Genomic DNA, 72089 nt, shown 5'->3' with positions numbered 1-72089 from the left:
CTCCCTTTGATTTGGTGGTAGATATGCTTTTACTCAGTATTTTTTTCTTATGAGTGCCTTTATTTTAGGGCTGCTTGCCTCCCTCTAAAGGGAAAGATAAGTGATTATACATATTTTAAAAAACAACCAAAACTCAACAAAAACAAAAGCCATAAAATGCTGACACTGACTGACACTTGCCATCATGAACCCAAAGAGAACATTTATACAATCAGGGGCTCTAAAATCAGTATTTCTGAGAAGCATTTTATTCAGCATATAGATTCAGGAAATTGAGGGGATGTAGTCACTAAAGAGTTTGAGAAAATAGAAAAAGCTGAAGCATTTTAAAAAAATGCGTATATATAGTAGACTAAGGTGAGCTTGGTCCAGACCATAGTCCTTGCAGTTACTTGCTATGTATCAGAAAGCTGGACAATGACTAGGAATGATAGAAGGAGAACTGATGCCTTTGAGCTGTGGTGTTGGAGTGCTGAATATACCATGGACTGCTAGGAGAACAAACAGGTTTATCCTAGAGAGGGTGAAACCAGCCCTCTCCAGAAGAAGATTCATCTGACATACTTTGGACGTGCTCCAAGGAGTCCTTGGAGAAGGACATCATGCTTCGGAGGGTGGAGGGACAGCAGAAGAAAGGAAGACCCTCAATGAGATGGATGTACTCAGTGACTGGGGTATTGGGGGTAGGTGTATTAGAGACAATAAGGCTGGTTCAGGATAGAGCAGGGTTCAAAGCTGTTATACATAGGGTCACTATGAGTCACAAGCAACTCAATGGCACATAACAACAACATACACATATATATACATGCATATGTACACATACACATATGTATGTGTATGTATATGTATAACTTGTATTCTAAATTTTCTAAAGGACTGACTCACTCACATGAAGAGAAAACGTGACCCATTTCTTTATGGACAAGACATCTGCTTTCCAGAACTGTTGAAAATCTTTTCTCGGAAACTCTTTTGACTGAGTGCTAAATCTCTCCAGTCAGGCTGAGGAGAATTAGAGGGTGTTCCTTTTGGTAGCAACCCGGCAGGGTCAAGGGGAGATAAATGGATTTTCAAACATGCTTCTGATGAAGAATGCAGCAAGAGTGACTGGTTGAGGACCACTTCCCACCTAAACTGAGCTGCTTTCAAGCGCAGTCCAGGCCCAGACTGGCAGTGCCTACCTCTCCAGAGAAACCTGCTTGTGCAGGGAGCTCCGGGCTTCCCCGAAGCCTGCCGAATCCAGCCTGTGCCTTTTGAGATTGTGAATGGTGAATTACCTGCTTCGAGATGGGAAAAACAGAGGGAAGCTTCTCTTTTCCCATGAGATAGCATCCCTATTTATAAACGCTAATGAAATTGACACAGGTAACTGATTAAGTGTACCAGGACACAGACTCTCAAACATAACCTCTTCTGCCTGCCTTTTTGAGTTTATTTAGAAAGTTGTGATGCTGGGGTTCAGAAGCTAGAAGTCTCAATCAGTGAATAATTCATAAACCTTTACTAAGTCACTAATCTCTTTGTGCCTCAGCCTGAAATACGAAGAGGCTTTCTCAGTAAGTCGTTCTGAGATTTCTTGTTGAAAGGATAAATATGTAGTAATTACAAAAACTTTAACAATAGTCCTGCAAGGGATTTCAGCCTAAACCCCAACTGGCATGAACTGCTTCTTCGTCTTCTTTTTTTTAAATCAAGGTGAAAATAAACTACTTTGAAACAGTAAGGAGAAAGTCATGCTTTGAGTGATTCCTTCCAGTAAAGTTGGTACATTGTTGTTAGGTAGGTGTTGAGTCAAGTATGACTCATAGCAACTCTGAACAACAGACATGAACCCGGTCCTATCCTGTGCCATCCTCATCTTCTCTGACACACTCAAGCCCATTGGCTGCTGTCACTGTGTCAATCTGTCTAGTGAGGGTTTTCCTCCTTCTCATCAACCTCCTCCTACCTTTCCAAACATGACGTCCTTTTCCAAGGACTAGTCTCTCCAAAGGTGACTGACTCTAATCCAAAGGTGGGTGACTTTAATCCGCAGCCTGAAGACCTGTCTTTAATTGTTTTTGGTCAAACATTCTTCTAGGTTGTATAGCTAGCCCAGGTGTGTCCACTTGTACAGAGGCAACTTGTGGTGGCTGTGAAGCTGAACACTGTGACACTGATGTGTCAAATACGATAATGGTTACCTATGGTAGACAGTGTTTGGTGGTACTCCCAGGTTAAAGCAAGCTTGGAAGCAGGAGTGGCATCCACGTCTGAAATGCCTTGCCTCCGGCAACCCTATGAACGTGGAGAAAGGATGAAATTCACTCAAACATCCAGGACTTTTGTTCATAGGGTCACTATGAGTGGCCTACAACTCGACAGCACTTAACGACAACAACAACAGTCTCTCCTAGTAACGTTTCCAAAGTGTGAGATATGAGCACTCCAGCTGTACCTCTTCTATGACATGTCTGTTTATTCTTTGGCAGTCCATGGATATTCAGTATTCTTCTCTAGCATCACAACTAAAAGGAAACAATTTTTCTCTGTCATCCTTATTCATTGTCCAACTTTCAGATGCATAGCAAGTGACTGAAAAGACCATGGCTGAGTTAGGTGCACCTTAGTCTTCAAAGTGGCATCATTGCTCAGTATTTTGGAGAGGTCCCTGGAAGTGGACTTAAACAATGCAGTAAGTCTCCTGGTCACCTGCTGGTGGGTGCTAAGGCTGTTGATTGTTGATCCAAGTAAGATGAAATCATTCACTGAACTTCAATCTCTTTTCACTCTGTCGTGATGTTACCTATTGGTGAGGACCTTTGTTTTCTTGATGTTGAAGTGTAATCCATACCAAAGACTATAGTCTTTGATCTTCTGCAGCAAGCATTTAAGTCCTTCTTATGTTAAGCAAACAACATAGCTTGTTAATGAATTTTCTTGCTATTCTAATGCCACATTCCTCTTCATGGAGTTCAGCTTCACGAATTATTTGTTCAGCATACAAAATGAATAGGTATGGAGAAAGGATACATCATTGATCCACACGCTTCCTAATTTAAAATCATGCAGTGTCCCCTTGCTCTATTCAGGCAATAGCTTCTTGACATAGGTATGGATTTCATATGAGCCTCTGAATAGAAGACTGGGCTACCAGCTGAAAGGTTACTGGTTTGAACCCACTGCCGCATGTGAGAAAGATGAGGCAATCTCTTCCTGAAAAAAAAAAAGAAAAAGTGCAGCCTTGCAAACACCATAGGGCAGTTCTACTCTTTCCTGGTGGGTCGCTCTGAGCTGGCAGTGGGTTACTATGGGCTGGATGCTGGAGACGAAGGTGGAGAAAATGCTGGCCCAGTCCCCAGGGAGCACACAGTCTAGAAGGGCAGGTAAGTCACCGAAACCAAACAACAAGCAGGATCCTGTGGCAGGCAGCGGCGTCAGCAGAGAGGACAGAGGTGTCACCTTGCAAAACATGTAAACTTAAGTTTTATATTCAAATCAATGAATTTTAGAGCTGGAAGAGACCCTAGAGATATTTACTCCAACTTTTTCATTATAGAGAGGGGAGGTTTGAGAAACTGAGAAAATAAAGGATCTGACCAAAATGATCGACTGAGAAATAGTCTTTGCTATAACACATATTGTCACACTTCCAGCCTTGCTCTTTGTTTATTTTACAACACTGAAACGAAGTGAACGAGCCCAGGTCTGGAAGAAGGGGATAAAAGTACTATACCACATCACACCACACCACACCATACCACGCCACATTATATATGATATGATATGATATATGATATATATTATATTGTTGTTGTTATGTGCCATCGAGTGGCTTGCTACTCATAGTGACCCTATATACAACAGCCCTAAACTCTGTTCTGTCCTGTGCCAATCTCATTGTCTCCAACACAGTCATCCTGAATACCCCAGTCACTGAATCAATCCACCTCATAGAGAGCCTTCCTCTCCTGCGCCTGCCCTCCACCCTCCCAAGCATGATGTCCTTCTCTAAGAACCGGTCTCTCCTCACAACATGACCAAAGTATGTTAGACGGAGCCTCAGAATCCTTGCCTCCAAGGAACAGCCCGGTTTAACCCTCTCCAAGATGAGTCTGTTTGTTTTCTTGGCAGTCCATGGTACCCTCAAAACTCTTCTCCACACCAAAGCTCAAAGGCATCAATTCTCCTTCTATCCTCCCTTGTCATTGTCCAACTCTCTGATGAATAATAAGTGATATCAAAGACCATGGCCTGTATCAGACGTACCTTAGTCTCCAGATAGACACTGTTGCTCTTCACTACTTTAGAGAGGTCCCTAACAGCAGACTTTCCCATCACAATATGTCTTTTAATTTCCTGGCTACTGGTGCCAAGAGTGTTGATTGTGGAGCCAAGCAGACTATAGCTGTGAACAGCCTCAATCTCTTCATCACCCATCCTGATGCTGCCAATTGGTCCAGTGGTGAAAATCTTTGTCTTTTTGACATTGAGCCTCAATCCATATTGAAGGCTGCAGTCCTTGATCCTCTGCATCAAGCGCTTCAGGTCGTCCTCAATTTCAGCAAGCAGGGTTGTGTCATCTGCATAACGCAGATTGTTGATAGATCTTCCACCAATCCCGATGCCGCATTTCTCCTGATAGGGCCCAGCCTTTATATTGTATTGTATTGTATTGTATTGTATTGTATTGTATTGTATTGTATTGTATTGTTTCATTTGTATATACACTATACAAGGAACTCTCTCATTAGATAGTCTCTAGTGTATTGTTTTGCTAACAAAAGGCCATGTACATTTGCTATTCAAATCTATCACTCACTCGCAGGGAGAAACACGGACAGTCTCCTATTAAGATTTATAGCCTTGGAAATCTTACAGAAAGTTCCATGAGTTGGAACTGACTCAATGGTAATGAGTTTGATTTTTAGTTTATAAACTAGAAATACTGAATCAAATCTTCTGGTTGATTCAAACTAAGAATGCGCCTACAGGGCAAAGCAGAAACTCCTCCACAAAATATTCAAGGCTGTCAAACTGTACCTCAGTAGACTGCCACATCTTTCTTCAGCAGAAGAGCTAACAGTGTGAACTGTCCGTCTTACTGTTAGCAACTGAGAGATTAAACACTGCACAACTACGGAGTTACGACACTGGTAAACAATATTCACTATTCCACTGACAAAAGAACAAATTTGTCTTAGAAGAAGTACAATAAAAATGCTCCTTTGAGTGGAGATGACGAGACTTTGTCTCCCATACTTTGGACATGTATGTTGTCAGGAGCTGCCAGTCCTTAGAGAACGGCATCCTGCTTGGAAAAGAAGAAGGTCAGTGAACGAGAGGAAGACCCTCAACAGGATGGATTGCTACCTACCATACCTGCAAGGACAGGCTTGAGCATGGCAGAGATTGTGAGGATGACACAGGATGGGGCAAAGGTTAGGTCTGTTGTTGATAGGTGTGCTATCAGGCACAGTCAACCAGAATGCACCTAAAAATGACAAGAACAAAAATTAAAAAGCAATAACATTGCAAGTAGAGGCTCTAATAGTGACACAAATCAAGTAGCAGAGGAAGGTAGTTCTTACAATAAAAGGCCTATTGACTAGCACTTTGTCTATTATAGTATAAAGGTTAGGAACCACAAGATGTAGAGGCCCAACTATGTCATTTATTGTTCTTAAGTCCTGGAGCAAATTCCATCTACCACTGGGTTGTTTTACAACTCGGAAGTCTGCATGCAAGGCAGAGGTGAAGTAAGGAACTGCTTATGAGGTTTTCCATCAATTCCAACAACTAAGAAATAGTGAGAAGAGTTGAGACCTCAGAAGGCTTTTAGGACCAAATAGTAGGCTCTTGTGTCCAGGAGAAAACGAATATACTTACCAGTAATGTTAATGCTCACCCACAGCTCTTCTGGGAGGATCTAAATCATTGAAGCGTCTTCCTTTGTTTCCAGCTGGAAAGTACTCATGTACTTTCAACTTGTTAGTTAAATTTGTGTCTTCTAGGCTGCAACACTTCCATGATACATCTTCAAGGATATGAACATGTACAGCTAAGCACAATTGATAACAGTGCATCTAAATTCCAAAATCAATCTCCATAATAGTCTATGTGTTTCCTATTGCCAAAGGGGCCCTTTAGAGTAGTGAGAGAAGATCTTCACCCTGAAACCTACAGTGTCCCTTTTCAGCAGGAAGTAGCTAAGAGAATACACCATCCCCTTTTCCTTATGAATCAGGGTGAAGTTTCTCTCAGGGAGGAGTGATAGGCAATGGCAAAGGACACACTGACAAAGGAGATTAATCAGAAGTGGCTTTGACAAGCACTGGGGCAACTGGACAATTAAAACAGACTTTCAAGGGGGGGAAGAAGAATAAACTGGGGAGGACGGTAGAGAAAATAGTGCAACAATGAATGAATGGAAACCCAAAATCTCTATAAATGTTCATTAAAATTAATAAAATTTTAAAAAATTTTAAAAATGGCAAGAACATATGAATGGTTAAATAAAAGGAATAAATGTGTACAAGGTGCTGCTTGGCAAAACAGAGAAAACCAATTCAATGGTATGCTGCCTTGAATCTTTAATTATTTGGCATACCCCTACCCCTTCCTCCCTATTAAATCACACTTTTTCTTCCAGTCTCAACACAAATGACAGATCTCCAGAGTAACCTCTTTTGATGACCCTTCTAGCTACTTACAGAGCTTCTTTATCCCATATGACTAAATAGTGAACCTATAGCAGGTCCTGTAATGAAGAAGCAGTCATTGAAAACATAACTTTTAGAACCAGGTAGGCACAGAGAGGAGGCTCGTTCTACCAGTAACTGCAGCAATGAACTCACATGTGTCAGAGATCGTGAGGTCGGCAAAGGATAGGACAGGGTTCAGCTCTGCTGTTCCTAGGGTCTCTATGAGTCACACCTGACTTGTTGGCACCGAAAAACAACCACCATTTTCTAGGTGTGGAACTGAGAGTAATTTCCCTGATATCTCTGTACTTGTTAATTTCTTCACCCAAAAAATGATGAGATAATTGTTTATTATGTATCATGTTGGATCATTTCGGTATTAAATTGTGATGTATCCACGTAGTGTGTAGTGGTCATAACTGTCAACACAACCACATGTGTGTCAGAGCAGAATTGTGTTTCCTAGTGTTTTCAAAAGCGGGTGACCAGGCCTTTCTTCAGATCTACCTTGGGTGCCCTTGAACCTCTAATCTTTAGGTTAGCTGCTGAGTTAGTTAACATTTGTATTGCCCAGAGACACAGCAGTCAGTAAACATAAGGATACATACAGGAGTTTTTGTCTTTTTTGGTAGTTCTTGTACACATGTGAGTGCTCAATAAATATTTGTTAAATCAAGTTTTATGTTTTCCTGAAAACTTTTTGTTTTCTTATTTCTCCCTCTTTAACTTTACTCTTTTAATTTTTGTCACCTGGATACAGACAGATAGATCACAAAAGCCATTTTAAATTATTTATATTCACCTTTGGGTCCTTGAAGAAAACAAACATCCAGCTGCGTCAGGTTTTGCCAAGAGCGTTCTCCCCGTCTTGTCAGCACGAAGCAACAAAGGCAGTTCTGTCAGCTGGCAAAAGCATTTTCTTTTTCCTGACGCTTCATCTGCAATGATGAGAGGGGAGCAAACATCAAATGATAATGTGAAATCTAAGTAAACAAGAAACAAACTTTGGCTCTTTAGCTTTCCTCAGTGGAGTTACGTCCCAGCAGAGGGATGCTTGGGCTATTACCCAGAGGAATTGGCCTGAATGAAAACTTTCCTTGGAAATTTCCAGGTAGCAAGTGAACAAAACAGTTGTGGGCTCTTTTGACAGTGTCCCAATTCGCCTTTTGATTTTACAGTCACATCTGACCTTGCTTTCAGCTCAGTTTCTTCCCTTTGCCAGATTGCTAGAAGCTTAACTCTCGTTAGATTCACCTTCGGATGCACAGCAAGTCAATAACACCAGATAAAGGTGAAGGGTACACAGCTGGACAAAGACAAATGATGTCTCTAAAATCCACACACACAGAGTTTCTGAAAATTGGGATGGCATATATAATATTGAAAGAGTAGCAAAGGCAGCCCAGAAGATATATGTACAGGTATTTGTATATACGTATGTAGATGTATGTGTGTATAGGCATATACATGTATATTTTTATATATGTACATATAAGTGTATGTATATGTTTGGGTATACGTATTACTGTGTTCACATATATTCATATATGTAATAAAGCACACGGGAATATGATTAAGGATACTTCTTTGACATAAACACCTTGATGGATTGGTTTTAGGGATTTGAAGGCTGTCTCAAAGTCTCATTGCAACATCTTAGTCTCATAAAATAGTTCATAAAGTTTATGTTCTCTGTCCTAGTTTGATGAGTAATATCTGTGGTCTTCAAAGTGTGCACAGCCATCTAAGGTCCCGGTATCATCCATCCAGAGCAACAGTGAAAGAAGGAAACCAAAGACTAAGAAGCAGTTAATTTACAGGACTAATAATCAACACAAACCTTCACTTCCTCTGCCCGGAACCCAGGAACACTAGAGGGTGTCTGACAACCATTACTAACCATTCTGATCTGAGCCACAATAGGTGAACTCTGATAGGGTGGGAGGGTACAAAATCTTGAATTAGTATTTAAAAAGAAAAGATTTTATGTGTCAGTGGAGACTAAAGAGCTTTGAGACTTTCTTGACCCACTGTAACTCTGAGGGTCACCACTTGGGGAAGTAAAGATAATCTGACAAAATAAAAATATCTGCTGTGATCGCTACACTTCCTCAAAAAATCACCTGTGTGAGATCAAGCGGCCAACAATTATTTAGAGGTGAGAATATAAGGGGCATAGAAACTACATTGATGGAAGTACAACAACTAGAACAAAAAAAAGTATAATAAGGTTCAAGAGTTGGGAAGACTGTAACCAATGTTATTGAACACTTTGTGTAGGAACTGTAGAATAGGAACCTATATGGTATATAAACTTTCACTCAAAACACAATGAACTATTATTTTAGGAAAATATAATAAAGGATTCTGGACAGAGTGGAAGAGAAGTGTAGAACGACACTGTAAAAATGCCAGGCTTGCTGGTCTGGTAAAGACTGGTGGAACCTTCATGACTATGGTCTTCTTCAAGCCTGGAACTAAACAACAGCAAAGAAACCATTCATCAAAACTTCATCCTACCGTCTTGATTTTTGAATCTAAAAATTTACAATATGATAAAATTAACATGCTATATTCTGGTTTCAATTATGTTGTTTACCTAGCATGCGATCTCACAGCAAATCACTGTAATCACCTGAGCCTCTTTAAGAGCATCTTAACTTCCCCCTCTTTCTACTCTTGCTTCCTACTCTCTAGTCTCCAGCCAACACCTACAGTAGTGTTGCCTACGTAGCATGCACAGACGTTTGGGTGAGCACAGAAGGGTTGTTGGCTTGAGGAGCAGGGAGTAATGAGGATCCCTGGCTTGTTGACTTGGCCCCTTGTAAGGGGCTAAGACTGAGTGAGGAGATAAAGAGGCCTAGAAGGGCAAAGTGTGGACTCCTGAGCTTACAGCTGATGCCTATTTGAACCTAACCATGGATGGCTTTGGATGTGTTGACTACAATTCAACCACATTAAGATAAGATGACCCATCTTGCTGGGATTGACTCTAGGGTTGATTGCTACAACCTGATGACTTGCTCTGGGCTGGACTTTGCTTATGGATGCAGATGTTTAAAGTTTCCAAGTTGAACAGAGGATTCTTCAGCAAAATTAGTATGTTTGTTTCCTCAGGGTACTGGTTTGACAAGGACGGGCGGACTGGGAATTGCCTACCTAAAAGGGGAATATTAGGGCATAAGGCGTGAAGTAACTGGCTCCCATGCTTTCAGGAAAGTAGTTAACAGTAAGATGATTGTAAGGGGGGAACCCCCACAATATACATGAACGAAATATAATGTAAGATTGTATAAACACAATATACATGCATGAAACATAATATATATGAATGATAAAAATAGTAACTTAAAAAAATAGGTTTGTACAGATGTCTTTGGAATAAAACACAAGTTCTTGAGCTCCAAGGTCGTCCAGGACTGATTGTTTGACTCTTTGTTTAAGCTCATCCTCTATCACTTTTGCATTCTGTTGTTTTTAGACATTCTGAAACACACCAGATCAGAGGAATTTTGGTCCCTGGAGCCTCCTTGGTCTCTCTGCTCAGAAGGCTAGATTTTCTCATGACTCTTGTCTTTGATAATTTAGATGATTGTATATGGTGGCCTTCCCACTCTCCTAAACAAATTTCTTTTCTCCTTAGTCTCTTTTTTATTTTCACCCTCCTCCTCTCCCCAAAATTAAGGATTTACACTTGATTTTGTATCTCTTCAGTAACATAAACTGTGTGGCGTTTTATCCAGAGCCTCAGTGTCTGCCACAGAGCACCAGAGAACTACACCCACTGTCCTTAAGTTGATTCTGAGTCACAGCAATCCTTTAAGATCAAGTCTGTAAATTTGTGAGTCTGTAAATTTTTACAGAAGCAGACTGCTGTACGGCTCTCCTTCAGAGGGTCTGGTGAGTTCAAATGGCGAACTTCTCAGCACTTGAATGCTTTCGCCATCAATGTACTCACCAGGGCTCCTTTCTGCCACATAGTAGCTGCTCAATAAATATATGTGCATACATGAATGAAAAAGACTTGTGACATTCTTAGGGGAGTGTTGAGCTCAGCTCCTGGACTAGAACTGACTGCAAAACTGCTGTAAGGTAACCAGACTCAGATTAGCCTCAAGGCCAAAGAAAGTTTGATTCTGGCACTCAGGCCTTCTTGTTTTATGTAGATACTTCAGAGACTTAACATCTAAGGCATTTAGGGACAATACGCAAAGCCTCAGAAGATCAATTTCTATGGGGGGCGGGGCGGGAAGAACGAAAGAGTATCCTTTTGTCCTTTGTACACCTGTGAAGTGCCTTCCTTCCTATCGCCACCACATCTGAGGCTGGTTAACCCTGACACGCAGGCAGAGGCTATTATTTTGATCTGCATTTTTCTAAGACCACTCTGACCCAGATTTCTGCCCCTTGCACAGCTCATAGGAAGACTCGAATTTGGTGGCTGCTCTCTCAAGCCCCTGTGTATAATTAGCTGCACCTTGGCCTGAGACAGAGAGAAAGAACAGGAGGGGAGGAAGGGAAAGGAACTTGGCCTTGCCTCCTGCTAACTCTGGAAGCCAAATGTATTTGTTTCTTTGAAAAAAAAAGTGTCTCCAAAGTCCTTGGCAGAGTGCTCAAAGTAACCTTTATGTAAGTGCTGGAAGTCGTCTTTTTGTCCAAGACCCAAGGACTGCAGTTGAGTGTGTGTGAGATCAAAGGCAGATGGGGCAGAGAAGCTGTAATGCAGCCAGGCACCCTGAAGGAAGAGCCAGGAAGATGGGGAGGCGGGGAGAGCTTTTCATATTTTAAAAGCTGTTGAAGTACCACTGCCTGTGGCCTTGGAGTATTTAAGGGACTTCTTCGAAAAGCCCTTTCGCTACACAGAATGGCAGAGATAAGACTCAGAATAAGAATCTTTCCTTCAGAGTTTTGGGTTTTTTACCTCCATCACAACCCTTGAGAACGCTGAAGTAAAAAATGGACCCAACTAAAATGTGAGACCCCACAACTTTGTGAGGAGAGCTGGAAAGTTCAGTCAGTATTGAGTGCTTGGGGTGTGGTGGGAGGAGTAACTTCTATTTCCCTGTTGAGTCTATTGTTTACTTTCAAAGTGGCCAATGGATCCTGGCTTCCTTGACCCAGCTATAGTCAATGGTATGATTAAGAAAAATAAGAAATCTCTACTGGTCTGTTAGTAACTCAGTGAAATACGACCACTACAGAACCTGAGGGGATGGAATTTTATTTTTTTGTTTCTTCCAAGTTACAGAATAGGTATAAATAAAGCAGGGAGAGTGGAGCACATGTTTGACCTCATGAGAATTGGTTGTGTGTTAATAGAGCTGTAGGTAGGGATGGTTTCCCCCTGTGGAGTTAGTAAAGGTCAGGCATGGCGCTCCCCAAGTGCCCCTTGCTCTTTGCCCTTTGCAGGTATCAATCTCTACAGGAGATTGACCATCATTCTTCTGTGGACCAGCTGGTGAATTCAAACTGACCTTTCAGTTAACAGCACTTTCCATAAGATGCTGTGCCGCTAAAACTCCTTGTAGTAGGTAGTAGGAACAGTTAAGTTTGATTCGAAGAAGTGGAAGGAGCCGTTAATTTTGATTCAAAGAGGTTGAAGGGATATGGAGAGGCAGAAGTGAAGTCCAGAAAGAGTATACAGGTGTTTATCACGAGGACAAAGTAGCAGAGAAAATCCAAGGAAGAAAAGTTCTGGTAGATGAAGACATAGAAGTTGGAGCAGCCTGACTAACTTACTGGAAAGAGCAAATATTTGAGATTAGGTTCAATGTTTCCATCCACGTCCTGTGTCTTTCAGGGGTTTATCCTAGTCACAATATTTATGATCAGACACCTATAGGCTTACAACTGTTAATGCATTGCTTTATTTATTAAGTAAGAAAGACTTGAAACTTTTACTGAAGAAGATCAAAGGATCCAGCTTCCAATTTGGGTTACATCTAAACATGAGGAATACAAAAATCTTCACTACTCAGCCCATAGCCAACACTGAGATGGCTAGAGAGAAATTGTTAACTATTTCTTCTTACTTGATCTATCATCAACACCCTTGGTACCAACAGTTAAGAAAAAACAACACATATTTAATTGAGAATGTCTGCTGTCAAAGACCTCTCCACTGCTAAGAAGCAGTGATGACAGTTTAAAGACCAAAGTTCACCTGAAAGAGAACGGATGCTTTTAAGCTGTGGTGCTGGGGAAGAGTATTGAATATATCATGGACTGCTAGGAGAACAAGCAAGTTCATCCTGGAGAGGGTGAAACCAGGATGCTCTGTGGAGGCAAGGATTCTGAAGCTTCACCTGATGTACTTTGGGCATGTTGCAAGGCGGGATCAGTCCTTGGAGAGGGATGCCATGCTTGGGAGTGTGGAGGGACAGTGCAGGAGAGGAAGACCTTTGATGAAGTAGATTGATTCAGTCACTGGGGTAATGGGGATAGGTGTGTCGGAGACAATAAGAGATAATAAGACAATAAGGCAAGGGATAGCACATAGTTTAGGGCTGTTGTACTAGGGTCTGTATGAGTTGCAGGCAACTTGATGGCACATAACGACACACTTGACTCAAGCCATGGCCTTTTCAATTACTTGCTATGCATCTGAAAGTTAACAATGAGTAAAGAGAACAGGGGGAAAAAAATCCATTCCTTTGAGCTGTTGTGTTGGAGAATAGTACTGAATATCCTTAGACTGTCGAAAGAACAGACAAATAGTTCTTAGAGAAAACCCAACTAGGATGTTCTTTAGAAAGGACAGTATGGCGAAACTTTGTCTCACATACTTTGAGCATATTGTTAGGTAAGGCCATTCCTTGGAAAAAGACATCATGTTTGGAAAAGTGGAGGGCCGGCAATAGAGGAAGGCCTTCAGCGAGACGGAATAATAGAGAGACTATAGGCTCAAGTAGATCAGAGGTGATGAGGACGGCATAGTATGTGGCAAGGTTCAAATCTGTTTTTCATAACATCACCATGAGCCAGACTAGATGAGACCTAAAAACAATAACAATAGTTGAAGAGATTGTCATTGTAAAACTAGTATTCCAAAGTTCTCCATATATTTCTGTCTCTGTTGTTTTATCCTAGTGCACAGCTCAAAATATTTCTAGAAATTCTAGGACATACTCATTCTAGAGTAACAAACATTTGAGAAGAGCCCTGTGCTCATTTTTGCGTTGATCAAAAAGTGAATGTAATAGGGGCCTCTCTAAAAAACTTGACAGGAGGGTTGCAAAACAATTATCAACTGCTTCGAGAATGGATAAAATGCTCAACACTGGCAAAGTCATCACTCTCTTACAAGTGCCAAGATTCCCTCCCAACTGATAATTTCCAGTCAGATAGTGAGAGTTTTTCACACAAGACACATCAAGGTCATAATCAAATGTGTTCTGTTTTCCACACTCCCAGAGTGGTGTGGAATGCCTGCAAGCAAGGACTTGGGCGATTGCTCCTGCTTAGCTGATATCAACAGCGAGAGTACAATCCTCCCAAGCATGTAGTTCTGAGATGTTAATGACTTCTTAGGTTGTGCCAGCCTGACACTGTAGAAGGGATGACTAACGATAAGTTATGTGTATACTAAAGAGACAGAAATGACTTGTCATCATGCCAGTGGTTATTAGGGTCTGATTGTGTTATTATTCAGAGTGGCAAGTGTCTCAGTCTTCTCTTTTCACCTCCTCACTCAATGCCTTCCACCTCTCAAGTACACCAGAGAGACCGACAGTTCTTACAGTGAGCATCTCTGTGGGGTCAGAGCTTTAGGAAACTCTTCAAGCTTTGTGAGGCTCTGTGAACAGCCCCGTTAGTGGTGGGTGTTCCTTTTTATAGATCAATCAAGAACCCAGAAAACAACTCACCTACCTATGATCAACTGATCTTTGACAAGGAGACAAGATCAATTAAGCGGGGAAATGATCACCTCTTTAGCAAGTGGTGCTAGAAAAATTGGAAACCATCTCAGAAAACTGAAGGAAGACCTGCACTCGCACGTACACAAGAAAAATACCTCAAGGTGGATCAGGGAATTAGGAGTTAAACCAAAGATGATAAAGTTTATCAGAGGAAAAACCAAGAACAACTCTAGAAGCCCCAATCTACAACATGAATAGACTTTCAAGCATAATGAAAAACTTTCAACAAGGAGAGAATAGATGAATGGGACCTTCTAAAATTCAAATCCTTATGCACATCAAACACCTCCTCTCACAGAGTAAAAAGGAAACTCACAGGCTAGGGAAAAAGTATTTGGCAATGACAATTCTGATAAGAGACTCATATTTGAAATTTCTAGAATACTCCAGCAGCTCAAGAAGAAAAAAGGAAAAAAGTCCAATCACAAAATGGGCACAGAATATGAGTAAACATTTCACCAAAGAAGAAATTCAGATGGCCAACAAACATATGAGGAAATGTTCAAAATCCACAGCTATTAGAGAGATACCAATAAAAACAACAATGATATATCACCTCACCCACCACAATGTGGAGAAATTCCAACCCTCTGTCACCGCCGGTGGGAATGTAAAATGGTACAATCACCATGGAAAGCAGGCTGGCAATTTTTGAAAAGGTTGCAAATAGAAATATCATTTGGCTCAGCCCTTCACCACTGGAATATACCTTAAAGAAACCAGAGTTATGGCATAATAGATGTATGTACATTCCTGTTTATTGTAGCATTATTCACAATAGAGAATAGATGGAAGTAATTCAAGCCAGTCATTAATGAACGGATAGAAAAATGATGATACATCCACACAGACAGAATATTAGGCAGAACTGGAAAACAATGACCTTTTAAAATATTACACAATGTGGATGAGTCTAGAAGAAATTATGCCGAGTGAAATATCTGTCAAAAAATGACAAATACTACATATGACCACTGTTACAAAAATAGGATAGCCATAGGAGAGGATGGAACAGGAAAAGACAGGGTAGATAATGAATGCTACCCTAGAATGGGAGAAGGGAAGGACTGTCTGAAAGGAAATGATGATTAGACATTATCTGTATGACACATAACAATCTGGAGTAGACATGCATTTACATAGGGAATTGGGGAGGAGGAGGGAGGAAAATGTGTATCAATGGATGGATAAAAATTCATCCTTTCTGTAAACTTTCACTAAAATGACAATAATAATAATAAAGAATACAGAGTAGAAGATCCTGATTTTCTATAAACTCCAAGTATTGAAAGAGAAGTGAGTTGACCTCAACAGTTGTTCAGCTGACACTTAGTCCAGTCCAAGCATTGCATTAAGAATGAAGAGGTAGTTCTGAGTCTTGAGTAAAGCCTAGTGTCCAGGGACCAATGGAGCAGATGGCCCAGGTTTGAGCAGAGACTCAGTTTACTATGCTTATGTTTGATATGAGTTGGAGCTGACTCAATGGCACCTACCAAGATGTTGTTGAGCCAATTCACTGACCATATTTGAAGGAACATTGCTGTAGAAGATTGACAGTCATTGAAATATTTTAAACAGAAGTTTTGAGGGATAATTTTAGCCTTTTGGAATGACCACCCCGTAAGTCCGTTGATTAAGAAAGACTTTTCACAAGCTGTATTCTGAATCACATACTTTGTGCATGTTGTCATAAGGGCCAGTCCTTGTGAAAAGACATCATGTTGTGAAAGGTACCGGGTCAGTGAAAGGAAGACCCTCGATGAGATGGATTAACACAGTGACTCCAACAATGAGCTTGAACCCAGTGGAGAGCATAATCATGGAACAGGGATGGCAAGGTTCTGATCTATTCTGAGTAATTGACCCAACTGTACCTCACAACGATTCAGAGTCATATCCCTTTCAAAATTGTCTCAGGTCCTTGGATGAACACACAAAAGGCATAATTAAAAAGATTGATAACACCAAATTATTAGTTCTAGTTAACATTTTTAAGGACATGTTTAAGATTTTCTCTTTTTAATAACTCTTCCCAAGAATATAGTGAGATAACTTTAGCAATGGTAAATGAAAGAAAGAATTGAAAGGTGAGATGTGTGTGTGTGTGTGTGTGTATGGTGTAGGTAACTTGCAACAAGTAGAGAGTTGAGTCTCAACTGCTGATGACAAACTTGGTTTTGTTTCAGTTTTGCCTTTGGACAGCCTGATAGGTTGTTTAGGTAAGAGAGGAAGAAGAAAGACACTCTACACATTTGTCCTGTAGGCCTGACCTAAGGATAAGTGTTGTCTTTCAAGGTTGAGAGACATGAGAAATTGGTCTCTTCCACTTTAAAGAATTATTAGAAATAGATGCCCATTGACAGAACATGGACATCAAGATGGCATCTGAAAAGAAAGTTAGAGTTTCTTTTGTAATGTATAATCTTTGTCAGAGAGAAAGATCCTGAGGGAGATGATTGAAACATGGATGGAACAATGAACGTCAGAATTTCAGAGGACCTGACTGGGGTTAGATCTGTTGTCCATAGTGTCATTACAAGGCCTGGTAGACCTGACAACTCTCTAACTTATTGCCCTGAGTATAAAACTAACTCATAACTGACCCTCCAAGCAGGTTTTCGAAGACTGCCCATCTTTGTTCCTTGAAATAACTGTTGGATCCTGTTTGTCTTTGTCTTAGAAGCACAGAGCTACCTAGTAGACTTGACAGCACTTAACAACAATAACAATTCTGTTTTAAAAGAAATGTATGGTGAAGAATAAATAAGTAACCTCAAATCCCAGACGTTAAAACAAAAACTTCTTGGAGTGAATTTTGAAGAGTTAGTTTCAAAAGTCAGCCGCAAAGAGGAAGGATTCTCCACATGGGGTTATTACACAACCTCCTCCTTGTACAGGACTGATCATTCAGAGAAAAGCATCTTTCTGCACGACTCCTCCTACTGACTGATTTCCTCAGCCGCAAGCTGTCAGATGTATTTTTGGAGTCATCTTTGAAGATGATCTTGATTGAGTTAATCAATCAATTTCCCACAGTGCTGCTCTTCCAACTTCCCAATAAAGGCTTTAGCAGGAAGGCACGTAATTAAGCTCCCGGCACACCAGTAAACTGCTATTGCAGCGGAATACACAATTTACATATCTGAATTTTTTAGTTACTAGTGTGATTTATAATAGTGAGATTTTCATAATATCTCATCTAAGAATTGAAGTAGTAATAATAACCATCTACTTTTTGATCATTCGTTACTGAGTTAGACAATATATATATTAAATCGATATCAGGTTCATATGTTGCATAATAGTTCAACTACCCTGGCCTTGAGAATATGTGGAAGATGTCTCATGTAAGATAACTTGAAATTTGAGAAGTAGCATAGGTGTTTGGCCAGAGATAAGAGTAAGGAAGATTTGAGGAGAAGAAAATGTCTTGATAAAAAGGCTTGGAGATAAGATACAGTATCAGGCCTTTGAAAACCCACGTCCATGACTATGGAATTCAGGGCATGTCGGGAGGATTGAGTTTGGAAATGTAAGCCTTGTTGTTGTTGTTATTGTTATTGCTCTCAGCCCTAGGACTAATCAATCATTGGATGATCATATGCGGCTGACCAAGGACATTATCTTCCTTTGGTTTCTAAAGAGTCATTTAGGTTGTAAGCAGGAGTGTAAATTAACTGGAGTGTGTTTCAAAGGAGGTCACTACACAGAAGGTGCATTTGATAGTGACCTTGAAAAAGTTGTCAGAGTAGGAGTAGACAGACATGGATGAATGTGGAAGATGATAACGAATCCATCTCCACTGGTAATTCTTTAAGAGTAGTTCCTGAAACAAATATGGGAATTTGTTAGAAATGTCAAGTCTCAGGCCATCTCCCAGAAACACTGTATTTTAATAAGCCCACCAGCTGATTTTTAAGCATTCTAGGGAGCTCTGGTGACCTAATGTCAAGAAGCTGTGCTGCAATCTAGAAAGTTCGAGGCCACCAGCTGCTCTGCGTGAGAAGGATGGGCAATCTCCCGTGAGATAACTGCCTCTGAAAACCTGCCGGATGATTAGCTCTGGGTTGATTCTGACTACGGTACACAACACCAACCACAGTATTGGATGAAGACTCACCAATAATCTGTGTTATGCAGCTGACACAGCCTTTCTTGCTCAAAGTGATGAGGACTTGAAGGACTTGCTACTGCAGATCAAAGAATTGCATCCTAACATTTTCTCACCCCTGGACCATGATAATGGTCCTGCATCATGATAAATGGATAAAGATGAAATTGTCAATGATTTAATCTAAATGTGAATCAACACCTCTGTTACCAGCAGTCAGGAGATAAGGAGATGTATATTGCAATGGTCAAGTCTGCTCTCGAGGACATCCCAAATAACTGAGGAGCAATGATGTCAGTTTGAAGACTAAGGTGCACCTTATTCAAGCTATAGTCTTTCCCATCACTTGTTATGCATCTGAGAGCTGGAGACTGAAGGAGAAGTGATGCCTTTGATTTGTGGTGTTGGAGGAGTATGGAATGTCCCATGGACTATCAAAAGAACAAACAGATATATCTTTGGAAATATGCAGCCAGGGTGCTTTTAAGAGGCAAGGATGGCAAAACTTCATCTCACATACTCTGGGTACATTACTAGCAGAGGTTATTTCTTGGAAAAGCACTTCAGGCTTGGAAAGGTGAAGAGTCAGTGAAAGAGAGGAAGACCCTCAACCAGACAGACTGACAGAATGACTGTAGCAGTGAGCTACAGGATTTGGTCATAGATTGGCTTGTGAAGTTCAAAGAAGACTAAGGGAAATGAGGACAATGCCAGTTTATGGCTTGAGCAGCTGGGCAATAAAAGGCAAGACAAACAATGTACATGTGCTTTGTAAATGGTTCTGTTCACAGCCCACTGAAACTTAGGCAGGAACCAGGTTAGACAAGTACATGCTCCAAACCCCTAAAGAAAGGGAATTTTCGCTAATTCATTGGCTCTGCTTTTTGCCTCCCTGTTCTCTTGAATCTTGTCTATCTTCCTCCTTGCCAAAGGAGTAGAGAGATCTGGCTCTTTCCCAAAAATGTTCTTCCAAAACCTTTTTGTGTCCTATATATTTTTTCTTAACATTGCTACTTACATTCTTGAGAGTTGAATGTAAGAAAAAAAATTCTTACGTTTCCTTTGCTTTCTGGTGTTATCTTTTGGTTTCTTTGTTGTTGTTGAGTTGAACAATTAGCTTAGACTAATGTTGTTGTTGTTGTTATATGCCGTCGAGTCGCTTGCGACTCATAGCGACCCTATGTACAACAGCCCTAAACTCTGCTCTGTCCTGTGCCAATCGCACTTTCTCTGCCACTCCCATCCCAATTATCCCAGTCACTGAATCAATCCACCTCATAGAGGGCCTTCCTCTCCTGCACTGTCCCTCCACCCTCCCAAGCACGATGTCCTTCTCCAAGGACCGGTCTCTCCTCACAACATGTCCAAAGTATGTTAGACGGAGCCTCAGAATCCTTGCCTCCAAGGAGCTACCTGGTTTAACCCTTTCCAGGACAAATCTGTTTGTTTTCCTAGCAGTACATGCATGGTATTCTCAATACTCTTCTCCAGCACCACAGCTCAAAGGCATCAATTCTCCTTCTATCCTTCTTGGTCATTGTCCAACTCTCGGATGCATAACAAGTGATTGCGAAGACCATGGCCTGTATCAGACGCACCTTAGTCTCCAGAGAGACACCATTGCTCTTCAGTACTTTGGAGAGGCCCCTAACAGCAGACTTTCCCGTGGCAATGCGCCTTTTAATTTCCTGGCTGCTGGTGCCAAGACTGTTGACTGTGGAGCCAAGCAAGCTAAAGCTGTGTACAATCTCAATCTCTTCACCATCCATCCTGATGCTGCCAATTGGTCCAGTGGTGAGAATCTTTGTCTTCTTGACATTGAGCCTCAATCCATATTGGAGGCTGCAGTCCTTGACACTCTGCAGAAGGTGCTTCAGGTCCTCTTCAGTTTCAGCAAGCAGGGTTGTGTCATCCGCATAGCGCAGGTTGTTGATAAATCGTCCACCAATCTTGACCCCACATTTCTCCTCATAGAGCCCAGCCTCCCGTATAATCTGTTCTGCATATAGGTTGAAAAGGTATGGAGATAGGATGCATCCCTGGCGTACGCCCTTCCCAATTTTGAACCATGCAGTGTTCCCTTGCTCTGTTCTGACGACTGCCTCCTGGTCCAAGTATAAGTTTCGCATTAGAACGATCAAGTGTTCTGGGATTCCCATTCTTCTCAGAGTCAGCCATAGTTTGTTATGATCTACACAGTCAAATGCCTTTGCATAGTCAATGAAACACAGATAGATTTTCCTCTGGTATTCCCTGCTTTCAGCCAAGATCTTAGACTAATACAGCTTCTTAACTCGGTGGAAGGCTAATGGGGGAAGAAAGAGTTTGATAAAATGATGATTTAGATAAAGCTGAATCCTTTGAAATCACTAATACTCAACCCTACTTTCTACATATCAAAAGGTAACTTCAAACTTCTTAATATTTTTTAATCATTCACTATACAAATATTTAAAATAGCTTTTTTTGGTAATGTGTAACCCACTATAGTAGAAACTAAGAGTTACGACATTTTTAGTCTAAATGTGGGGTTCATTAAAGTAGAATTCATCAAGGAAAACTTTGTAGAAGTGAGGTTTAGTGGGCTTGATGTAGGGATGGCTCATGGGGAAGACTGGGTGGCGCACAGGGGAGCAAGGGCAGGAACGTCTGGGCGGGATGAGTCGCTTGAAAGCAAATTGCAGGAGGGAGAATGCCTCTGTCAGTTCCTTCACCTGTTCTTTGGATGAAACAACTGTCAAAGGGTTCCTCACAGTTTCCCTGGGTTTGTAATTCTGTGTACACTTGACTCTCCTTTGTCAACATCTTGTTGTAGAGGAAACAAGGCACCTTGAGACTGAGAATCAAAAGATCCCGTTTTAGTCCAACTTGCTGGGCAACTTGGAAAAATCAGTGAAACTCTTGCTACCAAATCAATTCCAAGTCATGGTAACCCTACATGTTACAGAGAAAAACCGTTCCGTGATATTTCCTTGCTGTAATCTTTATGGAAGCCGGTTGGCAAGTCTTTCTTCTGCAACACTCTCAGATGGGTTCAAACAGAAAACTTTTGAGTTAATAAAACTAAATACCTTTAAGTCAGCTCTGACTCCTAGCTGTCCCATAGGATTTCCAAAGTTGTAAATCTGTATGGTTTGTTTTGTTTATATTTTAAAAAGAGGCAAACTTTAGTTATGTAACATTTACAGAGAAAAATCTTCCTCCTGTGGGCTGGCTGGTAGGTTCAAAAAGCTAACCTTTCAGTTGGCAGAGAAACCTATTAACCATTACGTCACTAGAGCTTTTAGGATACTGTGTTGTGTGCTGTCAAGTCAGGACTGACTCGTAGCTGCCTGTCCAGGGGGTTTTCAGAGGCAGTGAACTGCATGGGAGGAGGCAGCTTAGGCTTCTCCCTCAAAGCAACTAGTCCATTTGTACTGCACACCTTTGAGATTGCAGTGCAGTTTCTTACCACTAGGCCACCAGAGTTTCAGATGAGTGCAAACTGATTATCACCTAGGAAACTTGGAAAATTCCAGGTTTTGGTGGTTTTGTGCTATGAAGTTGATATATATAATTTGCATCAGCCTCATAGGACAAAGTAGTAAAGCCCAATAGTTTTGCGGGCAATAATCCTTAAGAAGTAACGTAGTTTGCCATGCCTTCCTTCCTAGGCACTTCAGTTGCTGGTTTTTATCCATTCCATTATTACTCATGAGCACCCTCCTATAATTGAATAAAAAAGGATTTCTGAGTGGATTCAAGCCTCCAGCGTTTTGTGGTCAATGAACACAGTTTTCTTCAAGTGGCCTAGAAAAATCCACCGAGCTTTTCAAACCCATAGTTTTCTGATACCTGTTTTGAAAAATTAAGATAATAACAACTCAGCAGTCCCCCACACAGGACCATCGTTTGGCTCAAATGGAATGATGTAAAGAGCTATTAAAAAATGCAAGTAATTTATTTATAGCAACTGCCTTTGAAGTCTCATTTAGATGTGGTGTGACTTCATGCATATTATTGGTTTCAAAGTCACAAAAGATGAAAATAAATTCAATTCATCTTCAGATGAGCAAGAAATGTCAATAATATTTCAGTTATGAATGATGAAAGTGAGGCATTAGGAAAAACCCCAAAATTACTGCTAGGCTTGGACTTGATAAACATGCCTTCTGGTAAAAATGATTATAATGCTTTGTTGTGCTTACAGCTTTCTCTGTTTCTCCTCCTCCTCTTTTCCTCTTCCACCTCCTCAATTTCTACACCCTAACTTGGAGCCAGAATTCAGTGTGTGTGTGTGTGTGTGTGTGTGTGTGTGTGTGTGTGATGCCATCCCATCCTCTTTTCTGTTTTCTGATTCAGTTGATTATACTATTTCTCTCAAAATGTAAATATTCATAATATCTTTAGACTTCTGGAGTAATATCATTAATGGAAGGGGAGCTGCCAATATTTTGATAATGTTGGGCCACGCCTGCAAGGTATGGGTGAGTGCCGTGGGAGACTTGGTGTCAGCTGGACTGGACGCGGCCTCTGGCTTCTTGAGGAGAGGCAGGTTCGGAGCAGTCCGGTCTCTTGTGGCTTACTTTTTTGTCCCAAGTGGGTGTCAAATGCAATGGTTATCCATGGCAGACAGTGTTTGGTGGGGCTCCCCAATTAAAATAAGCTTGGAAGCAGGAGTGACATCCTCTTCTGTAATAGCTTGCCTCCAGAAACCCTACGAACCTGGAGAAAGGGTGAATGTCACACAAGTGTTGAAAACTTTTGTTCATACGGATGCTATGAGTCACCTATGACTCAATGGCACTTAACAACAACAACCACCCATTTCTTTCTCCCACCAAAGCCTGACATTCACCCTTGGGCTTCTCTCCTCTGAGGGATTTTTGAGACCCATGACTGCCTCAGTTGGCTTGAGGAAATCTAACCTTCCACCCTCTCTGGTCACAGCTTGACCTGAGGCTCTGGCTTGATCCCAGTCTGTCTACCACAGCTGCTCCACAGTCCCTCTGAATGCTCAGCCTGCTGTGAGGTTATCTGGACACAACCCTCTTCATGTCAGTTCTCTTCGCTCCTTACTTAACCTCTCACATCAGGGACAATCACAGTCTCCGGGATGTTGAAGGCCCATCTGTGAGGGGCTAATTGATTTCCCTCTGTTACTCCCTGTTTATTTTCCTTCTCCCCGCCTCTACGTTCCTCTGATCCAAAGGCCATGGCAGCAGCTCCTGCTGGCAAAATTCTGCTTTCATTCTTTTCCCCCCCCCCCCTGGCAACAATTATTTATCCAGCTTGTCAAGCGGCTGAGGACATCGCCATGACCATCTGTTTCCCTCTGTCTGAATCCTTTCATGTCGTTAGACTCCATTTCCAGGAGCATCCACTGGTGCCGCTCGAATTTTTCTCTATTTGTGGCTGGGAGCTCTGGCTGCTTCCTCACTGGGGCTGGCATTTTCACTTCGTGCTTGTTCATTTGATTAGCCTCCCTCTCCTGTGAATTAACTGCTTACCTTCCAGAGTGCTCTCTTGATTGGCTGTCCCGTGATCCTTGGCTTCCTTTCACCTCATCTGTGCTAACACCAGCTCTTTCTTCAAAACCAGGTTCTGTTGGTTCTGCCTCCGAAGGAGAGCTCCACCCAGCTCCCCGTCTCCCGCTGTGGCTGAGTTCAGATCTTCAACCTTGCCCAGAGGCCTGAAACAGCTTGCTGTCCTTCTCAGCAAGTCTACTGCCCCGCAGACCATTGCTGCCCAGTGAATTTTGTGAAACTCAAGTCTGTGTTCAGGATACTATCCTACTTGTATCCCTCAGAAGTTTTCCACTGGGCTTAAGGTCAGCCTATCTTCCTTGGTCAAGACCCAGAATGTTCTTTCAAATCTGCCCTGCTTTTTCTCTCTGGCAGTATCTTGCATCATGCCCTCACATGTATTCTCTTCATTCTTAGACCTGAGAATGGCTCTGAACTGGAATAAGGGATTTTCCCCAACAGGGTACATTTGGCAACGTCTGAGGATATTTTCAGTTATCCCAAAGGGGCATGATAATCGTATCTACTGGGTAGTATTTGAGGATGCTGCCCAAAATCCACCAGCAATAGAATAGCTTCAAATAGTCACATAAATAAATGTACTGACACAATCACCGAGGCACACTCCTTTCTAACATTAATTGAGCACTTTAAGTATTGCATGATGGTAAACATTTTCATGGTTAAGCTCTTCTAATCCTTGCAATTACCCTTGTTATTGTTGTCCAGTGCCATTGAGCCACGCCTCACCCTCCAGTGGGTTTTTAGAGTCAGCGAATCACACGGGAGAATGCCCGTCTTCCTCCTGCAGAGCAACTGGTGGATTTCAAACCACGTCTTTTTGTGGTTAGCTTACAGCTTACAGCTAAGCCACTAGTACTCCCTACAATTACCTTCGAAGATGTTATTATTGCTTTTGCTTGTTTTTTTTAAAATTTATTATTTATTTCAATGCAAATTTACAGAGACTTTGGATTTCCATTCATTCATTGTTGTACTTTTTTTGTTTTTATTGTTAGTTACCACTAAGTCAATCCCCACTTTTGGTGACCCGCATATGCAGAGTTCAGATGCTCTCCAGAATTGCAAACAATGTGACCTTTGGGGAGCAGATTTTAGGCCTGTTTTCAGAGGTACATCTGCATACGTTTGAATCACCAATTTTTTTTAACCACCAATCTTTTGACTAGTTAGCAAACATTTATCGATTTGCACCACCCAAAGATTCCATCCCTAGGAGATAGGTAATATGATTATTTCTATAATTTCCTATTTGCAAAGAAGAAAAGTGAAACACAGAGAGACCAAGACCTACCCAAGGCAACACAGTACAGCAGAGTGCAGACATCAATACAAGAAGTCTAATTTCAAGTCACTAGGTCTGTATTAGGAACTCCAAAGCAGGCAGTATTTATTCCCAGAATTCATCGATAATGTAGAAAGAAGGTTTTTGGTTGCTGCTGGTTGCCGTAGAGTGACCGCAACTAACAGGGACCTTATGAACTTTGCCTTGCCCTTTGCCAACCTTGATAAGCTCAACCCTTTGTTAACACTCACTGTTCAACACATCTGTTGAGGGCCTTCCTCTCTTTCCATGACTCTTCACCTCTCCAATCATGATGTCTTTTTCCAAGGTCTGGTCACCATGCCCAGTGTATGCAGATGATACAAAAACTTTTCTTTCCCAGTCATCAAAATGATTCCTTGATGCCATAAGCCATTCCTCGTAAGAATCAATGCATATAGGCTGATGGGATGTAGGGAGACATTTTTCAAGCAAAAGTACTATGTACATGCCTCCTCCAACTTCCCAGATCTTATATAGGGAACAATATGAAAAGTGTGTAAATGAGAAAGGAGATGATTAGAGAGAAGAATGAATAGCATCACATCAGGAAAATTGAGAAACAAGCAATTCATTCACAGATGGTTGAGGACATGTCTTGGTGGGGCCTCTGGACAAACATGGATTTTGTCACCACCTACTCATAAAAACTGTTTTGTTTTGTTCTTATTTTCGTTTTACTACAAAGAATTCAGGAGGGACAGAGGCATTAACAAAGCACATTAAATAAACAAAAAAAAAAAACCCTGCTCACGCAGTGTTTAAGACTCTTAGCCACTAACTGAAAGATTGGAAGTTTGAACTCACCAATGACTTAACAGGAGAAAAACATGTCCATTTGCTTCTACAGAGAACAGTACTGGGAATATACTATGGGATGGACTGCCTTGTCCTATATAATCTTAAGAGTCAGAATTGATTTGAAGGCAACAAGAATTTAAAAAGCAGTTTTCCTAAATCTCAATCACAGTTGACTTACAACAGAAGTTTCTAGAGCATATCTTAGATGTGGGGTTACTTAGGAGATTATTAACCTTCTTCAGGCATCTATCTGAATTCTTAATTTTAACCAAATGAGAAGTATCCCTGTAACAAAGTAGGATGAGCTACTAAAAACTGGCTCATAGAGAAGACTGTAATGAATCCTCCAACGCATTGTTAGAATGTAATTGGTATGGAAAAGAAATTCTATTAAAGCTTCAAGCAGTTCCTAAAGATTCATGATGCTACACCTCATTTTAAGAGTCTTAGCTGTGGATTTGAGTTACAGATCACACTGTCATATTGATGTCCTTCAGTCTAGCCTGGTGGTTAAATTTCCTACCTCTGATAGAGACTACACAGCTCAGGTGCATCAGGAAACCTATCTAAGGTTCACAGAGGAAGGAGCTTCATGCTACATCTATTAACAGACAGAACTGATTCATTCCTCCTTTAACTCCCATAATTCTTTGTTCCCCTAACTGAGAGAAGTTTAAGTCATCAGGACCCCCAAACCACAGTGGACTTACTGAGCCCTCCAGGAGGGAAGGGACAGGGCAGAGATAAAGGGAAATCACTTGGATTTCCAATTTGAGGGAAAGCTGGCCTCAAAGTCCTCAAGTTAACTTAGATGAGATAAGATGGAATAAATAGATGAAGGAGACAAAAGGTAATGACTTGACTTGGAAAAGGCCCAAGATGGAAAAGACAATATTTATTTATGGAAATTTAGTCGATTGACTACATTGTTTTTAAAATGTGTACCATTCACTACTTGCAATGGGGAAAAGGTGGTGGTTGTTGTCATAGTTCTGTTCGTGGAGTTACCTGTGACTTATAGTGACCCTATGTACAACAGCCCTAAACCTTGCTCTATCCTGTGCCAATCTCATTGTCTCCAACACACCTACCCCCATTACCCCAGTCACTGAATCAACCCACCTCATCAAGGGTCTTCCTCTCCTGCACTGTCCCTCCACCCTCACAAGCATGACATTCCTCTCTAAGAACTGGTCTCTCCTTGAAGCATGTCCAAAGTATGTCAGATGAAGCTTCAGAATCCTTACCTCCAAGGAGCAGCCTGGTTTCACCCTCTCCAGGATGAACCTGTTTGTTCTCTTAGCAGTCCACGGTATATTCAATACCCTTCTCCAGTACCAAAGCTCAAAGGCATCAATTCTCCTTCTATCATCCCTCATCATTGTCCAGCTCTCTGATGCTTAGCAAGTGATTGCAAAGACTGTGGGGAAAGGGTAGTTACCTAAAATGAAATGTCTTTCTGGCTGTTTCCAAGACAGGGGAAGAATGTAGGGCAGAAGAAAGAAGATAACAACTCTACACAGGTTGCATATACATATTGAATCATACCTCTATCTGTCTTTTTACCCATTTATCATGAGATCCTCTGGGTTTTTTTAATTATGTGTTGTGTTGTTGTTGATTGCCTTCAAGTCAAGCACGACTCATAGTGACCCTATGAACAAAAGGCCTGAAGCCCCTCTACAACTATCGACATTTATCAAAGTTTATAGTTTCTGGAGGCATGTTGTTTAGGAAGTGGATGCCGCTCCTGCTTCCAAACCTGTCATAGAATATTATTGGTTGAGTTGCCTGTGATGCATAGCGACCCTATATACAGCAGCTCTGAACCCTGCCCTGTCCTGAGCTAGTCTCACTGCTTCTGACACACCAACCCTCATTGTTCCAGTCACTGTATCAATTCATCTCATCCTGGGTCTCCTCCTCCTTCGCTGTCCATCTAACCTTCCAAGAATGATGTCCTTCTCCAAGAACTGATCTCTCCTGGGCATGTGTTCAAAGTAAGGGAGACGGAGCTTCAAAATCCTAGCCTCCAAGCAAAGTCATGGTTTCACCCTCTCCAATACAGATCTATTTGTTTTCTTGGCAGTCCAAGATGTTCAAGACTCTTCTCCAGCACTGCAACTCGAAAGCATCTATTCTTCTTCTGTTATCCTTAGTCATTGTCCAATTTTCTGAAGCATAACAAGTGATTGAGAAGACTATGGCCTGGATTAGGCACACCTTTATATCTAGACTGTCATCATTGCTCTTCAGTGCTCTGTAGAGGTCCATGACAGCAGATTTTCCCAATGCAATTCATCTTTCATTTCCTGACTGCTGGTGTTAAGAGTGATTATTGTGGATCTGCACAAGCTATAGTTGCTAATAACCTCAATCTCTTCTCCATCTATTTTAGTGCTGCCACATAATCATAATTTAGTTATAATTATACATATATTATTTATGATATTAAAAAAATCGAGCAGCTCTCATTGAGCCAACTCTAATCATAACAACCACATGAACCAGAGCAGAATTGCACATTATTATTAAGCTTGCTTTAGAGGCACCTCTGGGTGAATTTAAACCTCTAACCATTTAATCACCATTTAGATGCACTAACCATTTGTACTACCCCGGAACAGCGCATCAATTATTATACAACACAATTAATGAATAAAAACATAATTATAGAAATCATTATAAATGCACACGTATGTGTAATGATACTGCCGCTGTGGTTGTTTTTGTTGTGTACTGTTGAGTCAGAACTGCTTCAAAGCTGACTCTCCTGCAGGTTTTCAGAGGCAATAAGTCACATGAGAGGAGAGTGCCCATCTTTCTTCTATGGTTATCCTAGCAAAGCACTAATAATCAAGGTTATCGAATTCCCAAGTTGACGGCATTTTTGGTGAGAGAAATGTTTGGATTCTTGAAGAGTTGTTGTTGTTGTTGTATGCCTTTGAACTTTTTCATAGCTGAACCTCTGGCAGGTGGTCAGAGGCAGCGAATCACATGGGAGGGGATGGCTGGTGGATTCAAACCATGTGCCTTTGCGATTGCAGCACAACTTCATAACACTAGACCAGTAGAACATCTAATAATGCAATAGTTACTGTAAGTGGCCAGGATATGTGGGAAGGAAAGTTTTCTCTCCCCACTTGTTACCCTGAGAACTCAACTCTTCCAGTGTGCGTGGAGTTACTTTCCCAGCAAGCAGCCCAGCTTAGCCGCAAGCCCAGTTACCCTTTGCAGCCTCAGCCTTGGCTTTAGTTTCTGAGCTCGTCTCAAAAAGCACTTTCTCTGCAGTACATTTCTTCCCTTGCAAGTACATACAAAATGAATCAGCAATCGGAAAGACAGCCAGGCTATGATTAGCCAGAGAACACTAGCTAAACAGTGGTTTAGTTCACCCCATGTTGACAAAATTCACAATATTGCAAATTACAAAATTCACTCTGGGTTATTCAGGGGAAATTAAAATTAAATGCAAGTGCCCTGACTGTACTGCCCTCCTGGCCAGACTGGGAGCATCCAGATGGCGTTCATTCATCTAGTGCCGCATCACTGTGGCTTGAGGGCAGCCCTGGACTGGGGATTAGAACCCTCATATTGGCATAATACCAGTGGCATCTGGCTCCTACATCTATTCCAACAGTGTCCCGATCAAGGGGACCTGACACAAGGTGACAAATACTGCCACAGGCATCAGTGTGACACTTCGGTCTCTGCATCAACCCCCCAGAAAGAGTCTGGAGTCAAGGGAATTCACTGGAAACTATAGGCTGGATCAGAACCAAGCAAGCAATCAAGTAGTTTCATCTGTCATAAGGAACAACAGTAGAAGGGAGGAAACAGATAAGGAGAAAAAGAAGGCTTGTGGCAGGGTACAGGAGAAAGATAACAAAGGGACCTTACCAAAAGGAGGGGTCATCAAGGCAGAGAAAAGGCAAGGGGAGAGGAGAGGGGAGACTGAGGCTGAGCGACAGACTGTTGCTTTTTTGAGGGAGAGACCAGATGAACTTTACTGAGTCATAGGATAGCCTTAGACCCACCCAGCAAGGCACAGAGGGCCTCTAAGCATTTGTGTAGGTGTGTGTATTGGTGAATGCATGCACTAGCTGGCTTAGAGAATAGTTGATCACAGTGGGACTACTCTCAGGCCTAGGAAAGGTGGTAATGTTACTAGGAGTGCATTTAACAACAATAGCAAACTATATGCTTCAGAGCTGAGCAATGCAAAAGCGCAGAGGAGAAATGAAAAGTCCTCTAACCTTTATTCTACTCTCAGTATTAAAAAAAAAATTAAAGTGACAGCATTTATTCCATTCCAGGAGTTGAGGATCGCTGGCAAGGTAACACCTAGTTGATGCTCCAGTGGATTTCTGAGGCTAGGAATTGCAAGGAGGAGATTTCCTGTCTTTCTCCCAAGGAGTCCCTGGTGGATCTGAGTCATTGGAGACCGGTAGAACTTGGGTCAGCAGCCCAGGTCTCTAAGGACTAGACCACCCACGTCTTTCTCAGGCACAATGCAAAGTGCCTCACATGAGCCTTCTTGTTTCATACATCTATCCACTTAGTGAGGGGAGCTCTGGTGGTACAGAGGTCAGGAATGGTGCTGCCAACACAAAGGTACCAAACCCACCAACTGCTCCAGGGGAGAAAGATGGGCAATCTCCTGCCGTGTCATTAATGCCACTGGAGGGGCAGCTAGAAGTTGGTTCCAGTTCGAAAGTACAACACAACAACAGCAATAACCACATCCACATACTTAGTGCAGCAGATCCAGGTGGTGTAGTAGATTAAATGCTGGGCTGTTCACCAAAAGGTTGGCAGTTCAAAACTATCAGCTGCTCCACAGGAGAAAGCTGAACAATCTCCTCCTATAAAGACGTGCAGCCTCAGAAATTTAACAGAGGATCGCATGAATCCATACACCAGTTTGACGGCACTGGAGTTCTTGAAGGTGGCAGAGGAAGAGAGGGAGCTGAGTTCAGCAAGTTGCCCAAGCCCACGCAGTGAGGAGAGTGGGCAAGGAGGGGCGGGAGGAAGCTGGGACAGAAGGTCAGAACCTAATTTACATGGTAGAGCTGGTTTTGAGACATTTGTCGGGGCAGGGAGGGGGGGAGTTTAGCAGACAAAATCACGTGAGAATCACCAACCAGACACCCGCTGAGATTGCTAGATCAGTGCACCACATCGCTTCCCACTCCCAGATGATGATGAAGTTCATGGATCATGATGAGATAGCTGTGTGCTGAAAACGGGTGTCCGGGACTGACTTCAGATTCACATAGACCTCACCTTGCACCAGAGAGCAGAGCTCTGCGCACAGAATGTTCACAAGCTGTGATCTTTCAGATGTAGATTCTTAGATCTTTAGATCCTTTGAAGAGTCTCTGGGTGGTAGATTCAAACATGCAGTCTTTCAGTTATTAGAGTCTAGATTCTGCCACTCAAAAGACTTGCTGAAATGGGGCAATGACTCAGAAGTCTTCTAAATTCCTTCTTTTTAAAAACAACTTTTACATCATGGCAAAGAGAGTGAGAAGCACCCAGTAAGTACCAGAACATAGAACCTGTTTCCCCCATTCCTTTATCTGTCAAAGCTGAAAGGAAGAAGGCTGTAGTTTTGGGTTTTTTTGTTTTGTTTTAGAAGGCTGTAGTTTTGTTCCAGAAACATAAGTGGCTAAATTGACGAAGGAGCCAAGATGAATTACTGACAGAGTTTATGGTCTTTGGCCAGAGAAAAGGATTTGCTACAAGGGGTCGGTGTGGATGTGAACACCAAGGACCGCACCCATGCCTTGCATCTGGGCCATAGCCACACTTCCCTAAAATTTACAAACAAGTTCCTCAGCTCAACGAGCAATCCCTCCTAGAAGCCAAAGGAGACCTGGGGGCATCATGTGTCAGGTGTTGGACTGGTAACCATAAGATGAGAAGTCCCCATGCATTGATTGTTCAGTGGGAGAAAGATGGGAAGTCTCCTCCCGTCAGGATTTACAACAGTGGGGCCAGGAAGCCAGAGTTTACACAACAATGGTACCCATACCCCAACCCACTGCCATCGGAGATTCTGACTCTTACTGACTCTCTGTAGGGCTTCTGAAGCTGTAAATCATTACAGAAAGAGGCTGTCACATCTCTTCCCTGTGGAGTGACTGGGGGATTCCTGCACCTGACCTTATGTCAGCAAGACGGCATGTGACACGTCAGGCCACCAGAGTGCTTTGAAGTTACCTACTGCCATTCTGCATGCCCTACACCACTCCCCAAACATGCACACACAGAGGTACAGAAAAACAAAAAAATGCATTTCTTCACTGGAGATTCTCTTAAAGAAGGGACACAACATAAAGTAGAATATCCCTCACTTCAGTGTGTGGACCTTCTAGAAAGTCCCGTAACGGCTACATAAGCATCCTCTCATGTCTGGATCCGCAAGGTGCCTGCATCAGCAGACCATTTCTTTCACTTTTCTCCCTCCTCTCTTTTTAAGTCCTGCTTCCCCCCAATGTCCTGGACGTGACCACCGCTTTGCTGGCTGCCTCCGTTTCCAGCACTGGGGACGTTCAGTCATATCTGATTGTCAATTCCTCTCTGAAGCAGCACACTAGAATTGAGGTGAATATAATTCCAAATGTTTTAACGAGAAGGGAAGAAGTTAAGATAGAAACTGGTAAAAGTCTGACCTAGAATCCTGAGAGAATTAAGAAGTGAGAGCAACACTGAGGCCTTAGGAGCAGAGTGATGTGCAGATTAATGGATGTTTTAATGACTGGTTTATCAGGACAGCAGAAAGGAGGCAAATGTGAGACAAAAAGAAAATCTAGTTACAATGTATCCAATATCCAATGAAGGAAAAAGAGCCAAGTGAATGTCTCCTTATTTATCTTGAAACATGGGAAGTGAAATAATTAAACCCTTCTGTAGTGTCTGATAGCCACTAAATATGATATGAAATTGAGAAATTATCATTTAGCCAAATTGCAGTGAGTGGAATGGAAAAAAGATGGGTCCTCAATTTGCTGCGTTTAGAGAGAGATTTGTAAGAAACTCCTAGAAGAATCTTTACGGTGCCAAGCTTGCTCTTCGCAGGAGGGGAGAGGGGAGTGTTCTGTTTCCTGTTCCCTCCCATCTCTGCTAAATGGATACTGGGCAGTGTGTCAAGGGGACTCAGTCACCTCACCTGCATGTTAACTTTTACATTAAGATTTGCTACAAAAAAGACAGTTTTGCCCTGAAGAGGAAAAAGAAGTTGAAATAAATTACCAGCTGAAGGACATTGGGAAGCAGTTTTTTGAGCATTTATCGTTAGTATTTAAGACTAATTTAAATCAATTGTTCCAGTGCTTCAGCTCAACCCAGCTGAGTTTTACCTTTGGAAGACCTTTGCTTCTTCCTGCATCTGGGTCAACAAACAGGGTTCTGATCTGATCATTCTCTGCAAAAAATTCTACAGGCTTACATGCAATAGCTATGGGGAAAAGAAGGCCCCCCCAGTATCACTGGATTTGAAGAGCGCAATGTAAGAAATTAACAGAAGCATCTTTTTTTAAAAAAAAATTATTTTATTAATTTTAAAGAACATTTACCTTAATGGTACAGAGCTAGGACTTGGCAGTGAGGAAGGAGAGGGCACCTTGTCTTAACTACTTTTCCTCCCTCCTTCCCTCTTCTTGCTAAATAGAAATGTGAAAGAGATCCTAGGAGGCCACTTGGCTTTCAAAGCAGATTGATTCAATGGAAGGCAGAACTAAGGTAGGGGACACTCTGGTTTTCATAAAAAGCAGAGGTAGACCAGAGTGAGGACCTGGCTGGGAAGAAGGCAAGACTCGCAAGAACGGCTTGGCCAGGATAATGGTCCAAGAGCTGATGAACTGTCGCCAGGAGCAGTGTCTAAACGGATCCCCATCAAGTTGGGACGCATGGTTCATCATATATCTGGGAGTGCAAGAGCCCTTAGAAAATCACAACTCAGAATCAAGAGAAGGTTTTCTTTTGCACTTACTGTTCCCTACAACTAACTACAAAGTCCTTGTGGGCTTTCAGTGCACCGGAAAAGCTTCTTCACTAGAGAAATGTAACTGACAGTAAACCTTGACTCTAAGCCCATTGCCATCAAGTCGACTCTCTTTCCTGGAGACCTCGTGAGCTGCAGAGTTGAACTGCTCCTCAAAGTTTCCTTGGCTGCATCCAGGTGCCCACATCTTTCTACCACCATTCCACTGATGGGGTCAAATTGGGGCTTTGAACCAGTTCATTCTGGTTTGGCCTCTTGCTGAGAATTTACACTTCTACCGTAGACATACTGAACTAGAATCTCCATTTAACAAAATCTCTTGGCTTTCTAATAAAACACTAGGAGATCTATAAGAATCACTTTGGATTGTGTTAAAATACTGAACCTTATTATATATTTGGGGTGGAAAAGCAAATTCTTAGCAGAGTTGAGCTGAATAAACTGGTTCAAAGCCCTGGTCTTAACAAACTGTTGTTGTTATGGTTACGTGCATCAAGTCACCTGTGGCTCATAGTGGCCCTATCTACATTAGCTCTGAAACCGTCCCTATCCTTAGCCAATCTCATCGTCTCTGACAGACCTAATCCACTTTCTCCAGTCACTGAGTCAATCCATCTCATTCTGGGTCTTCCTCTCCTGTATTGTCCTTCCACTCTTCCAAGCATGATGTCCTTCTCCAAGGACTAGTCCCTCCTTGCAACATGACCAAAATATGTCAGATGAAGCCTCAAAATCCTTGCCTCCAGGGAGAAGCCTGGTTTCACCCTCTCCAGGAAAGATCTGTTTGATTTCCTGGTAGTCCACAGTATGTTCAACACTCTTCTTCAGCACCACAACTCAAAGGCATCAATCCTTCTTTAGTTATTGTTCAGTTCAAATAATCTAGTTTTGAAAATTTAACAAAAACACGGGCCAGGTAAATAAACAAGCACATTACGAAGTTCCATCCTCAGGGTCTGGGAGGGGGTTCATGCAAGAGTGGAGTTTGTCAACTTCACAATAAAAAGGCTTCTGAGATGCTGTTTATGAGAGTTTATTGTGGAATGTAAAGTTCAGTACAAATGAAAGGTATTGTTTCCATTTCCTCATTCCTGGATAGTCTGATGCAGAGTCTGGTAAAGAAGCTTTTATTATTCTAATTTCATTAGAAAGTTGATGTAAATTAAGGTTTAGAATGTTTCTAGCACAGCCACAACTGACATTATTGTTTTAAAGTACATATGCACTCAAATGTCTTCATTGAGAATCAGAGAGGAAGAATTGTTGTTGTCAAGTCTGAACCAACTCACAGCCTCCTCTCGTGGGTTTTCAGAGTGTATACATCATATACCTCATTGAGAGTCTTCTCTGAACACACAGTTGGGTGTATATATTCTAAATCAAGGGAGCTCTGGTGGCCTAGTGACAAAAAGCTGCAATGCAAAATTGAAGGCATGTGGTTCCACAGAAGAAAGACAGGCAGTCTCCTCTCGTGCAATTAACTGCCTCTGTAAACCCACCAAAGGGTCCGTTCTCGGTGAGTGCTGACTCTACGGTACATAACAATAACAATGCATCGTATAGGAGGAGACTGCATATCTGTCTCCTGAGGATCTGCTGGTGGATTCAAACTGCTCACCTCTGGGTTGGCAGCACATCTCTCTACATATTAGGCAATGAGAGCTCCCTTGCTTTAGAATTTATACACCTAATTGCATGTTCAGAGAAGACTCTCAATGAAGTGGATTGATGAAATAGGACTTCAGTGCAGTGGAGGTTGGGAAGATGACACAGACAGGGTTCCTATCCATTGTATACTGTGCTGCTATGAGGGGCGTGTTGCAAGAAGGGGCCAGTCCTTGGAGAGGGACATCATGCTTGGAAGGGTGGAAGGACATCACAAGAGGAAGACCCTGGATGAGATGGATTGACTGAGTGACTAGGGTAGTGGGGATACCTGTGTTAGATGATGGCATTGGCTCAGAATAGAGCAGTGTTCAGAGCTGTTGTACATAGGGTCACTGTGAGTCAGAGTCAACTTGATGGCATATAAAAACGACAACATTGTACACACAAAGCATCCTTTAGAGCTGGGCAATGATTGCACTTAAAATGCTCACTTTGGGTCTTGTCTACAGCTAAATAAAAAAGCCGCAAATCATCCCAAGACTGACTGTTGTCAGGTTAGTCATGGGCAGTTGCTATTGAGTTAGCCTTAGACTCGCGATGAACCATGAACAGTGAAGCAATTGCTGCCCACTCTGTTCCACCCCTACCATCTGGTGGGAGGGCTATCTGTAGGGTGTTCATTGACTTTGACCATTAGAACATGACATCTTTCTTCTTACTCAAAAACTTAAATGTCATGAAGAATAATATTCTATCTTCTTTCTTATGACTCCCATGGGTTTGGCATTTAGGGACTGGTTTAATTGGGTGGTTCTAGCTCTAGGTTTCTTATATGATCACAGCTGGATGTACTTCAGGGATTCTGTCATTTGAAGGTTTAGCTGGGATTAGAGCATTCCATTCCTATAGATGGCTGTTGGCTGGATGTCTCAGTTCTTCTCTGCACAGAATTCTCTTCTGGGCTACTTGAGTGTCCTTGCTGCGTGGAGGAAGTCTTTTCCTGGTACAAACAATCCAAGAGAGAAAGAGAGTGCTAGTAGAGTCACTTAGCATCTCTGGTTTAAGTTATGGAAATCATCCATGTCACTATCCTTGCATTTTGTTGACCCAGAAAGCTACAGAGTCAGTTCAGATTTAAGTAGAGCAGACGTAGACCTCACCTCTCCAAGGATTATCATAATCACGTGGAGTCATCTGGGAAACTGGACATTTGTTGCCAAATCATCTTTGGCAATGATAATCAGTAAGACCTCACAGAAAGTTGGAAAGTGGGCAGGGTAGGAAACTAAGTCTTTTAATCTTCAAACAAGAGAGATAGTTTTAAAGAAATTTACTGAGAAGAAAACTATTATTGGTCATGGATATACAACATAAGTAATTAAATTGATTTTATTAAGCTGTATACCTGCAAGTATTGAATTTTAATCTGCGGCCTTCAGGCCTGTCTTTCATTGTTTTTGTTCAGACATTCCTCTAGGTCATATAACCTTGGTGTACAAGTTGCCATACAGCAGTAACTTGTGGTTGCTGTGAGGCTGAACACTGTGACACTGATATGTCAAATGCATTACCGGCTGGTTACCCAATGCGGACAGAGTGGGGTGGAGCTCCCCAATTAAAACAAGCTTGGAAGGAGGAGTGGCATCCACTTCAGTAATAGCTTGCCTCCGGAAACCCTATGAACCTGGAAAGAGAATGAGACACACCCAAGCTTTGAGGACTCTCCTTCATAGGGTCACTATGAGTTGCCTGCAACTCGACGGCACTTAACACCACCACCATGTGTGTGTGTGTGTGTGTGTGTGTGTGTGTGTGTGTGTTTTGATTGTCAGAGCATGACTCATAGCGACCCTATGAACAAAATGCCTGAAGCGCCTCTACAACTATTGACATTTATCAAAGTTCTTAGAGTTTCTGCAGTCGTGTTGGTTAGGAAGTGAATGCTACTCCTGCTTCCAAATATATATAGTTGTTTGCCATCTTATGCCTGCAACTCATAGCAACCCTACATACCATACATAGCTCTTAACTCTGCTCTATCCTGAGCCAATCTCACTGTCTCTGACACACCTACCCCATTCTACCAGTTACTTTGTCAATCCATCTCATTCAGGGTCTTCCTCTCCTTTGCTGTCCCTTCACTCTCCTGAACATGATCTCCTTCACCAGGGACTTGTCCCTCCTGGTGACATGCCCAAAGTATGTGAGATGGAGCTTCAAAATCCTTGCCTCCAAGAAAAAGCCTGATTCCACCCTTTCCAGGATAAACCTGTTTGTTCTCTTGGCAGTTAATGATATGGTCAATATTCTCATCCAACACAAAAACTCAAAGGCATCAATTCTTCTTCTGTCATCTTTGGTCATTGTCCAGATTTGTGATGCATAACAAGTAATTGCAAAGATCATGGCCTGGATTAGGCACGCCTTAGTCTCCAGACTGCCATCGTTGTTCTTCAGCACTTTTGTGAAGTCTCTGATAGCAGCCTTCCCCAGAGCAACTTGTCTTTTGATTTTTTGACTGCTGGTGCTAAGAGTGTTGACTGTGGAACACAATAAACTTTAATTGTTAACAACCTCAATCTCTTATCCATATCATGGTGCTGCCAATTGGCCCAGTGGTGAAAATTTTGGTCTTCTTGATGTTGAGCTTCAATCAATACTGGAGACTGTAGTTCGTGCTTGACCTTCTCCCCAAATGCTTCAGATCTGCCTCAGTTTCAGTAAGCAAGGTTGTATCATCTGTGTAATGCTGGTTGTTGATGAGTCTTCCTCGAATCCCGACGCCACATTCCTCTTCCAACAGTCTAGCCTCCTGAATAATTGGTGTGTTCCGCATATAGATTGAAAAAGTATGGAGACAGGACTCATCCCTGACTCGCTCCCTTTCTGATTTTGAACCATGCAATGTTTCCTTGTTCTGTTCTGACGAATGCCTCCTGGTCTAAGTATAGGTTTCACATAAGCACATTAAAGTGTTCTGGAATTCCCATTCTCCTCAAGGTTAAACACAGTTTGCTGTGAACCGCACAGTCAAGTGCCTTTCCATAGTCAATGAAACACTGATAGTACCATTCCTCTGACACTCTCTGCTTTCAACCAAGATCCATTTGATGTTGGGGATAATATCTCTGGTGTCACGGTCTCTTCTAAACCTAGCCTGTATTTCTGGTAGTTCTCTCTTGAGGCACTGTTGCAGTTGATAGTCAAGAGATTCAAGCAACGAATATCCTTGGCTCAAATAAGTTACAGGAAGGCCTGGGCTTTAGAAGCTCGCAATTTGCACAATCACTTCTGCAATTTTACATCAGGTAAAATTTTTTCCCCCAAAATTCTGCCAGTATTTATGACAGTCAATTATAGTTAGAGATAGTATAGAGAAAGATATAAATTTTTTATTATATGTATGATTTTATATATATATAGAGAGAGAATATTAAGTATTTTTATATGTATTATATTTTTTTAAAAAAAACTATTTAAAAGGAGAAGCAGTTTAATGAAGAATTAAATGAACTGTCTATGTTTCTTTCTCTGCAAGTAGAGAAGGATTACCTCTCTGAATGTCTATTGCCTCGTTTGTTACATCAAGCAAACTACACCCCTCATTCAGATAAGCTCTTCAAACTCATGTACTTCCTTGGAGCATCAGCAAAACAGAGCGATCCTTGCCAAATGGGGATGATGGCTGCAGTTGTGAGCTTGAACAAGGCAGAGGCCATGTGACGGTACTGGCAGGACCAGGTTCCAATCTGTTGTTTAGAAACACCAAATAGATCTTTCCTGATGAAAGTGCAGCCAGAGTGCTCCGTGGTCCTTGGAGGCAATGATGACAAAGTGTCACCTCACATATTCTGGGCATGTTGCTAGAAGAAGCTCTTCCTTCAGTGGAGGATCAGTGAAAGAAAGGAAGACCTTCGACCAGCTGGGTGGACACAGTGACTGCAGCAATGGGCTCAGGTGCCCCAGAGATGATGAGGATGACACAGGACAGGACAGGACAGGGTTCCCATCTGTCGTCCATATGGTTGCTGTGAGTCGTACTCAACTCGACGGCTCCTAACAACAACATGTGTCTCGTAGGACTCAGCTGACGTAAGATCTGTAAAAGGACAGCCTAGGGCCTGGCACAGAGCATGTATTCCGTAGTAGTTTCGTGGAGATGAGAAAACAGCAGCTGAAACATGGAAAGATTTCTCAAGGTTGAAAAGAAAATTCTCAAAATATAATCTTTGAATCCCAAGTCTAATATTTACTCCATAATATAAGACCATTAAATATGGCACTTGCACAGAAATAAGAGCCTGACATTTCTTGCTTGCATGTGCATGCATATGTGATTTGTTCATAGCGCTCACAAGCTGGACTGCTAACTGAAAGGTCGGTGGTTTGAGTCCACAATCTACTCTGTAGGAGAAAGATTAGCAGTCTTCTCCTGTAAAGATTTCCCACCTCGAAAACTCAGCTTCGAATCACAATGAGTTGGAATCGAGCTCAAGGCAGTGGATTTTGTTTTGTTTTTTTCACCCTCTCATCTTACTTTATATACCAACTGCTAAGTTAGAACTCTCTCTGTCCCAATAGTCAATTATTTCTTTTTGGATAAATGTGATCCACATTATTGATGGTGTAATCGCTAGACTTATGAATGACTTTTTAATTATTCAACTTCATAGGGTTTACAATATATATATATATAATTGATAGGAGCCTAGAATGGGGAGCAAACTTGTTTTTTCCCCTTTATAAACAGCCAAGGTATAAACAATAACAGTGCTGAATTTGGCACCAAGAAAAATGTGAAAGTATTTTTAAATTGTTATGCATATTAACTAATTTGGCTCTTTTTTTTTTCTTGAATCAAAGGTGATTTAGAAGCTATGTTTACCTAGAATTCTTTGGGCCGTATCTGTTGGGAGGTTAAGGGCAAGAGTTAGCAGAAAGTGTTTAATGCATTAAGCATACTTATGAGGTTTCCATAATTCATCAACTCCACTTTTGTACACTTTCCTATGCGTTTACAGAGGCTGCATACATTATGTAGTGATGGATGGGATGCTGATTAGATGCAATTTGTTACTCTTTCCCAGAATACATATATTTTCACATTAATTTAAGAAATTCTGAATGCTGTCCTTAAAAAAAATGACTGAATGCTTATACCAGCACTGAACAACAGGATTAACTGGAGTTATTAGAAATTCTATAAGCAAAAACTTTGTTTGCCCTTGACTGTGCCTAGGGTACTGCCTATTGTTTCACACTGAGGTGAATAAACAAAGTAAATTAGCATCGGAAGCCCTATCTTAGATCTTCAAGCATTCCTGGGTTCTTTATGTTCAGAACACTGTACTAGACAAGGGTCCTGTCAAGCTCAAGGAAGTTGTAAGGGGCGATAGCATTGACTACAACTCCTATAGGTGTTATGAACAGAAGACTGGAAACCTGCCCTTCCGGTACCATCATCATCATGATCTCTGCCTTGCTCAAACCCACGATTGCACTCATTGTATCAATCCATCTTCTTGAAGGTTTTCCTCTTTTGCTGAACCTCCAAAGAAGTTAGTGATTCTGACAAAGCTTATTTGTACTGTCTCCTTCTCAGAGAATCCCTGACTGCTTTCACATAGTAAGGTTCCTCAGAAGTCTTCAACGACAAAGCCCCATTTAACTTGATATATTCTGTTTCCCAAGTATAATCGATTCAAGAGTTCTTTCCAAGTATGTCAGCTGACATCCGGTAGACCCTTGTCCGTCTCTTAAGGGCTACACACTTGCACTTCTAGAGAGGGTGCTTTGAGTAATGAAATTCCTATTGATGGATATTTTATAACTGTTCCTCAATAGTGAAGCCCTATTATGCTTAGCCACTTAACAAACAGTTGCTTGGAAGTTTGATTTTTTCCCTTCTGTTTCTAGCCTCACCCTCCCCTGACACATAAATTATAGTGGACACTCATCATCCTTGCCTTTAGGTTGCTGTGTGTGCTGTTGAGTTGATTCTTATGCTCAGCAATATGGTAGGACAGAGTCGAACGAAGGGCCTCATAGTTTCCTGCTCTGCTTTCTTTCTAAGAGCAGACAGATCACCAGGCATTTTCTCCTGTGACACTACTGGTGGATTTGAATAGCCAACTTTTCAGTGAGCAGTTGAGCATTTAACCCTGGTGTCTCCAAAGTTCCCTCAAATTTTAGAACAATTCCTAGAAGAGGAAGCCACAAAACAACTTCCTGAGACTCACCAAAAGCATTCCATGGAAATGGGAATAGGATCAATCCTTTCCCTGCACCAGAAATGCTAGTTTCTCTGTAGAAACTACTAGAGCAAGAGGCCCTGGTTTTCATGGACAGATGAAGCTCCATCTGTTGCGTTACCGGGGTAGCCTGCTCTCTGCTTCGCCCTGATTCCATTCTGGATGCAGATAGACATGTTCATCGGGGTCAATCTGCCAGGGAGCCAGTGGGTGGGCACCTCCGGCCTCCTGACTGAGGAAATGTGGGGATGATATGCGTGGCTGGTGCAGTGATTAACCACTCCCTCGCTAACCAGATCAGCGATTTGAACCCTCCAAATGCTCTATGAAGAGAGATGTGACAGTCCGCTTCCCTAAAGATTTACAGCGCTGGAAACCTTCAAAGACAGTACTCTGCTGGGTAGGGTCCCTATGAATGGGAATCAACTCCATGGCAACAGGGTTGAGGTGCATCCTTAGTCACACTGAGGTAGCCCCTGGAATGTTCACTGCACAGGTCACCAAGTGCCCCTCAACTAGTTGCCTTTCCTCCTGACCAGTGCTTTTAAATCCCTTCTCATTTGCTCCCTTCTGTGGGCTGCTCATACACAGAAAAGCACAGAGAATACAGAAAACAACTCTCCCAAGTCCATCAGCTTCCCAGGGTACTCGTGAGCCTCCCCTCTACTCAGTTCTCAGTTCCTGTTTCCCATTGGTGATGCTGGCTTTTCAGTCAACATTTAGTCAAATGACTCACTTGGAATTAAGGACCAGGTATGATCTGATGTATAAATATAATCGCCATTCATGCCTACTAGGAAAAACTCTGAGCCCATCCAGCTCTCCTTATGACTGTGTTGTTTTCATAAATCCTGACCTAACAATGTGACTGCTGCCCCTCAGAATAAACACCCCTTAATCTGCTGGTTCCTAGAATTACCATCTAGGGTTGCTCTCATTCTTGTACCCAAATATCCCTAACTGATGCTTTTCTGCCTTCCTGGTATAACTCCTTTTCTTCCTGTGTACCATTCTATCTTCCCTCCCATGTCTTTCCTCTCTGATGTTGTAAATACTACCTCATCTTCATTTCTTAGCTGCTATTCAAGAGTTTCCCCAGAGTCTCCCTCACTCGTCCTCATGTAAAAGAGAATCACTTTCTTCTCTGCTGCCACTTTTTCTTCATGTGATTTCATTAGACACTCATCATATTTGGTCTTGTGTTCTCATTTATCTTGTTTTCTAATCTCTCTGTGCTTTGCCTTCAGCTGGACTACATGCATTTTGAAGTCAGTGACTACATTTTCCTCCTGTTAGATTTATAAAATAGAAAGCTCCTCTCATTAAAGAACACAGATGACATAGCTGAGATCAGCAGACTGGTTAACTCTTAGTGAGTCTATGGCTCGCTTCTTCTCAAGGAGTCAAAAGTTGCCTCGGGTTTGGATGTATTGTACTGAGAGCACACAGCACACTCCTAATAAGTCAAATGGAGTCTGCTTACATCTTTCCTAGAATTGCAAATACATTGCTAGCCTTAAAACCCTTCTTTTTCTCATATTCAAAAAGTAAGACTATCTTATGGAAATATAATAATATTCTCATGGAATTATTGCAAATTCTAGGCACTTGTAGGCAGGTGATTTGAATTGACTGGCTGCTCCTTTGAAGAAAAATGGATAATCTCCTCTGACAAAATTTACAGCTTGTGAAAATTTACTGGAGCATCAGCAATGAGTTGGTTCCACCTCGACAGAACCTAACAGCAACTACAGCAACAGACACTTGGAGAGCCAGGGGTGACTGTATTCACTGATGGACATGTGTGGAGAAGATTTTTTTCTCCCCCAAACACTTATTGAGCTCCGTCTGTATACCAGGACCTGCCTAAGGTTCTAGAATCAGCAGTAAATAAGACAGGCCCAATCCCCGCCCTCATAGAGTGAAAGTCTTGAAGTTCTTTCACTCTTAAAAAACTATGAACCCAACCTTGAAAGCTGAGCGGAAAAAGAACTATGAGTGGCCATTTAGAATTCTGGACATAAAATATATGCATCACCTATTTTATGCAGACATGCTAGAACGTGGTTGCATAAAACGGAGCCTTTTTTATTATTCTTTTATGGATTGGCTGTAGACTATGCAATACAAGTGGGACATAAAAGAATAATGGAAAAGACGAGACCTGACTATATAAATCTCTTAAAAGCTTTTTTTTTAGCCACTCTGTCATGAGAATAAATCCCCTTTTTGCTTCTATGCCTTTGTAGGTCACCAGAAATGAAAATATGTTAGGAGAATGGCATGTACATTAAAAGAATCTTCGCAACATCTCTGAGTCTAAACCCAAACCTTTAAAAACCAAAAGGAAATATTCAAAAGGAATACATTGGAGGAAAGGCACTGAATGCCATTTGGAAACCTAAACATGCTTGTGCGTTTGTCTAGGCCAGTGACTAGAACTGTAAAAGGAAACCAAAACCAGACAAATGATGAGGCTGGCTTTTAGTGATAGTTTTCAGACTGTAATCCTGCACGATGTGAACACGTAATAAGTATAAGATAATCTTTGTGATAAGGGACTATAAGAATATTCTTCTGGTTAAATAAACTAGGGGGAGATATTAGGGCAAGGAAACATTTACCATAGAATCTGGCATATATATATATTGACACACATACACACACACACACACACACACACACACACACACAGGCATGAAACAACAGCCTACAAACACGCCATTTCCATAATATGATATAAAAGTCACTCCTCATTGTTAGAAATTTCCAAGCTACAGTGAACGCTAGATGAGCGATTGGGAGGTAGGACCAGAAGGCTCTATGATAAAAATGAGGTATTGATTCGGTGAGATTTTAATTTAGATTAGTTCACTTAGAAAAAGTAATAAATTGAAATGTACTCGACAGAGCTCACATTCGAAATGACTTACCAGGATTTCAAAATGAAACCTTAGGCAAGCAATAATTTTAACTGTAGCACCCACCCGAGTCGCCCACACTGAATTACAGCATCTTTGCAAATAATTTGGACAAGAACGAGGCAAGTGGTATATCTCTGGATGACGGATGAGACCTTGAGCTGCAATACCAGAAGAAAAGATGGGAAAAGGACTGGAAATAGGTGTCTGACCATAATAAATTAGGAAGACAAACATCTGAACTATTAGAAAAGTGATTTCGCATAAGCCATCCCATCTATCTGCCTGATGCCTAGTCCCAACTGATGGATTCTGATGGCCAGAAGAGAGGTTTTATCTATGGACAACTACACAATTGGCTCTTTTTTATTCATATATAGATTTCTGGAGATTTTAACTGGTCCGCTTTAATCAGGAAGAATTTGTCAGTCACTTTTTTAACGTTTTATACATACAATGAAATAAAATTGTACATGTGAATCTACTAGCTTAAAACTTGGCTGATGAAAGTATCATGATAATGATAATAATTATGACAGCTTATTGGGGTTGTTTTTTGGCTCTTTTTATGAGCTAGGCATGGGATTAAACTTTATTATTGCATTGATCAGAAAGTACTTTCTCCTTTTCTGCACTATCATGTCTCACTTCTTCACTTTTGTTTTATATTTCCCATGCTGAAATCATGGCCATGGCACTAGATACCTTTTATATTTATTATTTTATTATTAATTGGAGACCCTAGCATCAAATGCACCCCTGTTGTTCTTTGTTGTCTTTTCTACCAATAGATACCACTGTCAGGATAACTATGTGGCCTGTCCATTTAACATGAGCACATGTACATACTCACCCCCACAAACACTATGTCTCTCTCTCTCTGACTTGTTTTTACAAAACTTCCCCATTTCAGTAACCTCTATTGTACCTCCTTGAAGAAGTCTTTTGAGATTCATTTTCCCCCTTTTCCCTACCAGTTGACTATTATTAAGTGATTTTCAAGGTGTACACAATTTGTAACAGCCATCCCTGAAATTGTTAATGCCCTTGGTAAAGAATAACTTCGTTTCTGTTCTAGTTCTTTCATAATAGCTCAGCTTCCTAATCTCTAAAGAATTTTTCCTTTGTAGGTTCAATACTTACCTCCTTAGAAGTGAAGTTCTTTGTTAAAGGTTTAGCTTCTGTAGTACCCTGGGATGCTTCAGGGGCCATTAAGCTTAATGAGTTAACAATATTCACCCAAAGTGTATATGAGGTGCCTACAGAAGATAACTTTAACAGGCCCTCCTGATTTATTACAAAGAACAGCTCTTTTCAACAACAACAGAAAAAAGGCTTTCAGGCTAAACTTTCATTCTAGTCTAAGAGAGGCAAACTTTTGGTCTCCAGTGCTGCATAATACATCACATGCAGTTTCTGTATTCTTGGCCTATTATATAACCAAGCTATCAGTTACATCAAAGCTTGTCTGCCTAACAGAAAGATGCACTGACAATAGATAAATCCCCTTTCTCACCAATTGTTTTTTTAAATAGAATTCTATTGAATGTGAATCACTTTTCCTCCCTTTGAAATGAGATTTTTAAATTTCACACATATTTATCAAGAAAGAGTCAAAGAAGGACGAGTAATTTTTATCATAAAGTTGGCTCTTTTCTTTTTCACCTTCTTGTTCATAGAGCCTCAGAAAGGCAAACCCCATGGAACATCACAGAATAGTTTTCAGGAACTCTTCAAAGCATTGCTTTGGTCTGAGTGGTGTTCATTCACAATAGACCCTTAGAGTCTCTCATTCCCTACCCTCCTTATCTTGACCCCACAGGGGACACCTGACTCAGAGAAAGAGGAGACACAGAATCCCTGGATGAAAATGCAGGCAGAGCTCCTGGTCACCTGGTCTGAGACTATTAGAATGTACCCAGTTTGAGACAGTGTTGTGGGGAGACTTTTGTTACCCTCTACAGAGAAGGGTCATTGACCTTGATCACTCTGTTCCTATTCATACTGTAATATTTCATGACATATATGGGCCAGCATAAAAAGGGCCATGAAGTTTGCATGGCACGTAAGTTGCTGGGATCTTGACCAAGTCTCTAACTATTCTGTGCCCCTGAATCCTTATTTGTTAAGTGGGCTAATTTATTCACTTAGTAAATATTTTTCAGTGTTACTTTATGTAAAAAACAGGGTGTAGGATTCTAAGAATATGTTAGAGACCAAAACAAAAAGTAAACAATCTCAGCTCTGAGCTTACTTAGATTATTAAGATAGCTACCAAAAAATAATTAATAAAAGGAGGGAAACATTTGGGAGAAAAGTAGAGCAGGAAAGGAAAAGGGAACAGAAATGTGTCGAGGTTGTAGTTTAAATTAGGGAGCCTGGGAAGGTGCTTTTGAGATTGACATTTTGGTAAAGACTAGATCAAAGAAAACAAGGAACTGAATAGTGAAATATTGTGGGGAAGCTTTCCAGGCAGAGAGAATGACAGGAAAAGAAGAGCCAGGATACAAGGCATACATAATAGGTTGTTGTTTGTTGTTGTTGTTATGTGCCGTTGAGTCGCTTGCGACTCATAGCGACCCTATATACAACAGCCCTAAACTCTGCTCTGTCCTGTGCCAATCGCACTGTCTCTGACACTCCCATCCCATTATCCCAGTCACTGAATCAATCCACCTCATAGAGGGCCTTCCCCTCCAGTGCTGTCCCTCCACCCTCACAAGCATGATGTCCCTCTCTAAGGACCGGTCTCTCCTCACAACATGTCCAAAGTATGTTAGATGGAGCCTCAGAATCCTTGCCTCCAAGGAGCCACCTGGTTTAACCCTTTCCAGGACGAATCTGTTTGTTTTCCTAGCAGTCCATGGTATTCTCAATACTCTTCTCCAGCACCACAGCTCAAAGGCATCAATTCTCCTTCTATCCTCCTTGGTCATTGTCCAACTCTCTGATGCATAACAAGTGATTGTGAAGACCATGGCCTGTATCAAAAGCACCTTAGTCTCCAGAGAGACACCATTGCTCTTCAGTACTTTGGAGAGGTCCGTAACAGCAGACTTTCCTATGGCAATGCGCCTTTTCATTTCCTGGCTGCTGGTGCCAAGACTGTTGACTATGGAGCCAAGCAAACTAAGGCTGTGTACAGTCTCAATCTCTTCACCATCCATCCTGATGCTGCCAATTATAGGTGCACACTTAAAACTCGGGAATCGTGAAGAGGTCAAGTGACGGAGCAAAGTGAGAGACTGGGAAAGTAAAAGGAGAAAGCGTCACATAACTGATGCAAAGGAGATCACACAGGGCTTTCAGCCTTGCTGGAGACTTGGAGCGGTGCAAATGGTTAATACCGCTCAACTACTTACCAAAAAGTTGTAGGTTCAAGTTTACCCAATGATGCCTCAGAAGAAAGACCTGAAGAACTACATTGGGGGGAAAAATCAGTCATCAAAAACCCAGTGGGGCCTAATTGTACTCTGGCACACAAGGAGACGTTGTGACTCGGAATTTGTGTGATGCAGTTGTCCTACACTTATTGTTCTTTTGACTGCAGTGGAAGGTATTTCATGGTTTAAAGTAAGAGAATTGGGCTTTGAATTTAAGAGGATCACTGTGACTCTTAGTTTAAGAACAGATTAGAAGCAGAAGTGAACCAAGGCAGAACCAGAGAGGCCTAATCGTACAGACAAGAGGGGATGATGGTTCCAGTTTGAAGGTGGTGAAAAATAGCAGGATTCAATGCAGCATAGTATTCCATTGTGCGAATATACCACAGCTTCTCTAGCCAATCGTTTGTTGATGGGCACTTAGGTTGTTTCCAACTCCTTGCTATTGTGAACAAAGCTGCAATAAACATGGGTGTGCATATTATTCAAAATGGTTGACTCTGGAGAACATTATGCTGAGTGAAATATCCCAGTCACAAAAGGACAAATATTACATGATGCCTCTGTTGTAGAATGTGACTAACCTTGGGGTTGGGGAGAGACTGAGTAAGATGGGTTCAATAATGTATACTGCACTGAAACAGAGGAGGGAGAAAACTGTTTAAAAGAGATATGTGACTAGGTATTTCTGTCATCACAGGAGTCTAGAGCGATGGCTCCATGGTGGAGGGGACCTGGGGGAGGGTTTGTAAAACAATGAAAGAATCTTTTCTTTTACTTTTCCATAACTTTTGACTCATGTACTTATAACTTGTTAGTTAAATTTGTGTCGTCTAGGTTGCAACACCCCCATAATACATCTTCAAGGATATGAACATGTACGGCTAAGCACAATTAATAACAGTGCATCTAAATTCCAAAATAAATCTCCATAATAGTCTATGTGTTTCCCACTGCCAAAGGGGCCCTTTAGAGTAGTGAGAGAAGATCTTCACCCTGAAACCCACAGCGTCCCTTTTCAGCAGGAAGTAGCTAAGAGAATATGCCATCCCCTTTCCCTTATGAATCAGGGTGAAGTCTCTCTCAGGGAGGAGTGATAGGGAATGGCAAAGGACACACTGACAAAGGAGATTAAACAGAACTGGCTTTGACAAGCACTGTGGCAATTGGACAATTAAAACAGACATTCGGATGGCGGGGGGAAGAACAAACTGGGGAAGAGGGTAGAGAGAATGGTACAGCAATGACGGAATGAAAACCCAAAATCCCTGTAAATGTTCATTAATACTAATAAAATTTAATAAAAAAATAGCAGGATTCAGGGCATGACTGTGAAATCAGCAGGACTTACAGAAAGGGAAGAGATATGATGTGAGCAAAAGGAAGAAGCCAAGAATTACTGCCTTGAGCAACTGTGGTGGTGGTGGTGTGTGTCACTGAGTCGATTCTGACTGAGCCCATTGAACAGAACAGCACTGTTTCCACAGAGTGTCTGCCACTGTAAATATTTATGGAAGCAGAAAGTTACAACTTTTTCCCATGGAGTTGACTGACTGGTGGGTTCAAATGACAACTTTCTGGTCAGCAGTTAATGCTTAACAGCTATGCCAGGAGGGTTCCTTGTACAATTGTCAGCAGAAAGAACAGGTTGGGTGGGAGGAAGAACAGAAGTTTGATTTTATACTTGTTTGAAAGGCAACTAAGCTTCCATTTGGAAATATTGAGTTGCCATTTAAATAATAGGGGTCCTTATTACATCTGAAGGATGTGAGATCATGCTGTGTACATTGGGCTGCTTTGTGTTGAAGCAGACTCACTCAGTGGTACCTAATAATAACAGCAGCCTATTTTATTTCATCTACTGCGTTACATCCTACTGTCTTCTTTGTATTTTGCTCTTGTTGTGTACTGTCGAGTTAGAACCAGCTCATAGTTGACCCTCTGGTGGGTTTTCAGAGGCAATTAATTGCAACTGAGGAGATTATTCATCTTTCTCCTGTGGAACAGCTGGTGGATTTGAACCACATGCCTTCAGGATTGTAATGCAGCTTCTTACCACTAGGATCCCCCTTGCTAGGTCTAACGTTTTTATACAGATTGGAGGTAGACTCAACAACAGTCTGTGTTATGCAGATGACACAACCCTGCTTGCTGAAACTGAGGAGGACCTGAAGCACTTGCTGCAGAAGGTTAAGGACTGCAGCCTTCAATATGGAGTGAAGCTCAACATCAAGAAAACAAGGATTCTCACTACTGGGCCGATTGGCAGTATCATGATGGATGATGAAGAAATTGTGATTGTTGACAGCTTTCATTTTCTTGGCTCTACAATCAACACTCTGGGTACCAGTAGCCAGGATATTAAAAGACAAATTGCAATGGGAAAGTCTGCTGTCAGAGACCTCTCCAAGGTACTGAGGAGCAATGATGTCAGTCTGGAGACTAAGGTGAGCCTGATAGAATCCATGGTCTTTGCCATTAATTGTTATGCATCAGAGAGCTGGACAATGACTAGGGATGATAGAAGGAGAGTTGATATTTTTGAGCGTTGGTACTGAAGAAGAGTACTAAATATACCATGGACTGCTATGAGGACAAATAAGTTTGTCTTGAAGAGGGTGAAACCAGGCTGCTCCTTGGAGGCAAGGATTCTGAAGCATCGTCTGACATACTTTGAACATGTTGCAAGTCCTTAGAGAGGGCTGTCATGTTTGGGAGGGTGGAGGTATGGTGCAGGAGAGGAAGAGATGGATTTATTCCATCACTTGGGGTAATGTGGGTAGGTGTGTCAGAGACAGTGAGATTGGCAAGGGATAGAGCAGGCTTTAGGGCTGTTGTACATAGGATTGCTATGAGTCCCAAGCGACTTGATGGTTCATAATAACAACAACAATGTCTTATATCTTTGCATGTACATTACTCCACCCCAGGATTATCTTACCTCCCTGTCTATTTTTATTCACCAATATTGAATTGCTTGCTATGCATCTGAAAGCTGGAAAATGAATACGAATGATAGAAGAAGAATCTATGTCTTTGAGTTGTGATGTTGGAGAAAAGAGTATGGAATATCCCATTGACTTCCCAGAAAACAAACAGGTCTGTCTTGAGGAAAGTAAAGCCAGAGTGCTCCCTGGAGGCAAGGATTGTTTGTTGTTGTTGTTGGTGTCATCGAGTCTCTTGTGACTCATAGCTACCTTTATACAACAGCCCTAAACTCTGCTTTGTCCTGTGCCAATCGCGCTGTCTCTGACACTCCCATCCCGATTATCCCAGTCACTGAATCAATCCACCTCATAGAGGGCCTTCCCCTCCAGTGCTGTCCCTCCACCCTCAGAAGTATGATGTCCTTCTCCGAGGACCGGTCTTACCTCACAACATGTCCAAAGTATGTTAGACGGAGCCTCAGAATCCTTGCCTCCAAGGAGCCACTCGGTTTAACCCTTTCCAGGACGAATCTGTTTGTTTTCCTAGCAGTCCATGGTATTCTTAATACTCTTCTCCAGCACCACAGCTCAAAGGCATCAATTCTCCTTCTATCCTCCTTGGTCATTGTCCAACTCTCTGATGCGTAACAAGTGATTGTGAAAACCATGGCCTGTATCAAAAGCACCTTAGCCTCCAGAGAGACACCATTTCTCTTTAGTACTTTGGAGAGGTCCCTAACAGCAGACTTTCCCATGACAATACGCCTTTTAATTTCCTGGCTACTGGTGCCAACAGTGTTGACTGTGGAGCCAAGCAAACTAAAGCTGCGTCCAATCTCAATCTCTTCACCATCCATCTTGATGCAAGGATACATTAGTGAAACTCCATCTGACATACTTCGGGCATGTTATTAGGAGAGACTACTCTTTGGAGAGCGGGATATTATGCCCGAATAGGTGGAGAGTCAGGATAAGAAAGGAAGACTTTCCATGATAGGGACTGACACAGTGTCTGTAACAATGGGCTCAAGCATGTTGAAGGTGATGAGGCTGGCACAGAACAGGGCATGGCTCAGATGAGTTGTTCATGAGTTGTAGGTAACTTGGCCCATAGCAACAACAAGAGTAGTTAAATTAGACCCAAAACTCAAACATTGCTCTCAAGTTGATTCCAATTCATGGAATACAATGGCCCTTTAGGGTCTTTGGCCATAGTTGCCTGAATGTGTCTGATCACAGTAACCTTCCAGACAGGGCAGGACTTCCCTGCGGGTTTACCAGCCTGTAATCTTTACAGATGCCTACGACCACTTCTACAGTAGCACCGCTTGTAGGTTTGAACCACCAACCTTTTAATTAGCGGCCCAATGATTACTCACCGTATAAACAGTGTTCTCGAATTACTTCCTTCTAGTTCCTTACCTTTTATGAAATAGGGAAAGACAAAGTTGTGCCAGTTATTTAAAGTAAATGTCACCTTCTCTGGCAGCCTCCCAGATCCCTCTGGGCCGAAGCAAGTGTTGTTGACAATTCCTATCATGTTACTCTAATTATTGATTTACATAAATCCTTTCTATCTGCAGTACCTTTACAGTAATAAATATTTATTGGAGACTCATTACCAGCATAATAAGTCTTTAATAAATATTTGTTGCCTTGATGAGTAAATAAGAGTGTTTTATAGCAGAAACAAAATGATGGAGAAACTATTACCTAAAAAAAAAAAAATAAAATAATGCTGTTGTCATGAAGCTGGTTATCTCTTCTGAAGCTTTTCCTAACCCTGCTTGTTTAACCCTGATGCCTGGCACAGTGCCTGACACTGAGAAGGCTCTTACTGAATGTTTGCTGCTAAGAGGGGCTGATGAACTCTACACGTGACTGACAAAAGAAGATCTTGTCTCCACAGTGCGGGCACCCTTGGGAAGTCAGATCCTGGAGTGAAATTTGTAACTTGAAACTTGAGCCACTTTGATTTTGGGTTTTGTTGTGTTTTATTTATTTTTTTTTAAATGTACCCTTCACAATTTTTCTGCATTAGTAATATTGCTGCAACCTTCTGGAAATAATTGATTCTTAAACATGTCTTAAAAGTGCCAGGTTCCAAAGCCACCTGTCAAAGTGGGTTTGCCAATATCAAATAGTCAAGAAGCAAATGTTTTTGGAAACAGCAGCTGCCAAGCATTTCTGAAGGAGTCACCCAAGGTGTTCTGTTGAAAGTTGAGCAAACGTTATTCTCCCTTTTCTGCACAGCTATGCACTCTCCGTTTGTCCCTGGAATGCCAGTCCTGTTTTTCACCTGGCAACTCATCTTCCATGGGTGTCACAGCCTCGATGTTGCTACCTCTGAGAGTTCTTTCTTTGTACTGCAAGGCATATATGATTCCTAAATATTCCCAGAGTACTCAGCACTGTCCTTGTTAGGTGCCATTGAGTCACCTGCAACAGATCTGCACCTTGCCCTGTCTTGTACCCACTTCACCATCTTGGATATGCTCCAGCTCGTTGTGAGGGTCACTGTGTCCGTCGTTCTTGTTGGAGTCTTCCTCTCTTCCTCTGATCCTCTACCTTTCCCGGCATTAATTGTTTTTCCACAGACTGGCATCTCCTGGCAACATGTCCAAAGTCTGTGAGTTGAAGTTTCACCATTCTTGACTCTAGGGAGTGCGCTGGTTGCACTTCCCCCAAGAGAGATGTGTTTTTCTTTTGGCATTCCACGGGATATTCAGAACTCTTCTCCAACACTGCAACTCAAAGGCATTGGTTCTTCTTCTATCATCCTCATTCACTGTCCGCCTCTTAGACACATATGAGTAGAAAAGGCCGTGTACCTTAGTCTTTAAACTGATGGTTTTGCTCCTTAGCACTTTGGAAAAGTCCTTGATGGAGATTTTCCCAATGCAACATGTCATTTGATTTCTTGACTGCTATTCCCATGGATGTGCATTGTGGATTCAAGTAAAATGAAGTTAGTGACAACTTCAATCTTTTCTCCATCTGTCACAATCAATGGTGAGGATTTTTGTTTCCCTGATGTTGCAGTGTAATCCACATTGATGTTGTAGTCTTTGATCTTCTGCAATCAGTGCTTCAAGTCCTCTTCCCTTTGAACACCAGTCCCTATCAGAGTTTCTTCTCTTCATTTTAGTTCCTTACAGATTCTAACAGTTGTCTGTACCGTTTGTTATAATTTCAGGACATGTATCCTGGAGTTAAGGATTCTATTGTTCATAGGATCTTCGAAGGCCTGTTCTTTTGGAAGTGAACAGCCAATCCTTCCTGGTCTCTCAATTTGGATGCTCAGTTTTAGTACAACATCTTACAGACAAACATTTCACCCAAAAGAGCAGATGAAAGACACTTTGCCATTAGAAAAAGAACCCTTATTCACTGTTGGTGGGAGTGTAAAATGGTGCAACCACTATGGAAGGCGGTTTGGCGCTTTCTCACAAAGTGGGAAATAGAAATACCATTTAACCCAGCAATTCTACTATTGGAAATATACCCTAAAGAAACTAGAGTTGCCACTCACGCAGATATATGCACACCCATGTTCATTGTGGCTTTGTTCACAATAACAAAGAGTTGGAAACAACCCAAGGACCCATCAACAAACAAATGAATAGAGAAGCTGTGGTATATTCAATGGAATACATGCTGCATTGAAAAACAAGGAACTCATGATATAGTATACAAAATGGGTGAGCCTGGAGGACATTATTCTGAGTGAAATATCTCGGTCACAAAAGGACAAATACTGCATAGTGCCACTGTTGTAAAGTGAAACTGATATTAGAGTTGGGGGGAAACTAAGAGGGAATAAATAATGTATATTGCATTGAAATAGATGGAGAAAACTGTTTAGGGGGCATATATGATTAGGTATTATTGTCATGACAAGAGTTCAGAATGAAAGCTGCATAGTGGAGTGGATTAGGGGCTAGGGTGGATTGCATAACAATAAATTTATTTTTTTTTTTCACTTTTCCAAGAGAAAAGTGAACTGGGGGGAGGGGTGGGCTGGGAGGAAAGTGTGCAACAATGAATGAATGGAAATCCAAAGTCTCTGTAAGCTTTCATTAAAATAAAAAAAGGGAAAAAAAACTAAAAAGGAACCAATAGATTCAATGTTAGTCCCTCACCTCTGGCACATGTATCTTGATCTTGTCCCCCGACCACATTCTGCCATCATCCCCTTTGGTCCCTCACTTTGCCCAGCCGGTACTCCCTCTTTCCTCCCCCAATTGATCTCTGATATGATTGATCTGGCCTCCAGTCACTTCTGTCCCCTAATTACCTCTCTACTCCCCAGTGATGCAAGTCTCACACTGCTACCTGTTCTGGTCTCATGCTGCTGCTGGTTCTGCTGTCTGCTGCTCCTTGGAGGCAAGAATTTTGAAACTCCATCTCGCATGTTTCCAGGAGAGACCAGTCCTTGGAGAAGGACATCATGCCTGGAAGAGTAGAGGGTCAGTGCAGGAAGAGGAAGACCCTGGATGAGATGGATTGGTACAATGACTGGGGTGATAGGGAAAAGTGTGTCAAAGATAGTGAAATTGGCTCAGGATAGGACAGGGTTCGGAGTGTTATATATAGGATCACTATGAGTTGTAGTGAACTCAGTGGCGCACAACAACAAGCCTAGTGTTAGCATATAAGAGGTGCTCAATAAACTTCATAAATGAAAGAGTAAGTTTTGATTGAAGCTATGAGATTGAGAGCTGTACTGTAATCCCAAAGGATTCCAATTTGAATCCACAAACAGTGGGATTTATTGCCTCTAGAAACCAACTGAAGGCTCAGCTATTAGTCCATTCAGACTCAATATCACACAACAGCAATTCTAGATATAGAATATTCTAGGCATTGCAGAATGATCCAGAAAGCACACTTCAACAATTTTGTTTGATTCAATCCTTGCAAATATTCTGTGAAGTTACCAAAGCTGAGTCATACTATTATGAAATTTTCCAGGTGTTATTAACAAGTTACTTTACTTTTTAAAGAAATATTTTTATAGTATATTAGCATAGTATAGTAAAGTACAGTATAGTATATTACTTTTAAAGAAATGTCTTTTATAGTATATTATGGATATAGTATATTTAATTTTAAAAAATTTGAAGGCCTACACCTCGATGATTTCATCTGTACAGCCCTTCAGGGTTTCCAGTGGTGAATAAGAAGATCTGAGATTCAGATTTGACAATCCCATCATCTGTCCTGAAAGGAAATTTAATTCCCATGAAGCATGAGCTTTTCTTGGACCTTCCAAAACTCGTTTGTATTAAGGTCAGTTTTCCTCCTCTATCACATGATGGGTCATTTCAAGCTATCATTTTGCATGTAGTAACCACTGTATTTAGTATCCTGAATTTACTCAGGTTTGTTGTGGGGTTTTTTTTTATGCCCACATACTTCTAGAGGCAAAACCTGTCTATGTTTTTCTGTTTCCTTGCCAATATCATTTGTGTCCACAGCACATAATACATAAAATCCTTGAACTACTGAACTCACATTACTTGACGGAGCAGTAGACTGAGTACAAACTGCAATTAAAGCAGCACTGGCAAAAGAAATCAGTTCTAAAACAACGCTAAATCCACTTCACATGCCGATTGTGTTCCATGCTCAATATAAAATAAGCAAGGTCATTACCAAGTTGCACTGATCATCTCATGATTCATGCAAAGATAAGGCGACTTGGCAAAGGACTACCTTTCAAACTTGGCTTTTGAAAGAGATAACTATTAGAAAAACTGGAAAAGTCCCATATTTTCACTTCTGAATAAAATGAAAGTTTGTATAATAAAAAATTTCTTAGCTTAGTTCTATTTGGTTCTCTAGTATTACTTTTTAAAAAGTCAGATGACTGTTATTTTTAGGCACTATTCGGTCAGTTCTAACACATGGTAACCCCACGCACAACAGAAAGAAACGCAGCCACGTCCTGAGTCATCTTCCCAGTCATTGCTTTGTTTGAGCCCACTGCTATGCTGTGTTCACCAACTGCCCTCTCATCCCTTCTTGTTTGTTAATCATCGTCCTCTTTCTACCTGACTCTATTTTACTAAGTATAATATCCTTCTTCAGAGACTGGCCCCTCCCAATATTATGTTCAAAGTATGTGAGACAAACTTGGCATCTTCACCTCTGAGGAACTTTCTAGTTGCACTCTCTTCAAGACAAATTTGTTCATTCTTCTGTTAGTTTGAAGTATATATAATATTTTTTTGCCGACATCATGATTCAAAGGTATCAGTTCTTCTTTGGTCTTTATTCATTGTCCATTTTTCAAACATATATGAGGTGATTGAAGCTACTATGGCTGGGGTCAGGCCTCAAAGTGCTATCTTTGCTCTTTAACTCTTTAAAGAAGCCTTTTGCAGTGGATTTAACAAATGTAATATGTCTATTGCTATCTTATTGCGGCCTGCATGGGTGTAGATTGTAGATACAAGTGAAATGAAATCCTTGACTACTTCAATCTTGATCTGTTTACTGTGATGCTGCTTATTGGTCTGGTTGTGAGGAATTTGTTTATGTTGAAATGTATGCTGTGCTAAAGGCTGTAGACTCTGATCTTTGTCAATAAATGTTTCAAGTCCTCTTCACTTTCAGCAAACAAAGTTATGTCTCTTAATTAGATGCTCTTTAAAAAACAGTCCCACTTACTCAGATACACACACACAAAATGCGTGTGTTAAAAAGCATTGCAACTGAAAGATGGGCAATCTCCTCCTGTGTAATTAACTGCCTCGTAAAACCCCCTGGAAGGTCAGCTATGAGTAGGTTACAACTTGAAGGCACGTGACAACAATATTTCATTTAAAAGAAACCAGTGGCTGGCATCCAATCTGTAGCAAGGATCCCCGGTGGTCCAGTGGTTAAGCTTGTGGTTGTTAACCAGAATATGAGCCATTCAAACTCACCAGCAGCCCCAGAGGACAAGCTATGTCTCTCTGCTTTCAGAAAGATTAACAGCCTGGGAAATCTCATGGGTTGGTGCTGCTCTATTTCACAGGGTCACTGAGAGTCAGAATCAGCTCAAGAAGAGTGTGTTTGGTTAGGAACCGAAATCATTATATTTGAAGTGGATTTCTTGCAGACAGCATGTGAGCAGGTCGATTTGGGGGTTTTGCAGTTTTATTGTGATATTCTTGACATTGGATGGAATGAACATATACAAATTGTTCAACTTCATACATTTTGGCATATATATAGACCCATTCCCATCACCATGATTAAGATAATGAAAGTATATTTCCCCAAAAAGATAGTTTGTTCTTCTCATCTATTCCCACCACTCCCATCTCTACCTCCTTGTAACCACTAAGGTGATTCCTATCACTGTACCTTCGTTTGCATTTTATAGAATTCAGTATCAATGAAATTTTATATTCCCTAGTTTTATTTTGTTCTGTCTACATTTAGTCACATAATTATTTTGAGATTTATCCATGTTGATAGTTTTATCAATAGTTCATTTCATTCTATTCCTAAGTGGTACTCCCTTGTACAAATATGGGGGGGGGGTTTGTTGTTTTTTAACTCATTCATTATTAATAGAATTGAATTGTTTCCCATTTGGGACTCTCAAGGAAGCGTCCATTACAAGTTGTTTCAGAATCAACAGCAATGAGTCTTTTTCTAGTATATGAATATTTAAAATGTAACTGTTCAGAAAGTATAAGCTACTAGTGGCTCATTCTGGGAGCCTAGCCTGTAAGCATATTGTGCTGCCAGTCCAAAGGCTGCATGCATGATTCTGACCCACTGAGGGCTCCATAGGAAAGACAGACAGTCTCCTCCTCACACAGAGGGCTGTGACAACCAGCAATTGAAATTGGACAGTGAGTTTGAGGTTTTGAACCAGAGTTGGCCTTTGGCAGCCCTTGGAAGGATGCTGACTCCTGTTCTAAACAAACTCAGGAAGATTCAAGTATATTTTTCCCCCAGGGACAGACAGTGGAGTCTGCAATTGAAGTCAAAGACAAGAAAACAGCAGTGATCAAGATCCAGAAGGTAGACGACCCAGGGCTCTATTTTCACACAAGTGGAGGACTTTCAGGACCTCTGATGGGGGGGATTGTGGTTGTGTACAAAGAGGGTAAAGTATGAGGCAATGCTAAGTAGAGCATCATAAGATGCCAAGTCAGAGAAGCTAGGACACTTGTTCATGAAGCCTGAAGCCTTGGCAAGTGCCTCAGCAGCAACTCAGATGCAACGAAACCCAAGATACTTGCTCCTGGCCCCCAGATTGCACAAACAGTTTGGACTCCAAACAAACAGAAGAGCTCTACAATGACTAACATTGTTTGATCTCAAGTGGCCCATGGGACTCTAAGAATCAGATACAATTTGATTTTGAAAAGCAAACTAATGTGCTATATCTTGTGCCTGACTATCGTACAAATATCTGTCACAGAATCTGATGCCATCTTTTCAAAGCTAGGCAAGTGATTCATTCAAAGGCAAACAATTAACCTCCTGCATGACCGTGTTATGCGATTCAAGCCAAAACCCAAAGCCTGTGCCATCTGGCTGCATCTGAGTTATGGCAACCCCATGTGTTTCCAAGTAGAACTACACCTCACAACTTGTTTGGATTACAGCACCAGGTAACAAACACACAGTGCTCTCTCTGGTTTTGCCATTCTTCTGCCTCCTTCAGCGTAAAAGAGACTTTATCAATTTTAAATGGCATAAATACAATCATGGTGTAAAAGTGTCAGCAGCTTCTACTGGTATCACAAGGAAGCAGAAATCAATCCTTTAACCGACCAAGACACCTGTCAGCCTTTGCTCTGGATGCTTCTACTGCTGGATCTTATTATTTTTTCTTACTGTTCTGATCATGTGTGCCTCTTCCATCACAGTCTTCCAAGGTGTTTGGTGAATTCTGCCACAGAGACCACACTGGCTGCTCGACACCTGGTGTGTGAAATAACTTGTCAGCATTCGCCTTTGGTGGGCAACGAGAACTGGTGTTATGAGAAGCCTGCGTTCTCCAGAGCCAGCTCCTTTTGCTGAAAATGGGTAAATATATAGAAGGAAAGAGCCCTTATCATCACTCTATCCCTTATCTATATGATTACCTGTTGTGTTGTTTTGATTTACAACCCACTCTCAAGTTCCTAGCATGATGGTATCTGTTATCTGTGGTTGTCACTTGCAATAATTGAACTTTATTTTCTTCACCACTCTTACACACCTGTGGAGGGTGAGAAATGGCTTCCTCTGGGTTTCACTCCCACAGACTATCCATAAAAATGATGATGGAAAAGTTCTTCCAACACACACACACACACACACACACACACATAGTATGTATACTAGAAAAAAAAAAGAACTTAAAAAGAAAGACAAAGCAGACTCTCAAGGACTGAAATAATAGTGAAAGAAGAAAAAGAGGCTGAGGTCATGCTGTTGTAGTCAGAAGCAAAGAGAGGTAACAGGAATAACTCAGAATGGGGCATCAAGTAAGCTGTTCCCCCTGCCTCTTTTCTAAGTGAGTTAATTTGTATTTGAGAAATATTTTGCATGCTTAAAGCAGAGTGTAATGTCTACCTACAAATGTGATTCAAAAATGAAATCAAATCACAGGTGCAGCATCTTGTAGATGGAAGTGCTTGCGTTACTCATGCCCTGGCACACACAAACAAATAGAAGGCATTGATTCCTGCTCACGGAGACCCCCTGTGTCACAGCGTAACATTATCCATAGCATCCAGTACCTCTGTCGCATTATCTTGCCTGGAATTGGCATGGATGCAGATCACCAGGTCTTTCTTCCACGTCATTACTGTCATTACACACTATCGAGTCAACTATGACTATGCACAACAGCTCTGAGTCGTGCTCTATCCTGAGCCAATCTTACTGCCTCTGACACACCTATCCTGATTAGCTCAATTATTGTGTCAATCCATCTTATGCTGGGTCTTTCTCTCCTTCCTGTCCCTCGATCCTTTCAAGGATGACGTTCTTCTCCAAGCACTAGTCCCTCTTGGCTACATGCCCTAAGTATGTGAGACAGAGTCTCCAAATCCTTGTCGCCAAGGAACAACTTGTTTTCATCCTCTACAGGACAGGCCTATTAGTTCTCTTGGCAGTTCACGTCATGTTCAAAACTCTTTTCCAGCCCCACAACTCAAAGGCATCAATTCTTCTGTCATCCTTGATGATTGTCCAGTTCTCTGCAAGTAATTGCAAATAACACAGCCTGGATCAGGTGCACGTTAGTCTCTAGATTGACACTCTTGCTCTTTAGCACTCTGGAGAGGCCCCTGATAGCAGATTTCCCTAATGCAATTTGTCCTTTCACTGCTGGTATCGAGAGTATTGATTGTAGAACTGAGCAAGCTGAAATTGTTAACAATCTCAATCTCCTCTCTTTATCACGATGCTGCCAGTTGGCCAATGGTGAGAATCTTGTGGATCAATATGGAGTTTCAACCCATATTGCAGATTACAGTTCTTGACCTTTTGCAGCAGATACTGCACGCCCTCCTCAGTTTCAGCAAATAAGCAAGTAAGGTTGTGTCATCTGCATACCACAGGTGGTTGATGGAGTCGCTTGTGACTCATAGTGACCCTATACACAACAGCTCTGAATCATGCCATCACTAAGTGGGGTCAAATCAGTAGATAAACAGTTTCTTCTACCTGAGGACCTGGAACACAAATAGGGTATTCTAGCTGAGTCAATAACGAATGTCTAAACCTAGGACACTTTACAAAGGTGACAATGATATTTAGGAAAGTCAGTAAGGGACAGTATAGTATTCCCTAGTAGAGAATCATCCCCACTCCTAGGCCTGAACAGGTGATGGTGGCTGCCAGCAATAAGGACAGAAGTTGTAGGGAGAGGGTCATCTAACAGAGGCTGGAGTGTGTGGAACAGGAATGTGTCAACTTATGGCAACTCAGCACAGAGGGAGAGGTAGAAAAAGAAAGCCCCAAGCACACTCCTCATGTCCCCTTGTCTCCTGCTTGTGCGCCCTCCCTCTGGGGAAGAAGCCAAGGGGCCTGGCATTTATTGCAGGATAAGCTACAGAAGGATGGAGACAGTGTCTGGGATGGGAGTAGGCAGAAGAAAACATTCAGAAGAGCAGTTAAGTGTGGCTTTCACCTTGCTTCTATGTTTGTTCACCTGATGACAGGTCACTATGAGATGGAAGTGACTGGATGACAGTGGATTTAAAGGATTTAGCTCAGACCAATAGTATAGGAGCAGAGTGTCCTCTAAGAAAGCTAGCAAGTCTTCTAAAGAGACCATGAGCTTCCATGTTTCCATATTCACCACCTTTCCACTAGGAATATAAACGTGATGGTTAGAGCGCCAACAGCCATCTTAATCCACGGGGTTAAGGACCCTACAGTAAGGATTAAAGAGTGAAAATCTGGAAGGATTTAGGGTTGTTGTCTTTGAAGCAACTATATCAATCCTGCATTTTCACCTTTGGAATTGTTGTTGTTGTTGTTGTTAAAAGAGATTAAAACATTCTTGCTCTGTTTTCTTTTTCTTAAAAAAAAAGTCTGTCTTTCTCACATCTCATCTCTTATATTCAGCAACCTTTCTCCATCCATTTGCTTTGTTAGATTTAACACTATCTGAAATTACCACATACATATAGTTGCTTAACGGTGTAGTGGCCACTTTCCCTCACTAAAATGCAAACTCCTTGTCAGTTTCATTGCCTATTTTATCTCCAACCCTGAAAACAATGCCTGATATAAGCAGAGCAAAAACATTCAATGACTAAATCATTTTCCTTTACCTCAGTTTTACTAAAGATGAGATTGACTGTCTATGAGGCATATTTTCTTTCTTATAAAAATTTGTTTCTATCCTCCATATACATTGTGTTTTGTACATTTATTTTGTGTTTAATGTAATCCTTCATATATATTTTATTTTTTTCATAAAGCTTTTCCTATTCTCTAGGTTGGTGAAAGGGGAGAACCGGACTGCTGTGGCTGGTAAGAATTGAAATCATAAAACCACTTCTAACGTGAAGTACCTTTATATTTAATCTACTGAAAGGTCGGAACTCTGTTGGGAACTAGGATCTAAAAGTCATGTCACTATTTCAAACACAGCCTGAAATTATATTTCTCTATTACATTTAGTTTATACCTTTCTAAAGGATCAATTGAGACTTTCTAGGATACAGCTTCTGAGAGGAAGACCCTTCTACTGAAAATCTAAAGAATTCATTCTGTAGGAAAATTCTCAAGGTCAATATGTGCTGCACACAGTTTGGATTTAATCCTCTCAGACTCTTTAACAATAATTAATGCTGTGGGGATTGTTCTTCCCCAAGAAATATTCTGCACCTCTTAATGAGTACACATCGAAGCTTATCCACAATACAATCTCTCCCGCCCTGTATCCTGCAATTCAACTCTGAATGTATCTATTAAATTTCTTTCTTAGTGTTCTAATGACTTTGAAGGAGGAGGGGTGGGGAAGTAATGTACTTTCTTTGAGTTGAGTACATCCTCAATTCTCTGCATCTTGTCTCATAAGTATTTCCACCCTTGGAAACCCAAACAAGAATTATCCTGATTCAAAACACCAGCCTTTTGGTTAGCCACCACCACCGGGGTTCTTTTGTAATGGAAAATAAAACAGAGTTAAATAACTTTGTAAGGAAAATTGGGGATGCAATAGCTAAGGGATAGGTTACTAATAGGAAAGAGAGTGTTTCTAAGCCACTAGTGTTTCCACAGGAGAAGAGCTTGGGCGCCCTCCTTCTATGGAGATTACAGCCTTGGACACTATGGAGCAATTCTATTCTGTCCCATATAGTCACTATGAGTCAAAATCAACTTAAAAGCAAACAAGAGGAAGGAATAAACCACGGACACACACAATACCTAGGCACTCCATTTCCCCATCTGATGAAGAGTTATTGTTGTGTACTGTTGAGTTGATGCTGACTCAGAGTTACTCTGTAAAACAGAAGAGAATTAAACCATAGGATATTATTTTTAAAATTCATTTTAATCAAAGTTTACAGAGACTTAGGGTTTCCATTCATTCATTGTTGCACTTTTCTCCCTGCCCACACCCTGCCCCCACCCAAGTCACTCTTCTCCTTGAAAAGGAAAAGAAAAACTCTTTCATTGTTATGCAATCCCTCCCCCCAAGTCCCCTCCACTGTGCAGCCTCCATTCTGGACTCCTGTCATGACAATAATACCCAATCATATATGCCTTTTAAAAGGATATTCTTAACTATCTTCTTTATAGGTACAGGTTACCAGGCGTTTCTACCACAGAACCACCAAGGGATTTGAACTGTCAATCTTTCAATTAGTAGAAGTAATCAACTGCATGGCTGTTGGTACTTTGAGCTGGATAATTCTTGGTTGTGAAGAGAACCCTGTTCATTGAAGCATATTTCTCAGCACTCTTGTTAATTACCCACCAGATACCGATAGCGCCACTCCACTGCCTTTAGTCATGATAACTAAAAATATCTGCAGACATGGCCAAATGTCCCCTGGTTGGGGGGGAATCACCCTAATTAAAAGTCACTGTGCACCAACCTCACAGATACTTGTAGGCATCAGAGACAATGTGTATAAAGGACTAGCTATGCCACAAGTGCTCAGTAAATATTAACTAATTTAAATTATAAATATAAAGAGTTCTAGCAGCATAGTGTGGTACATATCACACTGCTACTTGAAAGATCAGAGGTTCAAGTCCACTGGGTACTCTTCATGACATAAATGGATGGTCTCCTCCCTTAAAGATTTATAGCTTCAGAAGTCCAAGTGTGGGTCATTATGAGTTGAAATCCACTGGAAGGCAGAAGGTCGGAGGTTTTGTTTAGCGTTAAATGTACTGGAACTCAGCTGATTCTTAGTCCAGTGCTCTTTCTATAATCACTTTCGCAGATTGTTGGAGAGGATTAAATGAACTGGCACATGTCATTACTTAGAATTCAGGTGCTCTCTTGCAGTCAGATCAGGTTCCAAAAAAGGATCAATGAATGAAAAGATTTCATTCTTGATAGTTTTCAAATCATCATCATCTCACACACACACATACACACAGACACACACACACTGCTCTTGCTTCTTCTTGTTGTTGTATATTATCAAGTCAGAACTGACTCATAGCTGATCCTCCAGCAGGTTCTTTCAGAGGCAGTAAATCACACTAGAGAACACTGGTCATTTGCCCTGACAGAGCAGCTGGTGGATTTGAACCATATACCTTGTGAAATTCCCTGCCACTAAGCCACCAGATGGGTGAAATGCAACAATGGTTACCCATGGTGGACAGTGATTGGTGGAGCTTCCACATTAAAACAAGCTTGGAAGCAGGAGTGGCATCCACTTCCAAAATAGCATGCCTCTGGAAACTCTATGAACTTGAAGAAACAATGGAAGTTATACAAGGGTTCAGCTCTTTCGTTCATAGGGTCACTATGAGTCGTCTACGACTCAACAGCACTTAACAACAATACCAACAGCAACATAGAGAGAGAGAGCTCTGTTGGCCTAGTGGATAGAAAATTATGCTACCAAGCCAAAGGTGGGTGATTTTAATCTGTGGTCCTCAGGCCTGGTTTTAATTGTTTTTGGTCAAACATTCTTCTAGGTGGTATAGCACTGGTCTGTCCATTTGCTGTACAGAGGTAACTCATGTTTGCTGTGAGGCTGAAACTGTGACACTGATGTGTCAAGTGTGATACTGGTTACCCAGGGTGGACAGTGGTGGAGCTTCCCCATTAAAACAAGCTTGGAAGCAGGGGTAAGATCACTTCCAAAATAGCTAGTCTCCAGAAACCCTATGAACCTGGAGAAACGATGAAAGTTATACAATTGTTCAGGTTTTTTGTTCATAGGGTCACTATGAGTTGTCTACAACTCAACGGCACTTAACAACAACAAACCACCATAACACTTGTTTATGGTAACCAAAAGTCCAGAAACACATCCACACACACAGCACCAAGCTCATTCTCTAGTTCACATCATGGGCACAACTCCTAACCCTGGTTGGAACACTATTATTTCCTATCGTACTTCCAATGGTTTTCACTTTATCTGAGTTTTGAGTTAGTTATAAGAAAACCAGAAACTCTCAGTAGTTTTCCCAGATTCCGTGTTCTCAGCACAAGTTCTCAGGAGGACTCCTGTGCCCAGCACACTGGCTGCCCATATGTCACTGGTCATTAAAGGTTTTCAGCCAAAGATGGCTGCAAAGCGTGCTCTCTGAGCTAGCCGTTTCTGATTTCCCTGCTCTGTCAGACACAGTGAAAAAACAAAAGGTCAATATGTGTCAGAGGGAGGACTGAAGAGGAGAACTACTCAAAACAGCACTTGCTGGCAGAAGCATTTGAGACTTCTTTCAACAGAATGAAAAAGCCTCGTGTAAGTTTATTTCCATTAACAAAGTCCTGTCTCTGATTATACAACATTAAGGCATTTTTACATTTATTTTACAAGTAAGGCACCAGGAAGTCACTAACATTACCAACCCATGCATTTTCTGGTTCTGAATGTTGTCATAGTAAGAAAAAAACATCTCACCATCCATGCCAATGCACTCTGCCTCAATTTGAATCCCAGACAAAGCCACTTTTGCAAAGAAGGAATGTCTGGCTTGCCTTGTCTCTGTAACAACCTCACCTTTTGACTCTCCTGATTGACTTCTTACATTAACAGGTATTAGTCCCCATGTAAGTAATTGTAGTCTCTTCCTTTCTTTTGGCTCTTTTCCTCTTAAATTGCTTCCAATTTCAAGATCACCACTCAAATCTACCCTCTTGAAATTCCAATTTAATCAGTCTACGGATACTTATTACTCAAAGGCCAACAGTTAATAGATGCCTACATATACGATTGAGTTCTTAAATTTGGGGGGCTACTAATAGAAAGGTTGGCAGTTCAAACCTACCTAGAAACACCTTGAGATGAAAATATGGTGGTCTGCTTCTAAAATACCAGCCATTGGTGAAAACTGTGTTTGAAAGCGAGCACAAGTAAGCCCAAGCTTCTTTTGCTTATTGAGTAACCCACTCTTGTATATAACCTAACACTCAAAGTGAGTCATCAACATCTCTGATTGCTTGCATCCATACCTTTTCAAAAGTGTTGCGTCTTCCTCGATTCTCACATTCTTCCTCTACTTCGCATACAAGATTGCTGTCCTTAGGAACTACTAGAGCTTCTCTGCAGTTTAAAAAAGGACTTCATTTCCTCTAGATCCGTAGTTCTCAAAGTGTGGTCTCTAAGCTTTATCAGCACCACCTGGGAACTTGATAAAAATGTCAATTGTCTGCCCATCCTTTACCTATTGAATCAGAAACTTTAGTGCTGAGCTTCTATAATCTGTGCTTTAACAAGCATATAGGATGATTCTGATGCAAATTGGGGAGAGAAAAACCTTTACTCCAGGGGTACACAACTGTAGACCAGAGTACTAGAATCAGTGAGAAGAGAAAGGATTTCAGCACCTCCCAATCCTCCTCAGCTGGGCACGCTCTGTAGGTTAGTCTTGCTTTCTCTCCCATGTAGATATACGGCGTGTCTGCTATTATCTATCAAGACAAAGCTTATTTAAACCAATAGCTCAAAGAAGGAAAAATATGTTACTAAATACTGGGAAAGTATGGGTAAAATATAATATTTACTCCTTAAAATGAAAAAAAAAAAGTCCTAATAAAGTAAGGACAGATGTTTTCTTAAAAATAACATTGGAGTATTAAGTGCAGGTGTCTTAGTTATGTAGTGCTTCTATAATAGAAATATCTCAAGTGAATTGTTTTTTTCTCTACTATAAAAAATATGGACTGGTTTGGATGCTTTTAACAAAGAAAAACATACTCTCTGCCATTTTAAGGGCTTTCAAGTCCAAATTTAGGTCTCCAGTTCTAGGGGAAGGCTGTATCTTTCTGTTGACTGTAGATTCTTATTTCACTCTAACATTTATAGGCCTAGATGGAGAAAACCGTTTGTCTTGGGATCAATTCTCCCCTTGGTCTAGGTGTTTCTTAGCATGGAGTCGCCAGGTCCCCAAAACATACTCTGTTCCTGGCTATTCTTTCTTGATGATATGCACATTTCTTTTACTGCTCAATGCTCTCTCCTTTTATTTCTTGTAAGACAAAAAATGATGAAGACTGTAGCCCAGGACAACACTCCTTAGATCAGATCAGAGATGAGATTTGATTAAGAATATTGCATCACATTCTAATAATACCCTTACAACTGATTGTCTGATCAGATCACACCACACCGTGAACAGATCATGGGAGATCACACACGGGGCTGATCAGATCAGATCAGATCACTACTTGACTGCCACATCACATCATTACATAACCGGCAAACCACTGAAAATTGTGGTCCTGTCAGTTTGGCACATATTTTAGAAGAGAAAAGGAATACAATTTGGTCTATGATAGCAGAAAAAATATGGAAATGATAATTAATGCTCAAATTCTGAAAATCAGCTTCATTAAAGTCAGAAATAGGACACCATTTTTATTTAACAGAATTATAAAGATGCTAGTTGGTTTTTTTTCCCTGTGAGACAAAAAGATAATGATATATTAAAATTGGAAAAGAAGAGGCTTAGCAGTCAGTATTTTCAGAGGATGTCACTGCCTGCCAGGAAACTCAAAGAGAATAAACTTCCTCTATTAAGATAAAAAAAAAATATGAGTATACACTATGCTGAACTTTTACAACAACAAAAAATTGCAAAACAAAATTGACATAATGATGTTTACAAATATACTTCCCAGTGGGGAGTGAGGCACTGGCAAGCAAATGTAGAAAGCATATGTTATTTTTATAAAAGTACAATAACGTTATAAGTTACAATATTAACAAATATAGATCAATAAGTTTCGTATATAGATAGAGGCTACATCTATTTAGGGAGCTCTAGGTCTTATTGTTGTTGTTGTTTCTAGATTGTTGTTGTTATGTGCCATCGAGTCACCTGCAACTCTTTGTGACCCTATCTATGTACAACAACCCCAAATCCTTCTCTATCTCTTGCCAATCTTATTATCTCAGACAAATATATTCACATTCCCCCAGTGATTGAACCAATCCATCTCATCGAGGTTCTTCCTCTCTTGCACTGTCTCTCAACCCTCCCAAGCATGACGTCCATCTCCAAGGATTGATCCCATCTTGCAACATGCCCAAAGTATGTCAGATGAAGCTTCAGCATCCTTGCCTCCAAGGAGCAGCCTGGCTTCATCCTCTCGAGGATGAACTTGTTTGTTCTTCTACCAGTCCACGATATATTCAATACTCTTCTCCAGCACCAAAACTCAAAGGTATCAACTCTCCTTCTATCATCCCTAATCATTGTCCAGCTTTCTGATGCATAGCAAGTAATTGCAAAGACCATGGCCTGTATCAGGTGCACCTTAGTCTCCAGACTGACATCATTACTCTTCTGTACTTTGGAGAGGTCTCTGACAGCAGACTTTCTCAATGCAATTAGTTTTTTAATTTCCTGGCTGCTAGTATCAAGAGTGTTGATTGTAGAGCCAAGCAAACTGAAGCTATCAATCTCTTCATCATCTATCATGATGCTGACAATTGACCTTGTGGTGAGAATCTTTGTTTTCTTGATATTGAGCTTCAATCCATGCTGAAAACTGCAGTCCTTGATTTTCTGCAATAAGTTCTTCAGGTCCTCCTCAGTTTCAGCCAGCAGGGTTTTGTCATCTGCATAATGCAGATTGTTGATGAGCCTACCTCCAATCCTGATGCCACACTTCCCCTCATAGAGCCCAGCCTCCCAGATAATCTGTTCCACATATAGATTAAAAAGATATGGAGATATAACACATCCTTGATTCATACCCTTCCCAATTTTGAAGCATGCAGTGTTTCCTTGCTTTGTTCTGAAGACTGCCTCCTGGTCCAAGTACAGGTTCTATATAAGCACAATCAAGTGTTTTGGGATTCCCATTTTTTCTCAGAGTCAGCCACAGTTTGTTGTAATCCATAAAGTTAAAAGCCTTTGTATAGTGAATGAAACACAGATAGACATTCCTTTGGTACTCTCTTCTTTCAGCCAAGGTCCATCTGACATTAGCTATAATATCCTTAGTGCCATGGCCTCTTCTAAATCCAGCTGTGAAAACTAGGCCAGGTGCTGATTTTGGAACAGACCACCAACTACTCATATGTAAGTTCAAGCTGAAGCTGAGGAAAATTAAACAAGTCTATAGGAAACACAATTTGACCTTGAGTCTCTCCCACTTGAATTTCAAAATCATCTCAGGAACAGGTTTGAGGTCTTGGACATTAATGAGAGAAGACCAAATGACCTGTGGGAGGATATAAAAAATATCATCCAAGAACAAAGACAGAGGAGGAAGAAAAGACCAAGACAGATGTCAGAAGAAACTCTAAATTTTGCACTGGAGTGCCGAGAAGCCAAAGCAAAGGGAAGACATCAAGATATTAAGGACTTGAACAGAAGATTCGAGAGGGCAGTGTGAGAAGACAAAGTATTACAATGAAATGTGCAAGCAGTTGGTATCAGAAAATCAGGAGGGCCGAACTCACTCAGCATTTCTTAAGCTGAAGGAACTGAAGAACAATTTCAAACCTCAAGTTGTAATACTTAAGGATGATTTGGGCAGAATAGTAAATGATCCAGGAAGCATTACAAGAAGATGGAAAGAGTATACGAGTCATTGTGCCAAAAGGAATTGGTGAACACAGAAGAATTTCATAAAACAATGTAAGAGCAAGAGCCTGTGGTGATGAAGGAGGAAGTTCAAGCTGCTCTGAAAGAATTGGAAAAAAACTAGGCCCCAGGATTTGATGGCATACCAATTGACGTAATTCAACAAACAAATGCTGTTCTGGGTGTGCTCAACAAGTTGTGCCAACCACCTGGCCAACTAACTGCAACTAACTTGTTGTTGCTTCAAATGCCTTCAAATTTGTTCCAGTTCATAACAGAAGAAACACTACCCAACCTTTGCTGTTGCCTTTAAACTCATTGTTGTGGTCACTGAGTCATTTCATCTCATTAAGGATCTTCCTCCTTCTCACCGATTCTCTGCTCTGACAAGCACAATGATGGGGGGTTTTGGGGGGAGTTGTTTGGGGGGGTTTGGTACGGTTTTGGTTTGTTTGATTTTTTTCAGAGATTGGCATCTCCTTATAGCAAACTCAAAGTATATGAGATGAAGTCTCACCATCCCTGTTTCTAAGAAGCATTCTGGTTGGATGTTTTCTAAGCCATTTGCTTATTGCTTTGGCAGCCCATGCTATGGTATGTTTGATATGCTCCACCAACATCCAATTCAAAGGCATCAATTCTGCAGCAAGCTTATATTCAGCAAAGCTAAAAGGACTTGCGGTTTCAAAAGGAGCTGTAAAGCATACACACCACAAAACTCCCTTTAATTAATTTTTTGTTCAGTTGTTTCTAATGTGTTAAAATATATGTATTTTGACTTTTAAATTATCATTACTTTACATTCTTCTATTTCTATTCTATTTTGTTCTTTAAAACTATCTTATTTCACGTCTTGTATCTATTATCTCTGTAGACACGGTCAAGCTCCAGATCTTTGCTTGAGTGTATTTCTCTTTACTTCTGTTTCCTAGT

Source organism: Elephantulus edwardii, unplaced genomic scaffold (genome assembly GCF_000299155.1).
Source record: "Elephantulus edwardii isolate Elephantulus edwardi_28Jun2011 unplaced genomic scaffold, EleEdw1.0 scaffold00114, whole genome shotgun sequence".
In the NCBI taxonomy this organism is placed as follows: domain Eukaryota; kingdom Metazoa; phylum Chordata; class Mammalia; order Macroscelidea; family Macroscelididae; genus Elephantulus; species Elephantulus edwardii.
The sequence above is the reverse complement of the archived record's forward strand: the minus strand, read 5'-3'. Positions refer to the sequence as shown.